The sequence below is a fragment of the Emys orbicularis genome, chromosome 4, assembly GCF_028017835.1.
Source record: "Emys orbicularis isolate rEmyOrb1 chromosome 4, rEmyOrb1.hap1, whole genome shotgun sequence".
NCBI lineage: Eukaryota > Metazoa > Chordata > Testudines > Emydidae > Emys > Emys orbicularis.
This window is the reverse complement of record NC_088686.1, coordinates 15,285,372-15,357,460: the sequence shown is the minus strand read 5'-3', so window position 1 is coordinate 15,357,460 and position 72,089 is coordinate 15,285,372. Positions and strand designations below refer to the sequence as shown.

General features: G+C 43.6%; 2 protein-coding genes across 3 annotated transcripts in view; both read right to left on the bottom strand.

Annotated features, from left to right (window-relative positions):
- Positions 1 to 34,442: 34,442 nt before the first annotated feature.
- SNAPC1 (small nuclear RNA activating complex polypeptide 1) lies at positions 34,443 to 53,634 on the bottom strand. Its single transcript, XM_065403971.1, has 10 exons — positions 53,453 to 53,634; positions 51,055 to 51,214; positions 47,142 to 47,282; positions 46,438 to 46,542; positions 45,233 to 45,391; positions 44,691 to 44,765; positions 43,298 to 43,360; positions 41,473 to 41,617; positions 37,742 to 37,816; positions 34,443 to 35,010 (listed from the first exon to the last, which is right to left on the bottom strand). Exons 1-10 carry the CDS (start codon positions 53,632 to 53,634, stop codon positions 34,976 to 34,978), a joined length of 1,140 nt encoding a protein of 379 aa, XP_065260043.1. The 3' UTR covers positions 34,443 to 34,975.
- Positions 53,635 to 68,795: 15,161 nt separating this feature from the next.
- The window catches only part of HIF1A (hypoxia inducible factor 1 subunit alpha), a 20,410-nt gene continuing 17,116 nt past the window's right edge, over positions 68,796 to 72,089 (bottom strand). For both annotated transcript variants that reach the window (XM_065402700.1, XM_065402699.1), the window contains exons 13-14: positions 70,357 to 70,483; positions 68,796 to 70,206 (exon numbers count right to left, since the gene is read on the bottom strand). In XM_065402700.1, coding sequence (XP_065258772.1) covers positions 70,055 to 70,206; positions 70,357 to 70,483 — 279 coding nt within the window. In that variant the 3' untranslated portion in view covers positions 68,796 to 70,054. The remainder of the gene's footprint in view (positions 70,207 to 70,356; positions 70,484 to 72,089) is intronic.

Below are 72,089 nucleotides of genomic sequence, written 5' to 3'. Positions count from 1 at the left end.
AGAGAGTCTAGAAGCACAACATAGCGTGACATCCACTCCCTTCCCCAGTCATTAAGGGTATGTCTACATAGCAATCCAAGACCCTCAGCACGGCTAGCCCAGGTCAGCTGACTCAGGCTCAAGCTATGGGGCTAAAAGTTGCAGTGTAGACATTCTGGCTCAGGCTGGACCCCAAGCTCTGAAACCTGGTGAGGAGGGTGGGTCCCAAGTCCTGAGACCCACCCCTTTGGCTGGGTTTCAGAGCCCAGGCTCCAGCCCAAGCCCAAACGTCTATACTGCCATTTTTAGCCCTGCAGCCCCAGCCCAAGTCAATTGACCCAGTCTCCAAAACTTGGTGCCGCTGGGTTTTTATTGCACTGCAGATGTAGCCTAAGGGACTGTCTACAGGGGACAACTCTGGAAAGTTAATCCCAGTTAACTAAAAAAACGTGAATTTAACGCAGATTCTTTTAACTGTATTAAACCCCTGTGTGCCATCAGTCAGAATTAAAGATAAGATAAGCCATACTGTGGCCCCTTCAGTTCTAAGGGGAGTGTCCACACAGGGGTTCAATGTGGTTTAAATCCACAAGGTACAGGGCTCTTCGCAGCTCAGTCCACAGCAACCCCTCTGGCCAAATGAATATATCCAGACCCCTGCACTCAGAAGAGTCTGCTCTGCTGAGGCCCCAATCAAGCAAACATATACCCGCTTAACTTTAACCACATGAACAGTCCCCCTGACTTCAATGCTTAGAGATAAACATGTGCATAAGAGAAACCTAACGGGGAAATGGCGAAAGCCCTCAGGGCCCAAAGAGGATTTTGTACATTATCTTGGGATGGAAAAAATTTCTGCCAAAAATGAAAATTTTAATTTTGTTCCAAAAATTAATTTTTATTTTAGACCAGTTCTCATAGTCAGGCAGCTTCGAAGATCAATTGAGTTACATCACTGCTATACTGCCCTCTGGAGGCGTATTGTATAGTTACATCATTTTAGCACAGACACAAAGGTTGCTATGTTAACAGGCTCTATGAGCATTACAGAAGGCAGTGCAGCCTACTGTCACTATAAAAAGGGGGCTAGCAATTGAGACAAGGGTTCAAATCCCAACTCTTCTAGTGACTCGGTGTGACTTTGGGCAAATCTCTGCCTCAGATCCTCTCTCTTTGTAAATTAGACATAACACTGCTCAGTGAGGAGCTGCAAGGCAGGAGTTTAAAATCCTTGAAATAAAAATGCTCCTATCACTCTGACCTTTATTATCTCATTGTTTCCTTCTACTCCCGTCTGTCTGTATCCATCTGTTATCTCATCTTATACTTACATTGTAAGCTCTTTGGGACAGGGACTGTCCTTGTGTTCTGTGTTTGTACAGAACCCAGCCCAGTGGGGTCCATGACTGGGGCTCCCAAGTGCTACAGGAATACAAATACATTATTATACTTTTTCTACTCCCTCCCTTCCCTCAAAACTGACAGGAAGTGGAAACAAAGGTTAAAGGACATTGAAGTTATTTCTGTAACACAGGTCAAGGGATTACATCTGCCCTGCAAGTGGCCACATATCGTGGTTTGAATTGTGGTAGTACATGAAGGCCCTAGTTGAGATCAGAGCTCCATTACAAACAATAAGAGACTGTGCCCGCCTTCAAACCTTAAGAGGACAAAAAGCCCATGAAGAGAGGACGAACCGGATACAACAGACAAGCCAAGTTGTCAGGGTTATAATAGAAGCATGTTTTAGTTCCATTTCTTTCTCCCCATTGCCCCAGGAAAGATGACATACAAATGGAGTGGGAGACAGTTAACAAAATATATACACACCCACTTTAATACATATTATATACACTGCCTATACCTGACAGCCCTCAGCCTGCCCTTTGCCAGCTGGCCTATGGATTGTGGCATCGCAGCAGAAGTGGGTTGAGAAAAGAGTTGAAGAAGAGAGCCTGGGCCTCGCGAATCAAGGCAGGAAGGGAGTCCCACACGTAAGGGGCAGTGTGGACAAAGGGACAGAAATATCTGTGCCAGAATCCGACAGACAGGATAAGTGTTGGAAATGATGCAATAGGAGACCAACACCGACCACCCCTAACTCTCTCAAAAAAAGAAGAAAAATAGGGAAGGGCAGAGTCATGAAGGGCTCTGAAAGTCAGGACACGTCACGTACAAACACAACCATGCGAAGCCGCCCTCTTCCTCGAGAGTGTGTCATGGACTGTGCCCAGACCAGCTGCTGTGTGGCAATGGTAATATCAGGGTGACGGTCCATGGGGAGCACATTGAGCAGTCTTAGTGCATGTCCCAGAGGAGGGAGTAGGACATAATCAGGAACAAAAATTGAAAGGAGGTCTCCTGGCTCTTAGAAGAAGGCTTTGTGGCTGAAAGTTCCATTCTGGAGTCGGAGGATTGAGTCCCCTGGTCCTTGCCTGAGCTCCATGACAGAGTAACTCTTTCTCTGGGCCACAATGAGCCATCAGCCTTACACTTCGCAGCATAGCAGAATGCCCAGTCACACACTTTTGTCTAAGATCCTGTTGTCTGGAGTGGCTCACAAGCGAGAATACCAACCTCAGAGCAGACTGTTTAGAAGCAGGGCACAAACCCCAAAGTGGCTGTGAGTTCTATAATTAAATGTCACCAACCAAATAAGTGTAAACCCCTCAGGCACTATAACAGCTTAACATGGAGTCACAGACTGTCCCCTTGGGCATTCCAATCTATCTTGCCACCCAAGCAAGACTGACTCCGTTATAGATGGTCACTTTACCCCAAAGATCACAAAATATTCAGGTTACTCCCAGTCCTGAAGGGCCAAGTCAATCTGCACTTTAGATCTCACAATGGCAACACTTGTACCCAATCCTGAAATAAACTAACTAAAGGTTTATTAACTAGGAAAAACAAAATGAGGTTAAAATAATAAACATACACAAACGCACACAAATAAATTGCAGTCTTAGGTTTCAGATGGTGATAGAGCCGCTGAAATATGCCAGCTGTAAATGTCCATTAGGGCTAACCTAGGTTAGCCCTGGGGATCTCCTTCTTATGTTTAGGAACCTTTGCCCTTCTGAGTTCAAACAGCATAAAATGAACCTAATTCCTTATGGTCAGGAATTTTTATCTCCCTAGAGTCCAAACTGCTGGGATCAGCGCTTCTGCATGCAACCTCTTCATGGGTGGGTTTGGGGAGCAATCGACAAAGTCTTTGTTCCACAACGGCCCATTTGTATTCAACAGTCCTTCTTGAGGGGCAGGCGATAACACCTTCTTAGGAACCCAGCATTTGCATTAGGTAATGTTTGTTTCTGATTTGGTGAGTTACACTGTTCTAAATTGTAAAATGTTTGTTCTAGAAGGAACACTTAAGTAGTACCTTATAGCGTGGGATACAGGTATTAGCTCGCTCAGTGTATGCACAGTGTGCCCAGCCATTTCATAGCAATGTCACCAGCCAGGTGAAGAGCTGGTAGCCAGTCATCAAAGTCAGTCAGTGGGCACTCGTCAAGGACATGCGACAGTCTAAAGTTGACCGCATCTACATCATGGGTCGTTAGAGAAACCCCATTTGAAGAAACTGGCCACACAATTGCCCTGACCTGTTCAAAACCGGTTCAGGAATGACCACAGGTGCCTTGGCAGGTCAAAAACCTGGTTGGGTTGGTGAAAAGAGAGTGATTAACAACTGTCATTGCTGACCACTTGTTATACCAAGCAGATTCCTCCATCAGACATTATAAGTAGGATTAATACAGGCAGCATCCTACAAGCATTGCATAAAGTCCAAAACACTAAACTATACTAACCCCCAGATAAGCCAGACTGGTCTCCAGCTATGCACTTGTCACTATTCAGTGAGGGCTTTGGCATGAGCTGGCACCTGGTCTGCCAGCGTCATACCTGTCCACACAAATTGTTGCACCAGTTTAACTAAATCAGTATACTTAAACCAGTGCAAGTTTGTGTGTAGACAAGACCTGCATAACCCAATCCCATTTCGATGTTCCATACAGTGGTCACCCTTAATATGTTTCCACTGCCTTAGCTAGCTCAGTCACGTTATCCCATTAGTTCTATTATACCCCAGACATCGCTCATAGGAGCTACTGTAGATCGAACACTGCAGATACTGAGATACTGTTATCTAGAAACTGGAGGCAAAACTGGAAAGTTTTTAAGAGGTGACCAAATGTCCATCACATTGAATTATTCTCTATTAACCTAATCAGATATTTCTGTAATGAAAACATACTTTTTCTACAAGCAGTTTCTGACTCAACCCCATTCCTTCGGTGTACAGGGAAAACGATTGGAAAAACCATCTGTCCTCTATAAATAGAGGAGCTATTTTTACCTTTATGATGAGCCCAGGCAATTAAAAAACAAGTGTAGTGGTTTGAAAAACAAAGAGAGAGAGAAACAGCTGCTACCTTGTGGTTGTCAGAGTACAAACATGACATGGAGCACGTGGCTCTTAGTGCTAACTCTCCTAGCCTTCTGTACGGGTTTGCAGCCATCACCACATGCAAGCCAATGCCTCATACACTACAATTAGACCCATACATCCACTAGCCGTTAGGGTGCTAGCACATAAGGGGTTGGATAAATTAACACATCAAAGTTGGGAAAGGGATACAGACTAATCTATATCTAGGTCACCAGGTCAAACCCGGCCCAGGTCAGTCAGTGACTGAAAGTTGTAACCACCTGATGGCTATTCTGTATCTTTTCTGCAACGAGTTGGTGGGTCTCAGTGTAGTTTCTAGTGAACAGCTATCCCCAGTTGGCTCCCATTAATGCTTTTGTTGGCATTCTCAGCAGAGGGGCCATGTAATCCCATTCAGTGCTCTAGGGAAATCTGGGACGTCTCAGGTTAACCACAACTTCTCTGGGCTCCCAGACTCCCTTTCTAGAACAACGCAGTCATGGAGTTATCTACTGGCATCAGCGGGGAAATCTAGCAAGTGATGCTTGGCTACCCAGGAAGACAGAGGCTGCCAAACAACACAGTACAGGCCAAGAGTTCCTTCCCATCTCCTATAGACAATAAAGGGGAAGGGATGCAGATCAGGATAAATAAAGAACACGTCAGCTCTTCTGACCAATTTGAATGAATTCAAATCAGCCACTCTCAAGGCCAAGGAACAAGGCGGCAAAATGAATATATAGATTATATATTACCTTTTAAAATCTCCTAATTTTTAAACCCATCTTATGATTTTGGGAGGCCTGACGATTTTTGAGCATTTGGGGTCGGTAATACTGTTGCGCTGACTTCATGCAAGACCCAGTACAATTTCAGAGCCACCGAACCCTGCTACAGCTGTTCAAAGCGATTAGATACATCCCAGGGAACTAGCATGATGCACCCTTCCACTCAGCTTCCTCTAACTCTCCTGGCTGTGGCAGTCTCCCACTACAGCAAGCTCTAACGATAGAGGAAGTTTATTGGTGGGATCTAGGTTGTAGCCAAGCTGGAACGTGTTCCTGAACCTTACTCGATATACAGCGTGTAATAGATGCATCCAGTGATTTAAACCTACAGGAAGAGATCCAGCTACAATAGGAACTGAAGACACAAGGAAGTCTGTTATTCCAAATCTCTCTTTAAGGACAGCCTGCACTGATACAGTTGGGCAGTACAGAAAAGAGGTACGTATGTTCATCATGCATTACCTGCCAGATATAAACTCCTGCTTCTGATTTGCTTGCAACTCTCCTCACTGGAAAAACAACGAGGAGTCCTTGTGGCACCTTAGAGACGAACATTTATTTGGGCATAAGCTTTCGTGGGATAAAACCCACTTCATCAGATGCATGGAGTGGAAAATACAGTAGAGAGGTATAAATACACAGCATATGAAAAGATGGGAGTTGCCTTACCAAGTGGGGGGGGGGGGAAGTCAGTGCTAACGAGCCAATTCAATTAAGATGGAAATGGGCTATTCTCAACAGTTGACAAAAAGGGAGGAAAAATCACTTTTGTAGTGCTAATGAGTTAAATGTAATCAAGGTGGCCCATTTCAAACAGTTGACAAGAAGGTGTGAGTATCAGCAGGGGGAAAAGTTAGTTTTTGTAGTGACCCATCCACTCCCAGTCTTTATTCAGGCCTAATTTGATGGTGTCCAGTTTGCAAATTAATTCCAGTTCTGCAGTTTCTCGTTGGAGTCTGTTTTTGAAAACAAATTTGTTGAAGAATGGCCACTTTTAAGTCTGTTATTGAGTGTCCAGGGAGATTGAAGTGCTCTCTGACTGTTTTTTTAATGTTACAATTCTTGATGTCTGATTTGTGTCCGTTTATTCTTTTGTGTAGAGACTGTCTGGTTTGGCCAATGTAGGGGCAGAGGGGTATTGCTGGCACATGATGGCATATATCACATTGGTAGATGTGCAGGTGAACGAGCCCCTGATGGTGTGGCTGATGTGGTTAGGTCCTATGATGGTGTCCCTTGAATAGATATGCAGACAGAGTTGGCACTGGGGTTTGTTGCAGGGTTTGGTTCCTGGGTTAGTGTTTTTGTCGTGTGGTATTTAGTTGCTGGTGAGTATTTGCTTCAGGTTGTGGGGCTGTCTGTAAGCAAGCACTGGCCTGTCTCCCAAGGTCCTCCTCACTGGGTTACTCTCAATAAAACATGCTCACTGAGAGCAATGTGCCATATGCTAACAGCTCACTATATTCTATCTCACAATCTCTTCACAGCTATACTGTCACAGTCATTTTGTGCTTTCTCCCCAGTTTTCCATGTCTTTTCAGCAAGCTGCTCAACGTTTTATACATTCTTGCCCTCGAAAACACATTCAACTTGACATCATTAAAATTAAGGAGCCAGGGTCTGAAATGGCAAAGCACTGGGCAAAAAAAAAAAAAAACACTTTGAACAGCCTACTTATTTTAAAAGCCCTTCCAGAACTGTAGTTCCTTGCACAATTGCAAGATAGGAACCAATTAAAAATAAACAAAATTAAACTTTGAGGTTTATATGCAACTGGTTATGATTTATAGATCACTGCAGTTACAAGATAGATGTGAATGCCTGCAGACAGATCTTTGGTTACAGCCAGCCAATCTTGCTTCTAGAGAAGGGGAACTTTCCAATGACAATTTCACGTCAAATTGCATGCAGCTTGTCTTTTGAATTCAGAAACACAAAGTCTGTTGTTGATCAACTCAGCCTCTACTCGAGAATGATGGTGATGTACCACAGGCAGCCTGCTAAGAAAGCATGATCAAAAGCAAAGTTTGGGAAGGAAAATGCTTATATGTACAAAATAAGCCCTAAACAATAAACCAAATGTAGGTAGCAAACCAAAAACGGACCAATAATTAAGGAACAGAGAAGCAAAAAAAAAAAAAAAAAAATCATCTGGGGTTTTTTGTTGGTGGTAGTTATTGTTTTGTTTTTACATATTATAATAATCATGTCCATCTTAGACATTATGGTTAGACAAACACCTGTCAGGGATGGTTTAGATCAGTGGTTCCCAAACTTTAACAACCTGTGAACCTCTTTCACGAAAATGTCAAGTCTCGCGAACCCCCTCCTAAAAATGAATATTTCCAGGGATTTTCTCCTTTACCTGAGTATAAATTATAAAAGCGGTGATCTTGGAAATACACAATTTGTTTTTATGACATGATTATTACACACTATTTATTATTAATTATTATTTATCATTGCAGTATTTTTATTACATTATGAAAACGGCAGCACTCTTCCAAGATCTCACTTTCGTAGCTTGTATCACTTTGAATAAGCCTGTTATAAGACAAGGTTCCTATGTTTCATCAAGGAGTATCAGATGTGAAACAGCAGGAAAGTATTTAAGAAGTCAACTCAAAGAGTTCCTCCTACACAAGCATTCAGGTCTTGAGCAGTCCAGGCAAACAACTCAGTTACAACAAAGCTTAAACTTGTTCTTAATAATAATTTTAAAAACAACACTAGCTGCCTATTTCATTTTAAAAACAGCAAAAAATATCCACCTCCCTTTCCATTTCTTATAAGGAGTCTTGAAGTTTAAATCTCCTCAGTGTGATAGATAGGCTTGCTTTGATCTGCTTAGCTCTTGGAAATCCAGGGGCTCTGGGCTGCTGGCCCGGTGCTGCCCAGGATTTTTAGGGACAGCTCTGTCCGCCATTAGGGATTTCTTTCCCGAGAACCCCCTGTAACATTTCGCGAACCCCAGTTTGGGAATCACTGGTTTAGATAATACTTAGTCCTGCCATGAGTGCAGGGGTCTGGACTAGATGACCTCTCCAGGTCCCTTCCTGTCCTAAAATTCTAAGATCTTAAAGTTGTGTAGAATACCAGTCACCACAGCAGCTAAATTCTGTTATTATATGTTATAACGTCATTTTTATTCTGGTAGACCAGATCAGGGACCCATTTTGTGTCAGGTGCTGTACAAACAACAAAAATATGGTCCCTGTCCCCAATAACTTGTAATCGGTCATTTTGAAGGTGCCCATCTCTTCAGCAGGTAAGGACCAAACCGTGCACACACAGGCATGTACAATTCAGGTTGTTAGATGCCTAACTGCCCCATCTGTGCATGCAGATGCTATTTGCTTCCGCCACAAAGGCCTGGATTGTTATTTATTGAGTACCCAACATCCTGCTCGGTGCTGGACACAGCCCAGTGAAGACAAGATCCCCACCCTGAGGAACCTACTATCAAGGAGACAGAACAAACGCTCCTTGAAGTGAATGAGCAGATTCCTATTGAGATGAGTGAGCGCTGGATACTGCCCAAAGAAAAATCAAAAAACAAGGGTCAGATTGGGGGGAAGGAGGAAGTGGAGATGCTCTTCCAAGCTCCTCTTTGAGATGGAGTGGGGCAGAGTGGCAGCCCTCTCCCAAGCCTGCCCACTCAGGGTGCCAAAATGAGCAGTCCCTCACCGTGGATTGCGCAGATCTTCATCCTATGCTCTTCCCTCTCTTTTATGACATGCTCCAATGAAGTTCAGCAGGTATCTGAGATGAATGGGGCAGATCACACCCATCATATTTTCCAAACTTCATTGATTCAGCTATCCTCAGGTCACATTTTTTAGGCTGTCTCAGCAACTGCAACAGAAAGACTTATTTTTAAATGAAAGCTTAGATTCTAGAGACTAAACGGCCAAAATGAAAGAGGTACCCGTCAGCCATAGTTCCACATACTGGCTGAATTCGAGATCCTACCCCATTGAATCAGTGGCAAAAGAGTGGACTAACACACGAAGAGGACTGGCCCCCAGGTGACCAGCAGATGGATTTTTACATAATGAAACATGGTGAGCAAGTCCTTTGTAGAATTGCAGTATCATCACTTTCCACTTCAGTTTTAACACTGGCCTTGAGTTCTTGGAGGCAAAGGCTTGGGGGGCTGCCAAAACAGCTGTTCAAAACAGCTGAGAATTAAAACATTTCCATGCTACATTCTGAGTACTGTGCAGATTCTCAGTTCACAGGAAGGTCTTTGAGCTAGCAGGATGGAATGAACACAGTGGGTGCAAATTTTCACACCAGCATCAGCTGGGCCTTCACTACAAACTTCTGGTAACATAGCTGTGTGGGTGAGTAGTGTGATGAGGTATGATCCCTAACCAACATAACTGTGCTGGCAAAAGCCCTTAGTATAGAAGCAGTTATACTGGCAAACCTGCACTTTTACTGATATTGCTTATTTCGTTCAGGGGTAGGGAAGGGTTGGAATAAGTTATACCAGAAAGCACAGCCTTGCCAGTATAAACTGCATCCACACTAGGAAAACTTTGCTGGTATAACATACCAGCATAGCTACATGGCAAAGCCTTCCTAGTGTAGACATTTCCTTGCATATGGTCATTTGTGCCTGACAGTAACTGTAAGTGTACTCAAATGCATGTGTAAATGCATCTGAATGAGCTCTCTCCTGACATTTAGTGATGAGCTGGGGGGAGAAGACTTCATGAACTGACCTTGTTTGCATAGACACACCCACTCTGTCTAGGTGCACAGCATGATGGATCTGCTTTGCCCAAAATGATCACTTTGGGCTGGTGTTGCTTCACAAGTCACTTTGTTATTGGCGGAGGGGACAGGTGTAATAAAGTGTTGTTACCCTTGTTGCGTGACTAAAGGGTAGCAGAACTGTGCTGAGCATGCTCTGATTGAGGGACTCACCCTCACCTGAACTGCACTCATTGGCAGGGGTGCCCAAGTGCCGTGGAGCTAAGAGAAGGGAGGATCAGGTGTTTGTACATAGTAGTGTGCACTCTGCCTAAGGGTCCTAGACACCATTTGACTCTCCCCCTCTCCACTGTGTAATGACAGAGTTGATTAAGACTCAATTGAGAGTCTTTTGTTGCAGATCAACAGAGCTGAAATCACTGACAACCAGGTCTCAGCATTAGACCTGCTATGGGACAGTCTCTTTGGTGAAAGAGACTGCCCAGCCTGCACTAGCAGTGAAGCTCTCCTACTGAGAGCTGAAATCACTGAAAGCTGTGTTAAGTGGTGGAACCTCAAGACATCCCAGAGAATGCAGTGGAGCGGCGGGCACCCGGTGGAGCAAGCAAGGTGCCTCCCGCCACTGCCCCCTCCAAGTATCCGGAGGTGAACTTTTGAACTCTGGGTCTTCACTGATCAAGGACAACAACTGTGAATGAGGTGCGGTGGAGGGAGAGGGGAAGGGCATGTTACAGGAACTTTTGTTTGTTGGACTTTCTTACCGCAAGGTGAGAACCTGAGGCAAAGGACACTGCCCAACGTACTCTGGGGTGGGTGTTTTCTTCATGGTCTCGTGCTTATGAATCCTGCTTGTGACATTTTCCCAAGTTAATGCCAGGTTATTTTCCCCCTTTTATTAAACGTTTCTTTTCCACACACAGACTCTGTGCTTGCGAGAGAGGAAGTATTGCCTCTTAGAGGGTGCCCAAGGGTGGTGTGTAATTTTCCCAGGTTACTGGGTGGGGCTTGAGCCGGTTCTATGTTGTATTGTTCAAAAGGAACCCCTAGGTATCGAACCCCGGCCCTTGTCACTGCGGACTCCACTTGGCAGAAGGGTTACACATGCAAATCAAGTGGATGGAAGTCTAGTTACTCAGCCAGCATGTATAAATGCTTTCTATGCTCACAGATTCTGTCTTTCACAGGAGCAAATATTTGCACTGGCAATGCAAATTTAGAGATCATTTGGGAAAACCTGTCTGAAAAGGTTGCTTTAAATCTGGAAGACAAACTAATTTTTCTGTTCCATTTTCTCCTACTCTTTTTCAGTTTCTCTGCCTAATAAAAACAGCTTCCTTGGGGATATGTACACATCCTCTACTATCAGTTTACAACTATTACTACATTTAATAGGACTAGGGTGACCAGATGTCCCGATTTTATAGGGACAGTCCCGATTTTTGTGTCTTTTTCTTATATAGCCTCCTATTACCCCCCATCCCTGTCCCAATTTTTCACACTTGCTGTCTGGTCACCCTAAATAGGACTCAGCTGAAAAGCAGGAATACGCTTCAACATTTCTTTATTAGAAACCCCAATAGATTTCTTTGCACACAATTTGATGAGCATTCCATAGCCTGTTCATGTTCTCTGTACAATGCCTGCATCTGTTCTCACACACAGGTTCTACCTCTTCTGGAACTCCCTGGAATATGCATTTTCAAATTTATTAAAACCAGTTTTTAAATGTAACCATTACTGAACGCTGCCAGGGTTGTCAGCTTCCACAATTTTTCCCGAGTCTCAGGATATTAGGTGGGTTTTTTTGAGCTCCAGCCCCAGAAAACGAGCGAGAACCTCAGCTTTCACTGCTTTTAAAATCTACGGTAAGTTTCTAGCCCTCATGGTTGCAGAGAAAAGCCTAAAGACATGAACCAAGCCCACCTTAAAGGCTCAGAAATCAGAAAGCAAATAAGAGGACTGCACATTTTTTAACATTCTTGTGATTTTTAAGCCAATCTGTAGATTATTTGGCTGACTCCTGGTTTTTGAATGTTTGCGATGGCAGCACTGTGTTCTACCAAGCAAACACCACCACAGATAACAGTATCTGAGCAGATGATGGTATAGTTATAGCTATCCACACTCAAAAACAAAACACTGACACCTTCGATTCCCAAATAACTAACAACACAGGGCCCTCGGATTCTAGATGAGCACTGCCCCATAGTGGGGGTGACACAGAGCTGCAATGCCCCAGAGGAAGGGTCTCTGGAGGGAATGAGCATCAGAAGCCACAAGGCCTCCCTCTCCTGCACGGCACACAGGTGGCGAGTGAGTGCTGCAGTGCAAACTCCCTTTGGACGCTGCTGCTTAGGGTTACCATATTTGAAGATTCAAAAAAGAGGACACTCCACGGGGGGGGACCTTCGCTGTTGCAGCTGCCCTCCTGGACGTTTTTAGATATTTAAATAGGGTTACCATACGTCCGTATTTTCCCGGGAGGAATTTTTAAAATTTAAAAATTCCTCCTGGACGGCAATTTAAGAACCAAAAAGCCTGACATGTCCAGGAAAATACAGACGTATGGTAACCCTACCTAAAGTTCTTTTTTTAAAAGATGGGCCTGAACTAAAAATGAGCTTTGTTTCACATGTGTGGGTCCCAGCTGCTCCCTGCCGCCCTCATTGAAGCAGGTGTGCAGGGTTACTGCCCTGGGAACTGCAGGGCACCACTGGATGTGGGGCCGGCTGCAGACAGGTGCGGAGCTGGCTGGAGACAGGGTGTGGGGCTGGCTGGAGGCAGGGCAGGGGCTGACTGGAGGTAGGGGCTGGCTGCAGGCAGGGCAGGGGGGTGCGGGGCTGGCTGCAGGCAGGGCAGGGGGTGCGGCAGGGGCTGGCTGGAGGAAGGGCCGGGGCTGTGGAGCTGGCTGGAGACAGGGGGGTGCGGGGCTGTCTGGAGACAGGGCAGGGGGTGCGGCAGGGGCTGGAGACAGGGGCTGGCTGCGGGCAGGGCAGGGGGTGCAGCAGGGGCTGGCTGCGGGCAGGGGCTGGCTGTGGGCGTGGGCATAGGCACCGACTCCATGGATGCTCCAGGGCTGGAGCACCCACGGGGAAAAATTGGTGGGTGCAGAGCACCCACCAGCACCCCCCCGCCGCACCCCTCACCTCCGCTCCACCTCCTCCCCTTCTCCCCCCTCCCTCCCAGGCTTGCCGCAAATCAGCTGTTTCTGCGGCAAGCCTGAGAGGGAGGGGGGAGAAGCGGAGCAGCGGCGCGCTTGGGGGAGGAGACGGAGGCGGAGCAGAGGTGAGCTGGGGCTGGGAGCGGTTCCTCTGCACCCCCCCCCCGGGTTACTTCCTTTCCTGCGGCCCTCCCCCCAGCTCACCTCCGCTCCGCCTCCTCCCCCGAGCGCGCTGGTGCTCCGCTTCTCCCCCCTCCCTCCCAGGCTTGCTGCGGAAACAGCTGATTCTCAGCAAGTCTGGGAGGGAGGGGAGTGGAGGGGAAATGCGGCGCACCCGGGGGAGGAGGCAGGGCCAGGGATTTGGGGAAGGGGTTGGAATGGGGGTGGGGCCAGAGACCAGGGGCGCGAGCACCCACCAGCTATGCTTACCATGCCTCCCTATTTTCCCGGACATGTTCGGCTTTTTGGAAATTCCTCCCGGACGGTGATTTGAGAACCAAAAAGCCGGACATGTCCGGGAAAATACGGACGTATGGTAACCCTACTGCTGCTGAAACCTGCTCCCTCAGCCAGCTGGTGCAGAACCGGGCCGGGCACTGACCACACCCTTCCCCCTTTACCGTGACCTGCGTGCCAGGTGCTGGGAGAGAGCAGCCACTGTGCTCCCCCAAGCACAGCTACTGCTGAGCCTCATCCAGGCTATGCAAGACAGAGATCTCCCTAACCCTGTGCCTGCACTGGAGCCGACACAATCTGTCCCCTGATGTGCCTAAACTGTTTAAATCTCCATAGCTACAAACTATTTAAGAACTACACAATCAGCAGACAAACTGAAGATTGCTGAGTGGCGCCCACAAGCCAGAGGGTCTAGAGGCACACAGGTCGATAAATTGACGTCTGCTTCTGCATTTTTATGCATCGGCTTCACAGGACAGGGTTGGGGGAGGGGATTATCCCTCGTAAGACTAAGGTCAGAAGGGACCTTCATGATCATCTAGTCTGACCTCCTGCACATCACAGGCCACAGAACCTCACCCACCCACTCCAGTAATAGACCCCTAACCTCTGGCTGAGTTACTGAAGTCCTCAAATCATAGTTTAAAAAGACTTCAAGTTACAGAGAATCCACCATTTACATTTGTTTAAACCTGCAAGTGACCCGTGCCCCATGCTGCAGAGGAAGGCAAAAAAAACCCCAGGGTCTCTGCCAATTTGACCAGGGGGAAATTCCTTCCCGACCCCAGATATGGAGATCAGTTAAACCCTGAGCATGTGGGCAAGACCCACCAGGCAGATTCCTGGGAAATTATTCTCTGGAGTAACTCAGAGCTCTCCCCATCTCCTCCCTTGCCCAACTCATCTCTTTCAGGGCAATGCTAAGTAGTCAAAAAAAAACCAAAATATTAGAAGTTGTTTATTTCAGATGACACTGGGATCTTAAGGACAAGCTTCTTTGAAGTAGCTTGTTCATATTATGATCAAATTAACAGCAGACACATTGCACAAATTGGCAGTGCACATGTGCCCTCTATCTGCAGTACCTCTTGGCTTGAAGTGAGATTTTATAGTGGTTAATGGTTATGGAAAGATGCCAAGTATCGCATTAAGGAGCAATAAGTCTCTTTGTGAAGCTCTCTTCAGAAGCACATGAGTATTCAGTCACTCGCAGCCCGATCCAGTGAGGTGCTGAGCACTTTCTGCAAAGAATAAGTGCCTTCAACTCCCCCTGAAGTCCACACAAGTTGAGGCCAACGCTCAGCAACTTGCTGGAGGTACTCGGGCTCAGATCTTCAAAGGGATTTAGGCACTTATCTCCCATTGATTTCACTGGGAGTTAGGTACCGAAATATCTTTGAGGATCTGAGCTCAGGACTGTGAAAGATCAGGCACCAAAACACCAACTGTTTAAATAACCCTGGAGTTGCCAACTCTCATGATTCTGTCATAAGTCTCACAAAATGTGCTGTTTTTAATAAAGCCTCAGCTCCTGAAGCCTTGTGATTACATGAGAATCTCAAGTTTCATTTACAATTTTTCAACAAGCTCAGTAAAGCTTGAAAACATGAACCCTACAGGCTCAAAAACCAGAAAGACCTGAAATGTATCACTGTTTAAAACCTCAGGATTTTTTGGGGAGCAGATTCACAATTTTTGAATGTTTGGGTTGGCAACACTGTAACCCTGGCCAGCCTCTTTTTTGGAAAAGCCACTGTGATTATTTACTGGATTTTAATTAATCTTCCTCCAATGACTAATGATACCTAGATCTCAAAGTGCTTTATAAACAAGGTCAGTATTATTCATCAATGGGGAAACTGAGCCACGAGGTGGAGAAGCGACTTGCCCAAGGTCACCCAGCAGGCCAGCAGCTGGGCCAGGAACAGAACCCAGGTCTCCTGAGTCCCAGTCCAGTGCTCTAGCCACTACACCAACAGGGATCCCAAAGGAATACTTGTAACAGGACAAACAAATGGACGACTCCCAGTGAGGGAGCAGTGCTGAGACAGACTCTCTCTAAAGAGAGAGCTAGAAAGAACCTACTAAGGAACTGGAGAAAATTAAATCTATCCTTCATACCCAAGAACAACAACTGATGTTAGACACACATGCTCTGACAGTTAGAAAGAGAACTGGATCCTCACACTTCGCACAGCTGGGCAGAGGCAGTGGAAAAGGTGACCTAAACATAGGGGGTCCGTTAGGGTAGGAGTGGATGTGTCGGATGTGGAAGGAGGACAGGGTCAAAGCATAAGTGATCTAGCCAATCCTCAGCTGCCCACAGTGGTCCTATAATGACCTCATAGGACCACTGAAGTTAGCATAACAATAACTAAGCTGCTCTAAATTATGCTGGCTGGCAGTTTCGGCTAGAGCTCTGTGTACTCCTGCCTTATGCCCTCCTATCCATCCCTCCCTCCTTTTCCCCCACCCCACACACACTCCAGGTGCCCTTAGAGACAACTATGACACCTTTAAGCCAGCCAGGAGTTGGGGGGAGGGGTTCCCTTTATGCTAGGGAATGAGATCTGCTCTAACTTACCGAGCTCCGTACTGCTGGTGATCTCCCTATGCTGGGGTGATGCGCCTGTGATCAGCTACCCTGGCTTTAGGATGCACACTGCTGGTGGCTATTGGAACTAAAGCAGCTGCACTACAGGGGAGAATCCAAGCTGTGGTTTGCAAACACCGCAGGGAGATTTTCAGATCTCGACAAGAACAAACAGCACTGATTTTATAGCCAATATTTCAAGGATGAGTAGCTGTGCGAGTGTGTGTTTGTGCATGCGTGCTCAGAAAAACTATTTAAAAAACCCCAACAAAAGCTCTAACCTTTAGACCCACAATTCTGATGCACAAGCAACTTACTGCAACCTAACTCTGTTGTGTAGACTAGGCCTCCCAAGCAACCCTCTGAAGGGAAGCCAGTCAGGAGCGCACTATATTCTGTGTACTACACTTGGTGCAGGACCAGCACACACATACCTCCTCAGACATGCAGCCAATATGGAGCTGCCTGTGTGCCTGTGATTTTACACATCTTTCAGCTCAATCACATTGTACGGGCCAAATCCAGATCTTAGAGGCGTCACGTGTGTGTGGGCGGGGAAGAGGGGGGGAGGGTGACACTCCACCCATGCGGCGTTTTTCCCATCTGTGACTGATACATTATGGACGATACTCCTCAGTTAATGAGAAATCTAAGGGGTAATAACATAGCCCCACCCTTCTAGGTTGTACAAGCCCAATAAAGGGTATGTATGCCTACTGTGCAAAAAGTCATCTTACCAGAGGAAAAGGAAGGGCTGCTGCAGAAAGACAAAACAACCCTGCCCTAGGGAGCAGCTGAGAGATCCCTTTCATGCAATGCTAGCCCTAACCTGAAGCTGTCCCTCTTACCACTGGGAGGGTCAGGAAATCCCAGTTTTCAGGGACACATGGTCACCCTACAAATGAATTGAAAGGGTCTCACACAAAATGCAAGAGGGGACTGCAGCATTTCTGCCACATAACCCCTCTCCTCTTTCCCAGCAAAGCGAAAGGCGTGTCTACATGCTGCCTCTGAGTCAACCCGGGCTAGGGGGCATATCACGGGCAAAAAGCCAGCTTACGGTTTGCCTTGCACCTCACAGAGCCAGACCACAAAACACCGTCAGTGCAAAATGCTCTAATGCAAGTCAGGCATGCAGAATTACTGGCCTGTATCTAACCTGTGATTGCAATAGCTATGAAGAGGAGACAAGAAATGGAGCAAATGCCATCTACAGTGCCTTTCCCACCCTCAGGCATCGTGAGTAAACTGGTTGGACCTGCAGTTTCAGTTAATTGTTTACTCATCATATAACATTGTCATCAGTCACTGTACTGGTCTATGTTACCTTTAGTAAGGAAAATATTTAGGAAACTATTCTGGATTGGGCAGCCAAAAGGAGATCCATGGTAGATTAAAATACACACAAGTGGGACCTATTCACAGCCATTTTGATGGGTTAAGCCCAAAACACAGTTGACAGAAGCACAGATGTGAAATTCCTGCCCAGAAATAGATACATCTGCCAAAACAGTATGAAAAAAACACAGCATAAATTGTGCTTTCAGGCAGGCAGAAATATGATAGATTTGGGGAGTTATTCTCCTTTTTATTTCCAGACAGATCAGAATCAACACCTTAATGAATAACACTGCTCTACAGCCAAAATGCTTCTGAAATAAATGTAGTCAAACTTTACTAATTCTGGGTCATTGAGAACGAAAATGATGCTTAAAATTGTTGATTGGCTCTAGTTTTCAAGATATGCTATTGGGTCAGTATATACGACCCTTGACTTGGGAATGGCGGAGGATAAGTGAGTTATAAAGGGAAGGGATCTCAATTTAAACCAGAAATGACTAGAATACATCTTTGACTGGATCTATGAATAAATCTATGACTGGGTTTGGACAGTACTTGCTTTTTAGGCAAAACAATGAATGATGCAATCTGAAGCTGGTATTGCGTCATACATGATATGAATTGCATCATGTTATTCCTAGAAGTCATGGATGATGCAATCATAACGAAGCTTACATCACTCTGCTGGACAAATTGCCCTATATCAGCTCTAGAAATCATACAGTGTCGTGCTCTCTTATTTGTCAGTGTTTGATTTTGGAAAGGGACACATTTCTGTTTAGCCAAAGTGAACAGAGATGCCTCGTACTTGTGTGAACAGTGCAGATAACTTCTGTTATGTTTATGGTGAAGTGACTTTTGCATTACAAAAGCGCAGTATAACCACTATGGTTTGTAAAGCCTATCACCTTTATTTTGGCTGCAAAATTGGAGATCAGGACAAGAGGTGGGCCCCACACATATGCTGCAACACTTGTGCAACAAATCTTCGCCAGTGGTTGAACAGGAAAAGGAAATCTATGCCTTTTGCAGTGCCAATGAGTTGGAGAGAGCCAACAGATCATACCAGCAATTGTTACTTCTGCATGGTGCCTCCAGTTGGGAAAGGTGTGTCAAAGAAGAAAAAGTGGACTGTGCATTATCCAAACATTCCATCAGCTATACGCCCAGTACCCCACGGAGAAGGACTGCCGGTTCCTGATGCACCAGAATCATTCTCACTTGAGTCAGACGAGGAAGAGGATGAAACTTCTGGTCCTGAACCATCAATGTCACAGGACCCACATTTTCTCCCATCCTCCTCCTCTGAATCACACCTCATAACACAAGGTGAACTGAATGACCTTGTCAGGGATTCGGAACTACCCAAGAGTAAGGCAGAGCTGTTGGGCTCCAGACTACAGCAGTGGAATCTCCTGGCAGGTGATGTTAGGGTTTCCATGTTCCGTGACCGTCAAAAGGATCTTGTCCCATTCTTCTTCATGGAAGGTGATCTTGTAGCCTGCAACAACATCGATGGTGTGATGGCAGCCCTCAACATCGTTCACGATCCAGATGAGTGGAGACTGTTCATTGATTCATCGAAGACGAGTCTTAAAGCTGTTTTACTGCAGAATGGCAATGTTTTGCCATCAATTCCAGTTGGTCATGCAGTCCATATGAAGGAAACCTATGACAACATGAAACAACTTTTGAAGTGCATAAACTATGACCAACATCAGTGGCAGCTTTGTGGCGATTTGAAGGTTGTTGCTCTCTTGCTTGGTCTGCAGACTGGATACACAAAGTACTGCTGTTTTCTCTGCGAATGGGATAGTCGTGCAAGAGATTCCCACTACATCAAGAAAGATTGGCCACTCCGACAGTCATTGGAGCCTGGGAGGAAAAGTGTTCAGCATCCACCACTTGTTGAATCAAGGAAGATTTTGTTACCACCCTTACACATCAAGCTGGGTCTGATGAAGAACTTTGTCAAGGCCATTGACAAAACACAAGCAGCTTACAAGTACCTCCGTGGAAAATGTCCAAGGTTAAGTGAAGCTAAGATAAAGGAAGGTGTCTTTGTTGGTCCTCAGATTCGTGAACTTCTTCGAGATGATGCATTTCACCATGCACTGCGTGGCAAGGAAAAGACGGCATGGAAAGCCTTCCAGTTAGTGGCAATAAATTTTCTTGGAAACAACAAGGCAGACAACTACAGGTTGTTGGTGGAAAACCTCCTCAAGGCATACAAAAGCCTTGGTTGCAACATGTCACTAAAGATACATTTTTTGCACTCTCATCTAGATTTTTTTCCACCGAACTGCGGAGCAGTAAGCGACGAGCACGGCGAGCGATTTCACCAGGACATTGCAACAATGGAGAAACGCTATCAGGGCAAATGGAGCCCATCAATGCTTGCAGACTATTGCTGGACAGTGACAAGAGATGCTCCATTTAATGAATACAAGAGACAAGCCAAGAAGCGCCGAGTAGACACTGAATAGGACTAAACTATGTACATAATAGTTTTTTGCCTTTTGTTTCATAATAAATTTTATTTATATAACCCGTTTGCTGATTTTTAAAGTGTTACATAAACAGGACAGGTGAAATATTATCATGTAAAGCAACCATAAACACATGAAAAGACCTAGGTTTACAATTTATGATTAAAACTCTATTATCTACACAATATACATAGACATAAAATGTAAAAACTTAAATATCTTAGAAACAGTAGCCAATCAGTTGTTTTAATTGTCATATTTGAATTCAGCACATCAAAATACATAATAAATAGCACATTTTATCTCTGAAGCAGACGACTTCTCAAAAATTGTAGACCAGTGTAATTGATCAAACACTCAATGCACAACAGCAATCAGCAATAGATCATACTAAAGGAAAATGACCATGAAAGCTACTTACTTTCATTGATTAGGACATCAGCCTGTCTCAAGGAAATAAGGGATCAATGATGCTGCTTTTAAATGTAGATGCTGCCTCGCATTTTCAGATAATTCCCCAGTGGTGATTATTACCATTCTTATTTGCATTAGTGTAATCCTACAGCCCACCAATGCTGGAGAAGAACTCAGCCAGACCAGATTGTCTGATGTTCTCTTGTACACCAGGATCAAAAGAACACTCAGACACTAAAATGTTACAGAATATTGCAGATGGCTCATTAGAGAAATGATAGCACCATCTGGAATAAATCACAAGGGCATAAACAAAGCATAACATGGAACCCGATCCCGCAACCCTTTATTCAGGTGAGTGACTTGGTTTCTCACCTGAGTATGCACTTATAGCACTGGGCCAATGTTAAGCTGCCTCATCCACTTGAAAGTTTTGCTAAATATTTATTCTATTTGAATGCCTGCAGTCTACTGAAAGAGTTTATGCACCCATTGCACTGTGACCACAATACACACTAGTGGCTTTGGCTAGTGCACACCAGATATTAGTATGGCTTCGGGGGGCAGATTTTCAAAGCTCTTTAGGAGCCTATAGAGAAAGATATATCACAACCAGGGGAGCCCTTTAAGCTCTCTAATGTGACAAATGCTGCCTACCCCCTTTAATTGTCTACCATTTCTTCAGCATAATCACACCTCCTGCACTCCTACTTCCAGAGGTGCACACAAAGCTGCATATTTCCACAGAGAACAATGTTAATTCCATGGGGTAAGCAGTCCTCCTTGGGTTCTAAATTCTGATTACACTGCCAAATTAAAAAATGAAAATTCCCCCTGCACAAAAGGCTTCCTTTTGAACACTGCTTCCATTTGAACACCGATCAAGAATGAAACAGTGATTTAAAATATTCTCCAAATGACATATCACTGAAGTTTGAATCCACATTTTCCTTTCAATGTTATTCCACGGAGACACGTTGTAAGCACAAACAAAAGCTCTTTCAGAAAATTCAGTGTGTCCTGAGTATTAAGAAAAGAACCTATGATCACAATATTTTAAACTAAGCAGGCATTTTTCAAGATTTGCTTTACAATCACTAGACACACACCACACAAGCCTCCAGCTGGACAGTGAGAATTCAGTCAACAGAACATCAAATGATACAAAAATGGTTAACACAACAAAAATCAAGATATCTGAGCAGGTACTGGATATCTGCAAAGAAGTCAAAGGAAGCATTTTTGTATGGACCTGTGTAACACCATTCAGTAAAGTCTTCTACAATTGTCTTTTATCTCAAGTCTTGTATCTAAAAATGCATATTCAATGGGCTGGTGCATTCCCTTCTCAGACAGCACAATACACGGTGCTTACCCATTGCTAGCCAAAAGTCGCAGGAATCATCTCCAGCAATACCACAAACCTAATGTCTTTATGTCATCCAGAGAGACAAGGAAAGTGACCACACCAGAGAGTGAGACTTCAAATGTTCTGAACAGTGACAGCCTGTTTTTAACAGACATCCACTAATCCTGCCTGCAAATTTTTGAGCACGTGTTCATTTGCCAAATCTCATCCCCACCCTTTGCACATGCATATGTGATGGCAGCCATCTTGCCTGGCACCAGGGATTGAAGCAGGGACCTCTAGAGCTAAAAATGCATTTCTACATCTTGAGCTAAAAAACCAGGCTCTGAAGATGGGAGCTGTAACAGACCCATATTTTCCTGTGGATTTCCCTCTCCCGCCACCCTCAAAAGATTATTATTCTGCTCAAGTTCTTATCCCACGGCAATCACCGTGGGTGACTTGTTCAGATAAACCCACTTGTTCACTTAAGTCCAATTCAAACTAAAGGCCTTTACAGACCCTTTCAGTCACAGGCTCGGGATCCAAAGGTGTGGGGGTACTACAGCACCCCCAGGTTTTCCACAGGGTCCCGGCTGCCACCAGACCGTGCCCAGGGTCCCCGCTCCCACCAGACCCGCACCCAGGGCTCTGCTCCTGGCCCCGCACCCGGGGTCCCGGCTGCCGGCCCCACACCCGGGGCTCTGCTCCCGCCTGCAGCTGTGGTCCCAGCTGGCTCACCCTGACACTTGTCTGCCCCCCCCCCCCGAGCCACCGCCCGGACAGGAGTAAGGGGGTGCAAGGTAAAAAGTTTGGGGACCACTGGCTTTCAGCATCCCCACTGTAAAAAGTATTCCAGCATCACAGCTTTCAGTGAGAGTATGAATGGTCCATGAGTATGAATGGTCCAGTGCATTGATGTGCCCAGAGGATACGGGAGTTAAACAAATGGGACTAAGCCATGGTACCACTGACCCGCATTAGGACAAGGCTTAAAAACATAACTATGGTACCACTTCCTTCTCCACATCCACAAGATTTCTAAAGGACTCCAGATCCTTTATTCACCTCCAAAGCATGCCTCACAGAAACAATAGGCACTGGAGACTCCCCCATCTCAGGACCACACTTGCTGATAAAATTAGACCTAGCCTTACTGGAACTTTAAGGGTTAAATTATACTCAGTTACATCAGTGCCAACCCTATTGGCTTCATGGTGGACTAAACTGGTGTGACTGAGAAGAGAATGCAGATACTTAGCTGTGATATTAAAAATACCCTTGCCCTTAGACAAAACTTCCATCTTAAGCACCCACAAAAGTCACCTGTGACTGGACCTACCTCAAAAATACTGGTAGCTTTCATTACAGCCAGAAGAGTCATCTTTCTACAGCGGAAGCACCAATCAACTCCAAGTCAGTAAGAATAGTCAAAACAGCTATCAAACACAGATCTGATGAGAAAGTCACTAGAGCAAATGACAGGAAAAGGAACAGAGGAAGTACCAACAGAGGAAGTGTCAAATGGACTCTCTCAAAGTAGAATACCAACATGAAGTTTTCTGTATTTTCACAGATCAACATATTTTACCCATCTGTAGTCCACTGGTGTAGTCCTGTTGATATCAACAAGGCTAAATTCACATGGTAAAGTTAAGCAGAGGCATGAGTGTTTCCAAAATTGAAGCCTAAAACTTGTAATTGTCAGTATTCTGGTTTCTATAAATCTCCAGTTCTCTTTTGAACCTGTCTATGCTCTTTGCTTCAACATCTTGTGGCAATGATTTTCCTAGGCGTCCTTGTAAAAGCTGCCTTTTGACGTCACTGTGCCTCGTAAACAAGACAAAGCATTTTACATTGTTTTTTAAACAATCCACAAAAGTGTTTCATAACAAACAAGGTTTGAGCCCATAAAACAGGTAACAACTGTCTAAAAATCTGTCACATTTGCACACAGCTGCTAGGAGTATAAAACTAGAAACATGTTTGGAAACCTGTGGTCCTTTGCAGCTATGTTCTGTGCAACTCTCTGAAAACACAGAGACACGCCTACTCCAAGGTTACCTGAACCTACTCAGACATTCATGTAAATACAATAAGCACCTTCAAAATAAACATCCAGAACAAGTGTTTAAAAAGCTATTAATGTCATAATCAACCTCATGTGAAGAAAAGAGAAAAAATACTAAAATGTCAATTTAAAAAACTTCAAGAAGATCTGGAATTCATCTTCAATACAGAAACATCCAACATTTTCTAGTATTTAAAAGTGACTGCCTTAAACAGACTGGTGTTCTTGTAGCAATTCTCCTCTATTCCCTCTTGGAACAGCTTTCATTTGATGAGAGTCTCATGAACCCTGAATGGTTCTAATACTATGAGGAATAGACCCCTAATGTTAGCTATGCATTAAAATTATTCAGGTTTTTTGGTACTTGCTGACCCTGACCAGTGGTGCAGCCTCAGGTGGGGTCAAGATTGCCACACACGCCCCTCTTTATTCCCTTCATCCCCAATCCTTGAGACAAAAAGGACAATTGGTGGATCACTAATATAAATCAGAGCAGCCTCAGGGCTGCTCTAACATATGCCTGGCTGCCGCTGGCCACCAGGAATCACCAACAAATAGAGATGCTCTGGTCATGCCCCCTTTCTGCCAGGAATGGCCCCTATGAGAGGGTGCTGCCATAGAAGCCACTATGGGGGCTCTACTCCATCCACAACTTTCCCCACGCAGGGGGAATCCTCAGATGGTCAGTTCAGCCAGCTTTGCAACTGCTCTGGCAACATGGCTGGTAAATGCATAAAAACTGACTCCCAATGTGCCAGTTAGATTTTAAAGCTGAAATCCAACTTGCCAATTGGATAAATATCATAGCTACCATCTAAATGGAATTTAATATGGTTAGCCACTTTTGTATAGTCCAGCGAGCATTAGCTTACAAATTATAATGTTAGGTTCTTCTCAGATCAACTTTTATCTTCAATAGTGTTTCTCAAATCAGGACACAGGTATTTTCAACCAAACAAGTTTGTTGATTCACCAACAACCACACAGGAATATAATCAACAGTTTTATAAGTCATGTTTAGATATACCAAACATTCCAGCAATGTTTTGAACACAAAACACACATGCAGTCCCGCAAGCAATTGTCACAGGTCAATGTCAAGGCCCAGCAGCTGTACCATAAAATACTAATCACCAGGACTTCTTACTACATTTAATTGTAATCATCAGTTATCAGTTCTTCACTATTTCTGATACACTTATCACACTTCAAATAATTCTCTCAAAAATTAGAATGCACTTTGTCTTAAGGCACTCTTATGAATCGTCCGCTATTCCCTGTGCTTCGTTTGAGAGGAACTAGTTTATATCACCAAAAGGAACTACTTAAAATTATTGTCTGAGGCTCTCATAAGCCAATCTATTTGGATTTACAAAGGAGGAACATGCATATAGCATCACTTAGTTAAAATATGGAATATGGTTCCTTGAGATTGCATTAGAAAGAGTACAGACTCACCAAGGAAACTTTCAGTTACTTCTATTAAAGACCACCAAGAGAAATACAACCTCTGAAATGAAATCTCGCCACCACTTCTCAGTCCTTGCAAGCTTGTGATGGGGAGAGCTATTCACATGGCTGGCCCAAGTGCCTAACAGCACTTTACGAGTTCAACAGCTTCTTTGGCAGGTTCAGCAAACTCTGAGGTCCTACACAGTGACCTCAATTTTATACCCTGTTTTCAGGAATCGTTGGAAGGGGCAAATCTCTTATTTCTATTGGAACTTGCCAAAAAGGCTCTCATGTTTTTGCTCTCTCAAGTTCTCTGTTGCTGTCTTCAACTTCTAGAAGATGGCATCAGTGTACAAATATTTTTAATCCTTTCTTCATTGCAGGCTGTGTGTGTTTTATTTAGGGCTGTCAAGCGATTAAAAAAAATTAAGCGCGATTAATCGCACTGTTAAACAATAACACAATACCATTTATTTAAATATTTTTGGATGTTTTCTACATTTTCAAATATATTGATTTACATTACAACACGGAATACAAAGTGTACAGTGCTCACTTTTCAGAGTAGCAGCCATGTTAGTCTGTATCCACAAAAAGAACAGGAGTACTTGTGGCACCTTAGAGACTAACAAATTTATTTGAGCATAAGCTTTCGTGGGCTACAGCCCACTTCTTCAGATGCATAGAATGGAACATATATACACATACAGAGAGCATGAACAGGTGGGAGTTGTCTTACCAACTCTGAGAGGCCAATTAAGTAACAGAAAAAAAAAACATTACAAACATTGAATCTATCTCCCCATGTAAGTATTCTCACACTTCTTATCAAACTGTCTGTACTGGGCTATCTTGATTATCACTTCAAAAGTTTTTTTTTCTTCTTACTTAATTGGCCTCTCAGAGTTGGTAAGACAACTCCCACCTTTTCATGCTCTCTGTATGTGTATATATATATCCTCAATATATGTTCCATTCTATGCATCCGAAGAAGTGGGCTGTAGCCAGGGCCGGCTCCAGGGTTTTGGCCGCCCCAAGCAGCCCCAAAAAAAAAAAAAAAAAAAGCCGTGATCGCGATCTGCGGCGGCAATTCGGCGGAAGGTCCTACGCTCCGAGCCGGAGTGAGGGACCGTCCACCGAATTGCCGCCGAATAGCTGGACGTGCCGCCCCTCTCCGGAGTGGCCGCCCCAAGCACCTGCTTGACAAGCTGGTGCCTGGAGCCGGCCCTGGCTGTAGCCCACAAAAGCTTATGCTCAAATAAATTTGTTAGTCTCTAAGGTGCCACAAGTACTCCGGTTCTTTTAGTGCTCACTTTGTATTTATTTTTTATTACAAATATTTGCACTGTAAAAAACAAAAGAAATAGTATTTTTCAATTCACTTCATACAAGTACTGTAGTGCAATCTCTTTATCATGAAAGTTGAACTTACAAATGTAGAGTTATATACAAAAAAATAACTGCATTCAAAAATAGAATAATGTAAAGCTTTAGAGCCTACAAGTCCACTCAGTCCTACTTCAGGCAATCGCTCAGACAAACAAGTTTGGTTACAATTTGCAGGAGATAATGCTGACCGCTTCTTGTTTACATCACCTGAAAGTGAGACCAGCAGTTCGCATGACACTGTTGTAGGCGGCGTCGCAAGATATTTACGTGCCAGATGCACTAAAGATTAATATGTCCCTTCATGCTTCAACCACTATTCCAGAGGACATGCATCCATGCCAACGATGGGTTCTGCTCGATAACAATCCAAAGCAGAGTGGACCGACGCATGGTCATTTTCATCATCTGAGTCAGATACCACCAGCAGAAGGCTGATTTTCTTTTTTGATGGTTTGGGTTCTGTAGTTTCTACGTCTGAGTGTTGCTCTTTTAAGACTTCTGAAAGCATACTCCACACCTCGTCCCGTTCAGATTTCGGACGGCACTTCAGATTCTTAAACCTTGGGTCGAGTGCTGTAGCTATCTTTAGAAATCTCACATTGGTACCTTTTTTGCGTTTTGTCAAATCTGCTGTGAAAGTGTTCTTAAAATGAACATGTGCTGGGTCACCATCCAAGACTGCTATAACATGAAATATATGGCAGAATGCAGGTAAAACAGAACAGGAGACATGCAATTCTCCTCCAAGGAGTTCAGTCACAAATTTAATTAACATTTTATGTTTTTAACGAGCATCATTAGCATGGAAGCATGTCCTCTGGAATGGTGGCCGAAGCATGAAGGGGCATATGAATGTTTAGCATATCTGACACGTAAATACCTTGCAACATCAGCTACAAAAGTGCCATGCGAACGTCTGTTCTCACTTTCAGGTGACATTGTAAACAAGAAGCAGGCAGCATTATCTCCTGTAAATGTAAACAAACTTGTTTGTCTTAGCAATTGGCTGAACAAGAAGTAGGACTGAGTGGACTTGTTGGCTCTAAAGTTTTACATTTTTTTTGTTTTTGAGTGCAGTTATGTAACAAACAAAAATCTGCATTTGTAAGTTACACGTTCACAATAAAGAGATTGCTCTACAGTACTTGTATGAGGTGAATTGAAAAATACTATTTCTTTTGTTTATCATTTTTACAGTGCAAATATTTGTAATGAAAAATAATACTATAAAGTGAGCACTGTACACTTTGTATTCTGTGTTGTAATATAAATCAATATATTTGAAAATGTAGAAAAAACATCCAAAAATATTGAATACATTTCAATTGGTATTCTATTGTTTAACAGTGTGATTAATCGCAATTAAATTTTTTTGAGTTAATCGCATGAGCTAACTGCGATTAATCGACAGCCCTAGTTTAATTCATTTCAAGGATTGTATTTCTCTATTAACCCAGACCATTAACTGGAATTTCACACACACACACACACACACACCACTTTTAAACCATTTATTTTACTACTGCAGAGTTATACACTGGTTAGGTGATGATATTTTTCAATAGTATTTTTCTTTCTGGTGCCATATAATTCATACCACCTGCAGACTGCAACAAACATTTAAGAAAAAAAAACAACAGAAGCCTTTAGTTCTTCTAAATTTAGTGGACATAGTCCATACGTTCCTTATTTATAACTAATACCTTTTATTTTACATCCTTCAGGGATTACAACAGAACAAGAGACATTATATCGAAGAAACAAAGCAGATCATCTGCATACAGAGGGATGTATATCTGATTAATAAGGCAGACAACTTAACTTGGGGGGGGGTGAAAGATACAGCAAGCTTGACCCCTACAGCCTTTGTCTTTCTGTAGGTCACTCCACAAGCTATTCTTAACCGATTTAAAATTCTCAACTCATCTCTATAACTTGATTAACTTACAGGACACAATGGGTCACTCTGCACAGGCCAAGAAGATGTTACCCTGGTTTGTCAGCCTGTGAGAGGCTCTTTTTAGCTAGTCAGAGGGAAAGAGATACATTTGCCTTCATATATGTTATGAGATTCTTGCCCAAGTAACAAACAATAACTTGAAGATTTTGTTTAAACATCCCGTTTCCTATTCCTGGAGGAAGATGTTAGAGGCAAACAAAGGTACATCTTGTGATCTTGTTTGTGTTTTTGATGAGGGCAATAGAGGGATAGCTTTTTTTATTTAAGGGACTGAAGGCTCTATAGCTATTAATAGTAGATTCAAGGCATATTGATATCTGTACATCTCACATTTGTGCTGCCAGGGCAGTGGAAAGCAGCCACTCTGGGGACGAGAAGCTGGCCCTTTGTATTTTCATATATTTGTAAAATATTCTAAAATATTATAAAGACCATTTTTAATTATGTATTCAGCACCGACCGGCCCTCAGGTCCCAGCTAACTTATAAAAGCAACAAGAGGAAAGCCAGCGTTTGACAAAGTTGTCGTATAAAACTGAACAAATCAGGTCATTCCATAATTCTTCTAAGGCCTCAATAAAAGCAGTGCACAACAATCTGCATTTCATCTGGGCCTTGCCCAAGACAATCTGTGCTGAGGGAGATGCTCTTGAAAGAAATCAAGGAACAGCAGACATATTTAACTATCACTGTACGGTTAAAGGCAGAGGGAAACAAATTCCCTGAATAGTCTAACTGCTTTCAAAAAAGCTCAAAGTCGGGTTTTTGTTCTCGACCATTTATAACTTGATACATACCATCATTTAAAGAATTCTGTATTATTTTTCAAAAACAATTCTTCAATCAGGCCATATGCAATGGATCAGTTAAACCACCTTTAACAAGTATTAATGTCTGTTTCTGTATAAAATATGAAGACAAAGATTGGGATGGTGATTCTAAAAGCTAAGAGTACTGCCCTGAATCAAAGGTGGCACGACGCAGAAGCTGGTGACCAAACACTAGAGTGGCTTATATCAATTAACAGAGGTGGATATCACATGTGTGCATATAAAACTACTGCAGCCAAAACTTAAGCCTAGACCGTTCCTGTCACTATGCAACAACTGTAACAGATGAGCCAAAAGGGAAGCTGACCATTATTAGTAAAGTTAGTCTCTAGAGGCTGCAGCAGAGATCAGGATCCCATCACGCTAGGAGTTATACACACAAAGAGTAAAAAGCAGTCCTGTCTCTCAGGAGCTCCAGTGGTTCTCAACCTATTTACCATTGTGGATCACATATGCGGCCCACAACGTGTTAACGTGGGCTGCATCCAATACTACATGTATGGCCCTGAGGATATCACATGGGCCGCAGCTCTGTACTGATTGGGCCGCAAGCAGTCCTTGGGCCACAGGTTCAGAACCACTGAGCTAGGCTGTGAGGCAACCCACTTTTGGGGGCATATACTAAACAGATAGGCCTAAGCATGGGTGTAGTTTGAGGAGGCAGGGGGGCATTGCCCCCCAAACTGCAAGCTTCAGGCAGGCATGGAATTTGCCCCCCCATACACGCCCCCCTGAATGTAGAAGTCAATCAATGCCTTTGGGCCTAAATCTTATTCTCTCAAATAAAATGAAATATAAAATCACAGCCATAAAAAAAAACCCTCTTCCTGGCAGGTAGCTGAACTGGGCTGGCCTGATTTTCCTCATTCTAGCAGCAGGATGGGCCCGAAAGGCAAAGTTCAGTGTTAGACCCTGCCTTTTACAGCCAACATCACTATCACTGGAAACCCTTCTCCTACCAGGTGACATTTCTCTCTGCTCTGGTGGGGCATCCACTGACCACAGGAAAATCCTGCCTTTTTTAGCAGGGCTTCCCTGAGTCCTGCCTATAAAGCCCAGGCAGTTTTCATGCCTAGCAGCAGGTGGAGGGCAGGGGAAGAGAACTGGAGAAAGGGGAAGGCAAAGGGCCAGGGACATGCCAGTGAATTCTCCCTCTCCCCCAAGAAGAGGAAGAGAAGAGCTCCCCATTGCTCAGAAGGGTGTAGAAGTCATGGGGGAGTTGGGGGAGTGGGAAGGCTGAGAGGAGGGAGGGTTGCAGCCAGGCAAAGGGAGGTTGGGGGCACAGAGAGGGCTGCGGGGGGGGGGGGGCAAAGGGGATTGAGGAACTAGGGCCTGAGGGGTTTGAGGCCGGAAGGGGCTGGGCAGAGGGGTGGGGGTGGCAGGGCTTGGGGCCGGGACAGGCTGGTGTTGGAGTGCGGGCTGGGGAGGGCCAGAGCAGCTGGCACTAGGGCTGGGGGGAGGGAGGTTACGCTAAGGGGACAGTAGAGAGGCGGGGCTGGGGTTTCATCCCTGCCCAGGCCGATTCCCCCGGTCCCAGCCAGCCATCGCCGCAGCTCCCTGGCCGGGGCAGAGGCGTCTCCTGCGCCCTCGGCGCTGACACCCCGACGGAGGGGAAGGGGGGGGGGGCAGAGCCCCGGCCCCCGCACTTACTGTCGGTCGCCATGGCCCAGCCCGCAGCCGAGCGCGTCTCTCCCCGCCGGCTCCCGGCGCCGCCTGCCCAGACGCCGCAGCCCGGGCGCGGCGCGCACACACGCAGCAGCCGCCCCGGCCGGCCGGCGCACGCCGAGCATCCCACACCTGCCAGCGGCGCCGCCCTGCAGCCCCCGCCCGGCCCATTGCACGGGGACGACGGCCGGGCTGGTCACCAGCCATGGCCCAGCGCGGGGGTTCCTGGGCAGAATCGGGGCCCGCCCGCCTGCCGCCCCATACGAGCAGCGCCCAGGAGCCGTCTTAGCGCAGCGGGGGATAAGTGCCAGGGCTGGGGACCGCTGCTGACTGAGCCTGGCCCAACCCATCCCCTAACCAGGCCGCTCCTGGCCTCGGGGAAAGCCCCTGCGGGTGAGGGATGTCAGGCTCCTGGGAGGGGGAGCAGGGCCCAGGCTGTCTCTGGGGGGCCTCTAGGAGGAAGCCACAGCCCACCTGTGTGCAATCAGCTGCCGAGGTGGCTGTTTGGCCTTGCACCCAAAAAGGCCATCTGCGCTTAGCTAGAAAGAGGGTGGCCCTAAAGGGAGACGGCTCTGAGGGAGAGGGGTGCTAGCGGGAGGGTTGCTGCTCTGCCTGGGTCAGGAGTCCTACAGCTGTCCATCTGTGGCCTGTGTACTGTAAGCCAGGCAGCAGCCCGCCTCGCGTCTCTGTCCAGGAGCGCACTCCTTCAGACTGAGCTTTGTAGCCTTTGATCAGATCCATTAGTCAGTTAGCTGCCATCCATCCAGGAGACTGGTTCCTTCTCCTTAAGAGGGGAGAGTGGGCCCTGACTCCCTTTAAAGAGTCAGCCACCCTGTGACATGGGGTCTCTGTGGGGGTGAGGGATTTGAGCCTAAAAAGCAGCATCCTTATCCTCTTCCCCCAGCTTTGTAGAAACTTCTTTTATATTTGGACTCCGTAGGTGTGTAGAGCAAGGTATTTTCCCTAGATCTTTGTCCCACTTGCTCCAGAGGAACTCTGCCAGTTGAAACTGACCTGTATGGAGTCATTCCTCCCACACAAATGGCCCCTCCGACGACTAAAAAAAATAAAGGTGGTTGAAATTTTTCAGATTTCAAATTTTGACCCGAGAAAAATTTTGATGAAATATTCACAATTATTTATGTCTGGTTTTCATCCAGCTCTAATAAAAATACATTACATTTAGGCCTTGTCTGCGCTACTGCTTAAGTTGACATGAGTAAGTTACATCACTCAGGGGTGTAAAAATCACCCCCTGACTGACAACTTACATCAACTTAATGCGGTGTCTACACTCTTTTATCAACATAGCTTCTGCCTCTCGTCGAGGTGGATTAATTATGTCGAGGGGAGAGTGCTTCACCAGATCAGACTGCAACTTAAGAAAGGAAATTTTTTCCAACGTTGGCCGAGTGTTGTGAATCTTAATTCTTAGCTGCCTCCCAGCTCTTGCCCTTTGTGTTGATATGACCATTAGTTTCTTCCTCCCACTCACATGCTTTCATTTGCTTTACAGAACGAGCACCTGTACTTTAATAATTGATATTTTTAAAAAATACATTTTGTTAGAGAGTTTAAAACACCCATCTTAGTGCTGTTTAGTTTTCATATCAAGAAAAGAGTATTTTATAACTCCTAAAAAAAAAGCACACATGTTGGCATGAAGAATCTCAAACATACGTTGCCAAGACAAACTTATCTGCCCTCACTTCCCATTGTCTTCTAGTTAGAAACCACCTTCTCTTTTTAAAAAGAAAGGCCAGCTTGTTATGTATAGTTTGGCAATAATAAGACTCTGAATTGTTGGTCTCCAGCCTTTCAGAGGAATGAACACTAAGGTTTCTTACCAGGTATTTTCATTTCTAGCATTATACCATTCATAAATATATAATTAAGGATAGATTTAGAAGTGCACATTTGGGGCTTTATGTAAATTTTAAATGCCTGAGATACAGAAGTTGTAACTAGCTGCATATCCGTTCATCAAGGGCAATAAGGAACAGAATGTAGGTCTGATTTCCTGCCCCATCCATGGTAATTCCACTGGAACACAAGCTGCCCCTATCTGTGCTGTTTAATTTCTACAGTTCTCTGAACACAGACAATTAAATAAACTAGGCTCTTCCTAGTCAAGTTCATTTTCAGGTTTCTTTCCACTTGGGGGAAAAAAGATATGCACTAGCTAGAGGATAATGCAGAAGATGCATAATCTCCCAGTTGCCTTCCCTCTAATAATATCACACTGGTGGGAAGCCAGGCCCAGCACCAACCCCTGGATGCTGGGAAAGGGACCGATGCTGCAACTCCTACAAGGATGCTGGAGGGAGCTCCTTAGCAGATGAAACTGATACTAATTGTCAGGAGTGCAGCTTCACATATAACATCTGCTGGAAAGCAGGGGTGCTCTCCCACCTTTCTGACTTTCAAGGAGGGGATCGAGATCTACTACTTTGCTCCATCTTGTTTCCTGACTGTGCACAGTCCTCTACACCTCCCCCAGCCTCTATTTTTCCATTTCAGGAGGTCATGATACCAGAGAGAATAATGCAGAACATTTTCCAGAAGAGTTTGGTCAAATTTTTTAATTCTTTCAGTTATGTTCATGCCTCATTTGTGTTTGCTTTCATCAAACATTTGACTAACCCAAATTACTAGTACAAAGGAGATTTCTAAATGAATCAGTGTGCGTGTTGGAAGAACACAATTACCATTGCAAAGAGAAAACCCCAATTCCAGTAAGCACAACTTAAAATATTCTAAAAATCTGAGTTATTCAGATGTTAAATCTATGAAATAAACAGTCTGAAATTATAAATCAAATAAAAAAAATTGAGGACTCAATCTGCTCAATCTTTTTCTTATTGATAAATATGATTGAGTTCAAATAAGCTGTTTCTTGTGAGTGACTCCCTCAGCTCTAGTTCTGAACAGCAGCAATGAAAACAGCCAGTCTTGTCAATTTCACAGTGCTGCTGGGAAACTTATAAGAGCTAAGGCACCAGAGCTGTCTTGCATTCTGAAAGACAACACTGCATTGAGCAACACTGGGAAGTTAAATGTGCAGTCACAAAGACAAGAAACAGATTAGGCACCCACCCTGATTTTGTGAGGAAAAACAGCCCGGGTGCTACCGGTGAGTGGATTTTCATGCCACAGGTTTGTATTTGTTACAACTGTGCTTTTAAAACTGATCAGGAGACAGAATCCAGTAAAAAGTTTTATCACAACTGAATCTGAGCTCAAGTTCCTAAACATCATGACATTGTGAGCTAAAAGCAGGCCATGTTTATAAACGTTGTGCACAATGAAACAGAGCATACAAACTTAGTAAAAAAATCATTTATTGCACTTAGTAATCTTAAATGGTCACTAACATTACAAAATTAACAGTTACGTTCAGAGGTTGTAAGAGTACTGATAACACACGTACAAAATAGTCATCCATATAGTGTACATACTAGGAGTGTTCTTTTAGTAGATTCTGCTAAAAGATAGTTATTTGTATTAAATGGGAATGAGTTATAAATGTCAACTCACATGGCAAAAGCTAGACAAAACAAAAAAGCAGCCCTCTGCCCCTCACCATTTCCAATACAGGTACAAGGACACACATACAATTTAGTTTTTGGGAGAAAAAGTTTCCATTCCACTCTACCTTCACCTGGATTGTACCATTACACAACATATACTGAAGTCACTATTTACAGTTCCACATAACCTGTTGTTCTAGTAGGAGTAATTTTTGCTTTGTGACTTCATTTGATATGCCTGCATAGAGATGACCAAATCAAATAATTTACAAAGTTGTTTTAGACATTTATATTTGACCATAACAAAATCTAACAGTCTAATTCATATAAGAAATTCTTCAACTTGATCCTTTCTTAACGGGTTCTTTTCCTTTTAGGACGTGGAAGATCTGACAAGAAGAGATACAAGAGGTTCAACAGCCTGTCAGGTGACTGTTTTTATAAATAAGAAAGTCAAATAAAAGCTACAGTATACAATTTTATTCAAAATATTAGAGACAGTGTACCCCTTCAAGTATCAACTAGCACTATGGGATCAGATTATTGTACTTTAAAGTTTATTCAGATATATAAATACCTTGCAAGCTCTCTGCACATGAACCCCCAATGATTTCAATCTAAGTTTCGCACATTAAGTGCTTAAAAGACTGGATCCCAAATGTTTCATGTCTAAATTGATTGCACATGTATCTGTAACAAGTCTGTTTACCACTGGCATTATCCAAAAAAAAAAAGCTGTCCTCCATTTCTTCCTGATTTAGACATACAAGTGCTCTTTTAATCCACATGACCATTTAAAGGGCATATTAGTAACTCACCTGAATTGCAATTAATTGCATTACTACAGTTTAGATTTGAAGTCAATAAACTAAACACATTCACTCAAAAGTTAGCTACAATTACATTTTTAATGAGGTCTTCAGACAAAATAGTCTCTCCTCAGCTCTATGAAAATTCCTTGCCCTTTAAAAAGGCAAGCACATACATGCTCCATCTCTATTAATCTATTTTAATACAGTTTCTATAATGCTGACCCCACAAGAGCTTTACCCCACATGTGGCACTAGTTAAAGCCTGTCAATAAATTATCGATCACCTTTCCCACTTATTTTAGGTAGCCTCAGTTTCACCTTAGCCTTTCATATTAATGGTTAGATTCACTGGTCCGTTAAGTCCACTTTGCACTGCGTACAAGGTACAAAGTGATCTTAATGTGGCTGGAGATAACCAATAGAAGGTTTCTCCTCTACTCCTGCCATACCTACCCACCCCACCCATGTCAGGGTAGGGGGATGGCAAGTACTGCTGCTATACTCAATCCTCCACAGGCATGAAGGAGCAGCTCTAACTTGCACTGAGTGGCACAGAATCAGGGAGTTGCCACCATTTCCAGACAGCCCCCAGTTCCACCATGACTGAGCTCTGCTTGGGCACAGTGGAAAATTTGCCCTGGAAGCTTCTGATCACTGGTCAACTCAGTGAAAACAGAGATTTTAGTAATGCCCTATGTCATAACTATAAAGGGAAGGGTAACAGCTCTCCTGTGTACAGTGCTATGGAATCCCTCCTAGCCAGAGACTCCAAATCCTTTTACCTGTAAAGGGTTAAGAAGCTCGGGTAACCTGGCTGACACCTGACCCCAAGGACCAATAAGGGGACAAGATACTTTCAAATCTTGGGGGGGGAAAAGGTTTTTGTGTGTGTCCTTTGTTTAAGGGGTTGTTCGCTCTTGGGACTGAGAGGGACCAGACATCAATCCAGGTTCTCCCCATCTTTCTAAACAAGTCTCTCTTATTTCAAAATTGTAAGTAAAAGCCAGGCAAGGCGTCTTAGATTTACTTTGTTTTTCTCAACTTGTAAATGTACCTTTTACTAGAGTGCTTATCTTTGTTTGCTACACTCTGAACCTAAGACAGAGGGGAGTCCTCTAAGCTCTTTAAGTTTGATTACCCTGTAAAGTTATTTTCCATACTGATTTTACAGAGATGATTTTTACCTTTTTCTTTAATTAAAAGCCTTCTTTTTAAGAACCTGATTGATTTCTCCTTGTTTTAAGATCCAAAGGGGGTTTGGATCTGTATTCACCAGGAGTTGGTGAAAGGAAGGAGGGGGGAAGGGTCAATTTCTCCTTGTTTAAGATCCAAGGAGTTTGGATCTGTATTCACCAGGGAATTGGTGAAAGGTTTCTCAAGGCTTCCCAGGGAGGGAATTCTTAAGATGGTGGCAGCGGACCAGAACTAAGCTGGTAGTTAAGCTTAGAAGTCTTCATGCAGGCCCCTACATTTGTACCCTAAAGTTCAAAGTAGGGATATAGCCTTGACACCCTAAGTGCAACTAATTTCCATGGACCAGCTCCAGTGGAAGTTCTCTACTCTAAGGTTGTCTTTTACTTTCAAGTAAAAGCTATGTTCTCCTTCATGACACAAACAGATGAAGGATATCAAAATCTTCTTCCCTCTTTTCCATTACTAATGGAATCACATCCCAACCTTGCCATGCAGTCTCTAATATTGCAGAAAAAGTCCTTACTCCATGTATATAGGGTTGGCTCTTGATCCTTGGTTTGGCTGAGGTAGGATGGCCCCTTTATGTCCTCCGACTGAGAGGCTAGCCAGGGCTAGTTTGGCCTCCACTGCAAGTTAGTCCAGAGGCTGCTCTACCATACAACTAAGGCACCTTTTTAGCAACTGGGAGAACACTTGAAAGAGGTTTTATTCTCCCTTTTAATAAATATAAGAATTGTAAGTTCACCTACAGCATTTGCCAAGAATAAATATCCTCCTTTTAACGGAGTGCAATCTTTGCTCTGACTGCACTAAATTAAGAACATGGGAAAAGATGCATATGGCACTACAAGACTTTTAAAATGATTATTCATGTGCTTGCAGGGTGCTTGCTAAAGCCTTGTGCTATTTTATGGAAATAAACTTACAGGTTTAGAAATAGTCTAGCTGTGACAAGACTGGAAAACCAGAACTGCAGTAGTTATAATACAGTAGGTAGAGCTCTTAACTGCACCTTCTGTACTTTGAAAACCACAAATATATTTGCAAAAAGAAACACTAGACAGTAATTAGTTACAATAAACACGTCTCAAATTTGTTGGGGTTGCAGTCATACCTTCTTCACTGGAATTCTCTTCTTCTGTGATTACAGGCATCCTACGATTCCGAGTAACAGCTTCCTTCTTTATTGCTTGAAACAAAGAAACAGTCAGGGGGAAATTGCCACCAATTATTAAAGTCTCTGCCTCTCAGGTACAAACAATCCAGACAGATTGCTTACTTGATCTTGATTAGAAAAGCAGACATCAGTTCGTTCTGAGTTTTTAGCACCTTCACAAAACCTTAATTTGGCTCTTGAGCAATAACTGGTAATATAAACATAAAATATACTAAACAAAGACTCTGAAAAGATGAATGCAGGGTTAGTTAACATTAGCCAGAGAGATTGCAGGGAATAAAGAGGTTTTGCAGATAAAGTGCTACAGATCCATCAGACCAAATAAAAGCACGGGAATTAAATTCATAAATAAAATGGCTGGAATACTTCAGTTTTTCAACACTGTCTTCATAAAATAAGGCTGGACACCTAATGAAACCCTGATTAGAATATACTTGGAGGAATGTAAGAAAATACTTGGAAAATATGACTACGAAAAAATGAGCTGATCCAAATGATATACCGTATATACTCGATCATAAGCCGGTTCGTTTATAAGCCGTCCCCCCCAAGATGGATAAGTAAAAACGGAAAATTTTTATAACCCGTTCATAAGCCGACCCTGTAATTCAGGGGTCAGCAAACTTTGGCTCCCAGGCCATCAGGATAAGCCACTGGCGGGCCGAGATGGTTTGTTTACCTCGAGCCCGGAAGTAAACCTAAGTAAACAAAGTGTCCCGATGCGCAGCTGCTTACCCTGATGGGCCAGGACAGCAACTGGTGGGGAAATTTTTTGCGGGGGAGAAGCTGGGGGTCAGTGGAGTAACCCCTCTGACCACCCCCCACATGACCCCACCCCTAGCCCAGGACCCCCCCACTCTCCCCATCCCATCCCTTCCCACCTTATCTGGGGAGGGCCAGGGGAGGATGTCTCTGGCCTGGGTGGAGCTGCTCCGGCAGGCTGAGCAGCACAGCCGCAGCCTGCTCCAGCGGGCCAGACCGGGTGTCGCGGCCGCACATGTTCCTGCAGGCTGGGCTGGGCGGCACAGCTGCAGCGTGCTCTAGCGGGGCCGAGCGGCAGGGCTGCAGCCTGCCAGCCCCGGAACTGCAGCTGCTTCGGAGGCTGGGGGGAGAGCAGTGTGGCCAGAAGCTGAGAGACTCTGGCCCCGCCTCTTCCCTTCTGGCTCTGCTGGCTGTGCTGCTTCTCCTTGCTCCCTCTGTTGGGGGGAGGGGCTGTGTCCCAGCTCTCCCTCTCTATACCCATTCATAAGCCGACCCTCTTCTCTGGTGTTTCCCTTTTTTACTAAAAAAATTCAGCTTATGAATGAGTATATACGGTACATCTTAGGGTGCTAAGTGAATTAATTTACCGAACTACTGAATTATTTTTGGAATGTAGGAAGATAAGCCAATGCCAGACTGGATCAGATCCTAGGTCCATCTAGTCCAGTATCTTGTCTTTTACAGCGGCAGGTACTAGATGCTTCAGAGGAAGGTGTAAGAACCCTGCAGTAGGCAGAACTGGGGTAATCTGATTCCCATACTTGACCTCACCCTGATCTCTAATACAGTAGAACTTCAGAGTTACGAACTGTTGACCTGTGTTAAACTACTAAAAAATAAAGGGAAAGCAGCATTCTTCATCTGCATAGTATAATCTCAAAGCTGTATTAAGTCAATGGTCAGTTGTAAAAAAATAAAAAAAACAACAATGCAATTGTGACAGTTGCAGTCTATGTGGTTTTATAAAAATTTGATAACGAGTGAATATAATGTAACTGGAATATGCTTCATGCAAAAGGTCTCTTGTAAGGTATCATTACAAAGCTTATAATCTACTGAGTGTGATCATCCGATTTGTATAACTGTACCACTCTTGTATCTAAAACTAGAAATATGAAATATAACTCTGAGGGCCTATTGTAATTATGCAAAGTGTGGGCCATTAATGGTGGTTTGGAATCTTGATGACTCCCATTAACTAGGACCATTGTCTGCAGATGGCTGTGTTTTACCTTTTTCACACCGCTGAGCAAGAAAGTTGCAGCGCTGTAAAACGCCAGTGTAGCCATAGCCTTAGTCTTCCTGTATATGTGTGTGCTGGCAAGTGGGTAATGAAGTCTTGCAGTGACATGTGATCAGGTCACCTGAACTGGAATCCATCTTTAACCTGGTGTCTTTCCATTGAGAAGGAGGGGGTGGGAACTCAGAGAGGGACAAAAGGATTCCCGCCTTATGCAAAAGATATATAAAGGGGTGGAAGACAACAAAGGAAAGAGAAGAGCAATCATGAAGAATCCCCTAACTACCGCCTGAGCTGGAACGAGAGCTGTACCAGGGGAAAGAATTGAGCCCAGGCCTAGACGGTGTCCAGTCTGAGGAAAAAACTTACTGAAGCATCTCTGAGGGTGAGATTATCTGTATTCAGTTTGATTAGACATAGATTTGTGCATTTTATTTTATTTTGTTTGGTGACTTACTTTGTTCTGTCTGTTACTACTTGGAACCACTTAAATCCTACTTTCTGTATTTAATCACTTTTTACTTATTAATTATCTCAAAGTATGTATTAATACCTGGGGGAGCAAACAACTGTGCATCTCTCTCTATCAGCGTTATAGAGGGTGAACAGTTTATGAGTTTACCCTGTATAAGCTTTATACAGGGTAAAACGGATTTATTTGGGTTTAGACCCCATTGGGAGTTGGGCATCTGAGTGCTAAAGACAAGCACACTTCTGTGAGCTGTTTTCAGATAAACCTGCAGCTTTGGGGCAAGTAATTCAGACCCTGGGTCTTTGTTGGAGCAGACGGGAGTGTCTGGCTCAGCAAGACAGGGTACTGGAGTCCTGAGCTGGCAGGAAAGCAGGAGCAGAGGTAGTCTTGGCACATCAGGTGGCAGCTCCCAAGGGGGTTTCTGTGATCAAACCCGTCACAGCAATGTTTTCAGTCCTCTTCAAAAGCAATGCATTGGATGCCAACAGTGTCACCTGAACTGAAAATTGACTGAAGTACCATTAATGAGGGGCAAAAATAAATGGCAGTGCGTTTCAGATGGGAGTGGGACACATCTGGTGAGGTATTCAAGACATCTGTATTATTAAGTAACCTTCTTAAGTATCTTCATTAATAAGCTTAAAGAGCAAATAAATACTGAATTTTTAAACAGATGATATTCATTCAAAAACACAACAGGAACAAAAACAGAAGATAGAAACAAAAGCAGAAAATCAGGCTATTTTCTCTGGATTTTGGGCTAGGCCCTCTGGAGCTATCAACATTCAAACACTGCTCCTACTTTCATAAAGGCCAATCCTTGCCCAGAAGAAGAGAAAGAACAACAGCTGATAGTCTGCCTTTGCCATCTAACACACTGGTGAGAGTAGATAAAAATAAAAAGCCTTCTACCCTACATTACTGGCAATAAAGAAATGTTTGGTGGGAGAATTACCAAGAGCAGAGATAAGAATTCACTTTAGCTTAGCCACAGCTCTTTCCACCCGCTGAGGGAGAGAAGACAACTGAACAAGATCTGACAAGTCAGATGCATTTAAAAAGGGAAGTGGCATCTCTTTGCTTTATTTCCTGTCTCCATCTGCTAATAAGAACTATAACCAACTGCCTTGCCTGACAGAGGGGAGAGAAGAGTTCCTTAGCGTCTCCAGTACCACTAATATAATGAAGAATTACCTTTGGTTTCCAATGAGTTTCTCTTCTGTGTCAACTGTGACCTCTCTCTGCTTCTTTTACACCTGGGGGTTTTCATTTTTCCCTGATCAGACCCAGATTCAGAAGATTCTAGTTTAACTTGACGGTGCCTTCTTGATTTGGAGGCCTAAAATCCAAACAAATCCATTAAGCAACAGAAAGGAATCTAATTACTACATACACACAATAGTGATACTTTCCTAACAAGATCCAGTTACTTGCTGAGTGTAAGACATGTTAAGACATCTTTCTGTCACCACTACTATGCCAGTAATCACAGTCTACTTAACACAGCAGTTCTCAACCAGGGGTCTGGGAGCCCCTGGGGGGCTGCAAGTAGGTTTCAGGGGATCCACCAAAATAAACTAGAGAGGAGGGCCAGCATTAGACTCACTGGGGCCCAGGGCAGAAAGGTGAAGCCCAAGCCCCTCCTCCCTGGGCTGAAGCCAAAGCCCAAACAATTTAGCTTTGTGGAGCCCCCTTTGGCATGGGGCCCTAGGCAATTGCTCTGCTTGCTACCTCCTAAAGCCAGCCCTAGCTATTAATCTACTGAAAAACAGTTGTGGCACGGGTGGGCCATGGAATTTTTATAGTGGGGGAGAGGGAGGGGAGAGAACCCCTGGTTTAAACAGACAAGACAATAATGACAGTAAGTGTCCATAGTAGTTAAGGACTGGGCACCCAACTCTTTTAGGCACTTTTGAAAATCCCACCTCCTAAAGTGTTACCATTTCAGACTAACAGTGATTATATGACATTCAAATAATGAACACATTGTGAGACTTATTTTCAAGAACTCAAAGACCGTCCTGGTGCTATATCAGCCTTGATTTTTTTATAGTTATTTTTAAGCAATAAGTAGCAAATGTTAAGAACATTTCTTGTGTAACAAAGACAGACTACCAAGACCGAATAGGGGTTTTACTGTCCAGTTTTGGGCTCCATTTTTCTTTTAGTTGCCTGGGAAAGCAACATCACTATACCTTCAAAGTTTTACTACTGTATATTCAAAACACTACTAAAATCACGATATAAATATGTGCATCCACATTCCCCAAATTAGGAGAGAAAAATGTTTAAGTGTGGGTCTACTATAAAAACCAATCCAATGGAGATCAGGGGATTTCATGTTCATTGGTTCAATGACTAATCAGATCTAGAATAACATTTTCAAAAGTACTTAAGTGACTTAAAAGACTAGGTCCCATTTTCAAAAAGTGACTTCAGAGCTTAAGTCCCATTCACTTTTTAAAACTCCCAAGACTTTGAAAGTTAAAAGCATTTAGCAGCCTAAATTCTAAAGTCACTTTTGAAAATTTTACCTCATTTCATTTGACAGGTGAAAGTATGGGAGTTTTTTTGCTTTGTTTTTAACTGCCAGCATAGACGGTTCGCCCTGGGGTTGGAAAGTCATGGCAGCTTTCTGAAAAAGTGTGTACAAAATTCTGTTCTCAGTAACCTGTGTAACTCCACTGAAAAAAGGGGTGTGCACAGATATTAAATGAAGGCCAATTAGTTCTGACATAAGGAACTTTACTAATAGTTATGTCACGTGCCAGACTAGAATCCAGCTCACTCTCTGAACACCTGTATTGCTTCTGCAAAGCTAATAGGAGTAGTAAAAACTTGTTTTTGTTGCCAATAAGGTGGGTAAGACCGAATGCCCAATGGGAGCAAGGCTTGAAGCAGATGGTGCCATTTTGATAAATCACTTTTCTGACCATATTACAATTTAAGTCAATGCAAGTGTTTTTGGAAAGGGAATGACTAACAATTCCCTAACAAATATACCTATTTGTTTACTTACCTCAGCAACTGCATTATAGGACTTGTATTTGATTTTAGCCAGTGCATTTGCTCTTTCAGAACCCTGTAAAGAAACAAGAAAAAGGTCAGAAAAAGACAGCTAAAAGTTAGCTTCCAGCATATCCCCTTAATTTTCTTCCAAGCTCATTTTTATTTGCAATCACAGAGCTTTTCACCCAGATCTCAAAGTGCTTTATTAAATTGGGGAATCATCATCCCTGTTTTATATATAAGGAAACTAAGTACAGCTAGCAACACATGCCCAAGGGGTCACCACATGTCAAAGACCCCAGATCTCCTGTCTCCCACACCCTTTTCCTATCCTCTGAACCATGCCAACTGTGGGCTATATAGGTCTGCTTGCATTCATACAAAAATACTTTGACTTAGTATTTTTCAAGCGTTTGAGCAAGGGCCACAGAGCTTTGCTGCTATGTCTTAGCTGTCCATTGATCTGGTCCTTCCTTATAATCAATTATGAAAAACAGAAATAAAATGCAAGACAGCCTCACTTTGCTCAAAGAAACTAGCATCTTAAAACAACTAGAGAATGAAGATAAATGAGTCAGCGATCCCTTCTGTGAATGTACAACCTGTTTATAAGATTCACTCGCTATGTCTCTATAGTGGAGTTGGGCATGGGGGAAGAGAATAAATCTCAATATTTACAGTATGCAACTTGATGGAATAGAAAAGTGTACAAAGGAGGCAGTTTCCATATTACCTGATATAACATTCAGTGAAAGGGCAATATTAAATTAAGAAACAACTGCTTAAGAGTCATTGTAGAAGATACATCTTGCAAACTGTGTCATTTGTAGAGAGCTAAGTGTGTAAAATAAGTGCTGCTAAAAAAGTCCTTATTTCAGTAAAACAAACTATCAGATTTCCAGAGTAAAGCAACTGTGACTTTGGTTTTCCTAGGTTTCCACAGTGCAGAAAATCATACATGCAAATAGTTACCTTTCTATGAAATGTAACTTTTTCTGGGATTCAACCCAGCAGTTATTTAAACACTATGAAACAGTTTATTGTAAAAACTGAATATAGCATTCAGTTGAAACTACAGGAGAACCAAAAAGGAATTTGGCCAGGATAGTAGGGATCAAACTCCTACTTATGTAGAGAATGGCCATGGCATTCTTCATTAAAAGTGTTCAGGACCTCTCAAGTTGTGACCTGTGTCCACCACTGACCGAGAATAACATACTTGCTAAAGAACACCAACACTACTTCCTCCAGAACTCTGGAATTTGAAGGTCTCCCATTTTAGTACTGGCCAGGCTTGACCTGACCACTGCTTAGCTTCCTGACTTGATCACAGATTGACAGGCTCTGACTGCTCATTAGGTTGTCCAATAACATTAAGATATTACCCAGTAAACTTTTCTTACTTCTGAGTCTTGAGAAGTCCCTCCTTCCTTTTTGTCAGTCATTTCTTCACTATCTTTAGCCTTTGAGGAGGATTTCTGAAAAAGTATAGATATTTAAAACTCATTCAGGACTTGAACAAGTCAACTTTACTATGCACATTTTCAGGTATATCAGTTTCTATTTGACAACATTTAAAAATTTAAAAGATCAATTTATTTTAGGAAAGTAACCACATTCCCTTCTACCTCAGTCTAATATTTTAATTACTAGTATCATGGCCCTTGCGTGACTTCAAAGTAAGTGTGTGTAGCACATTTAACATCCACATTACAAGATTGCTTTAAGTAGGGATCTATGCATTCATGCACCACTAATCCTTCAGACTTCCATAGAGGCAATGTGTACAAATTATGTATCTGGTGTTTCACTCATTATAAATCTTTTAAGACAAAGCTTTCATTTATCATTTGAAAAATATATTCAGAGGTCTTCACACATTTAATACATTCTACACACTCATGACGACCTGCACTGCCACAGCACAATAGAGACTATAGCCTACCATTTTGTCCTGTTGCCATTGCTGATATTCCAAAATCGTATTCTTAATATTAATTACAAATTCATCCTTTATCAAGCTCAGAGCCTTGTCCGGCTGGGATTTGTCAGTGGAGATCAAACACTTCATTTTCTGATAGTGGTCATGAACATTCATCATTTCCTGAAGTGAAAAATGTTAAAAGCTTTTTAAAAAAAAAAAAAGATGTAGCAACAAATAAAGAATATAAACTCCTGATTAAATATGGACATTGTGCATATAATTTTTTTTAAATCACAGTATATTGAACTAGCAACTGTTTTAAAAAGGAGGTTGTTAAAATTAGCTGATCACTGTCAGTAGTAGCAAGTCACAAGAGTGTATTAAAATCTAGTATCATGGTCTCACCAGCTTAGGGGAGAAGCAAAGGAAGACAGACTGTGTACTAAGAAGGAAACTCAGTAAGAAACCTCAGTGGTACCAAGTAATTATTTTCAGGCAGAGATTTCAATCCTCAACTGTTTGAGGCATTTTAAAGTTTCCCCCCAATTCATTGTTAGTTAATGATTTCAGTGGCAGTGGAGAACGTGAGATGGGGGGCAGGTCTTCCCCGTGTACAAGTCTAAGCTGCTAGAACCAACTGGAAGAGACATCATGAACCAGACGTTTGGTCAACATGACTAGACATGTAATAGAAGAAAAACTCTATCCGGCTTCCAGTGCCAGAGTTTGTATAGGTAACACTATACTAAACAAAGGGAGAGCAGTAAAATGGCCACGATTTAAAATGGGAAAATAGGCAAGGGTAAAAAGAAGGGAAAAAAAGTAAGGCCCCAATCCTGCAGCTGATTGTATGCTGGTTCATCAACACGTCCACTTGTATGCAGTCAATTGCTGAATCAGGGCAAACACAAATGTCAACATTTAAATTAAAATACTGTCTTTTGCAGTGTACTTCCACCACCCCTTGTCTGAGAGCTGCCTATTTGGATTGGAAGGGAATAGTCTTCTTAACATGTCTGTGAAGCACTTTGCACACTTTCGGTATTATACAAATATCGTAGTCCTTCCGTGAAAATAGATGCAGTGTTTCAGAACGGATGGTAAAACTGCTGGTACACATAACTGTCCTCATTTCTGTAACAGAACTTTTATGAGGACCAGATTATGCAATTAGAGAAATTATATTTGGCAATAATAATTATTTTGTAGCATAAAAGTTACTGTACCTCCAACACATCATTAGTGATGAGGCTGCTTACTCGGTTACTTAGCTCCTTAAATTCCTCTTTAAGTTCAGTTCCCCGCATCTTTTTCTTAGTTCTGAAGGACAGCTGTATAAAGATGGGTATATTTCAAAATACACGGTAAAAGAAATGTTTATAACTATGAAAATTCTCACTTGACAATCAAAAATGAAAGATGCTGAAAGGCATGGATTTAGAAAACAAGGTGATCCCAACATTCAGCTGTATAGATTTATTTTCAAGCATTTAGTCTCACAGCAATGATTTAATAGCTTTTGTGAAACATTTGTTTTTAAAAAGAGATGTTCCTTCACTGTTATCAGAAATTCAAGACACCACCAAAAACTCAGAAAAACTGAATGTTAATTTCTACAGATTAAAAGCCATGATAAATCATAAAGCTGCCAAAGCAATATTTTTTCAAATAATTGCTAGTTTTTTAAAGCAGAACATTAGATGTAATCTGAATCCATCATAACTACATTTTAAATTCAATAGCCTCTATCTGAGTTAGTTATGTAAAGTGCCTACTGCACTTTTGGGTATTGTAAAAAAGTAACTGCAAACCAAGCGTATTGGTGCTGCTCAACTCTCTCCATTTCTTATTTTTAACTAAACATTGTACAACAATTAGAAGACAGACAGGGATTTTCTAAAGGAAGTAAGTTCTTTGTGCAATAACTCACTAGTCTGGGCATTGCTGTAAAGTGAAATGCTTTGTCTAGTCTCAGCTTCCTAAATATGTACGCTGCATCATAATGCTGGGCATTTATCAGATCCTGTTGAAATCTCTGAACTTCAAGCCACTCCTTGAGTGCAATTCTGATCTGCAATAGAAAAGAGGAATCTATTTTACTGATACACATTTCCTTGAACAGTGGTTAGAGACTTTAGCTGACCAGTGGAGTAAAGTCATAGCATGCTACAAACTAGAGACAGGCCTGTATAGGGTATATATGACAGAAGTGACCTCAAAACTACCGAAAAGATGCAGTAACAGATTCTAATAGTAACAAGTAATTCATGTAATTGCTGTGTTTAGTATTCTAGGTTTAGCCATCTGTCTTGACAATGAATACAAAGATGCCAATCTTGCTCTGACTTTTAGGGATGTTTATATAAAAAAAGTTAAGGAGGAATTAGAAAGGTTACTTGGACCAGTGACAAGTACCAAAGGTGCAAAGCCAAATACAGACAGGAGGTATGGGTAGCGTCCTACCAAATTCACGGTCCATTTTGGTCAATTTCACGGTCATAGGATTTTAAAAATTGTAAATTTTCACGATTACAGGTATTTAAATCTAAAATTTCACAGTGTTGTAATTGTAAGGTTATTGTAGGGGGGGGTTGTGGTACCGCTACTCTTACTTCTGCGCTCCAGCTAGCAGCAGCGCTGCCTTCAGAGTTGAGCAGCTGGAGAGCAGCGGCTGCTGGCTGGGAGCCCAGCTCTGAAGGCAGAGCCGCCGCCAGCAGCAGCGCAGACGTAAGGGAAGCGTGGTATGGTATGTCGCCCAGTTCTGAAGTCAGCACAGAAGTAAGGGTGGCCACACCATGACCCCCTAAAATAACCGTGTGACCCTCGCAACTCCCTTTTGGGTCAGAACCCCCAATCTGAGAAACACTGAGCTCCCCTGTGAAATCTGTATAGTATAGGGCAAAGGCACACAAGAGACCAGATTTCACAGTCTGTGACGCACTTTTCATGGCCGTGAATTCGGTAGGGCCCTAGGTATGGGGTAGTGCCTTGAACGCCTGAGGTGCACTTTAGATCACTATCTGCGATGGATATGTCCATGGGGAAAGTTCATAGTATGCATAATTTTCACCCTTTTATGACAGTTTAAATTTCTTTGCATTCATTTTTATGGTCTATTTTGAACTTCTGAAACCATTTTCAATTTTTTGGTATATTTGGCTATTTTGATCACCCATATCAGCCATTTTGATCGACAATGGCAGCTGGTGAACTTTGGGGCAAGTGGATCATGGCAAAAACAAAAATCATGGATCCTTGCCCCCAAAATTTTCCTAGGCAGGGGGCCAGAGACCATGCGCACATGTACAGGGCTCCATGCCTTCGCATAGCCATGACATCTCCCCCGGGTGAAACCAGAACCTCTCCTCCTCCCCACCTCTCTCCCCAGAGAAACAAAGAACTCTCCTCACTTTCCTCCCTGTCTATGATCAAGTGGGACCTTGCCCACCCCACCTTCCCCAACAGGGAAAAGGGGAGGATTGGCCCTAGGGACCTCCTATGCCACTTAGGGCTCTTAATTACCTTGGCCATTCCTTGGCCTGGACCTCATTCCCAGGATGATCCTCCTCCTCTATTGTGTTCCCTCTCTCCTCCTCCTCCCCTACTGCCTGAACCGTAAGGGTCTGACAGGAGGCAATCTAGGAATTTGGAATGGTATTGGGGCACTGGTTTCCCTACCCTAGCCTGTGGCTTGGGCAGCAAATCAGGCGCACCAAACGCCATTTAAAATTTTCACGGCTTTCTCCTATCAGACTTTCACTGCACAATCTGCACACATGCCTCAGAGGCAGTGAAGAAAGCCCTGCACAGCCACGGCGCTATTTGCTGTGTTCATCGGACCCAACTGGCAGTGACTGATGCAAAAGCATAGATTTAAGACCTGAATTCATAATTAAAATGTAAAAACCGGGAGGATTATTGAAAATTAGGGAGGATTGGCATCTCTCTGAATAGGGGCAAGCAACACTTCTCTCAAAGAGCAAAAGTCTTAGATTCGTAGGTGGCTGAAACACTATGTTTAGCTACGAGCGTGCAGACTCAAGTTCATAGTTTTTTTTAAAAATTCCGTTGTAAAGTTGTAGTTTTATCAACACTGCAATGATATTTTACTGAAGTACCTTTCCCTCCCTATCTATTCTGTCAACCTTCCACTTTCTCCAGTTGATCGCAACTTCTTAGATCACTGCTAAAACTTATGATGGTGGCAGCCATTTGAGTTTTAAATACCTGTAAAGTTATTACAGGTTTCACCAGTTATCTCAATTGAATTACCTGACTTGTCTGAAGTTAAAGAATGCACTGTAACAGCATTAGTAATTTATTTCAACCAGTGAAGTGCAACTTTGGGCCCAAAACTTGCAAAGACTTACATATGCACATATTTTTACTCATAAATAGTCTAATTATACCTTTCCTTACACTGCATTTCCGACACCACCTTTACATTTTGTTTCTTCTCCAAAACCTTTCTGATACTTCCACACTATTTCAATTTATCTCATCAGTCCCTGCCTCTCAGCCCACATATGCACTTCTTTTCAACACAGCACTTGGAAATTTTACGGACACTTAAATGTCAGGGAATAAACGTACTAGTTAAAGACGAATGTCAAAGATGCCTCCCCCTCTTGTGTTCTGATCTGCCAAGGTGAGAAGTTAATTCATACACTCCTCAAAGCTGTAAAGAGAACAGTGTAAGGATTCTTACCTAAGTGCCATTATTTTAACCTGCTCAAGAACTCCAGCTAGGTGTATGAAAGCTGTAAAGTCTTTCCTCTGCCCTGAGAGGGAGAGAAAACATTTTCCTCTTGTTTTCCTCTCCTACCCGGAGGATCCTGGCTGTGAAGATGGTTCCTGCTACTTTACCCCTCAGCTCTTGATGGTGCAAAAAGGATGCATCTACTCTACACCTCCCCCAACATCTCTTTTTAGGTCCCCCTTTCTAAGGAATAGCTTGAGAACGTGTATTTATATTGCTTATACCTTTCATGATCCCAGCACAGAGAGAGGGGGATGCTGGGTCTCTCACGGGAGGGAGGGGGGTTTATGTGGAGATGCCGGATTTCTCACGGGGGGTCAAGGGGTGCGGGGAGGATGCTCGGTCTCTCACAGGAGCGAGAGGAGTTCATGGGGTGCGAGTGGGTCTCTGCTGTATATATGGTTCTGAAGAGTAACAAACGAAAACTGATGAAACTTTGGTCAGTTTTCACATTGCTACATATGTTGGGAAAAACAGAAGCACCAACAGCTCTCTGCAGCACTAGGGAAAGACTGCTGATCAGTTTACTCTCAGCTCACATTTGGAAGCCTAGAAACTAATTTATTTATTTATTTTAATTAAAAGGAGAGTTTCCTATAGGCACAGGCAAATGATATTTTAAGTTCTGAAAAATACGGGGGCATTAGTTAATTTAGCCAGTGTTTAGGCTCTTTTTTTTTTTTTTTTTTTTTTTTTTTTAAATGGAGATATCCCATCTCCTAGAACTGGAAGGGACCTTGAAAGGTCATCGAGTCCAGCCCCCTGCCTTCACTAGCAGGACCAAGTACTGATTTTGCCCCAGATCCCCAAGTGGCCCCCTCAAGGATTGAACTCACAACCCTGGGTTTAGCAGGCCAATGCTCAAACCACTGAGCTATCCCTCCCCCAAGTCCTCTCAGACTTTAATGATGTTCAAAAAGGGTAGTTTTCTTAGAGGGCCCATTTCTTCCAGAATACTCATGTTTTTATTCATAACAAAGAAGAAAAAATCTCTTCAAGTTGTGGTGGTAAAACATACAAGAAATCTTAATACAATCATAAAAGTCTGATATTCTTTTGAGAATGAATCCTCAAAAAGACTTACCTTTTGTTTTGGCTTACAGAGTTGCGTACTATACAATCCATACAGAAGATACAGAGCACCAACACGAATCTGGAAAGTGTAAGGAGGCAAGAAGTATCGCCATGCCAGATCCAACGCCTTCTGTGTAAACTTATTCTGCTCTAAAGGCCTTGTTTGACCACTAAACAAACAAACAAAAAATATATATCATTATTTGCTTTTTATCTAAGTACAGTTTTTAAAACCCATTAATACATTTAAAACTTATGTTAGACTAAGGTCTGATTATAACTGACAAATCTTCAAGGATAATCAGGGTTAAATCTCTTAAATTTTATCTCTTGCCATTCTGTCATTCCTTACATTAAACAGAAGATCTATGTTCTGAAGGATGCAATGATCTAATTTTGTTCTCAGAAACCCCATATGATGAGGCTACAATCAAACTCCTCAGTCCTGAATGTCCTTGCTTTTGGTGTTAGTCAGACTTAACATTGCTAGATACTTTTATATTCATGTTTTTCCTTACTAAAAAGGGACCAACTATTTCATTACTGCATTTTCTAATCTATTTCTACTTTTAGGAATTGAAATAGTATGCTTAGAGTACAGCCAAAGTGCATGGGCTCAGTACAGCGTATCTTGGAAGCAGTGCAGCATGAGCCACATGAAATACAAACACTACATTCATAATTTCAGTATACCTTACAAGAATTAAAGCTTTTGAGGTTTCACTTTCTCCCTCTTTTAAGTTTGCTTTATATTCTTATTTTTCTTAAAGTTACAGACTCTGAAAAATCTAGCGACACCATTAGAGGACCCAACCACATGAGCCACACCATCAGGGGCTCATTCACCTGCACATCTACTAATATGATATATGCCATAATGTGCCAGCAATGCCCCTCTGCCATGTACATTGGCCAAACTGGACAGTCTCTACGTAAAAGAATAAATGGACACAAATCAGACATCAGGAACGGTAACATACAAAAGCCAGTAGGAGAACACTTCAATCTCCCTGGACATTCTATAACAGATTTAAAAGTAGCTATACTTCACCAAAAAACTTCAAAAACAGACTTCAAAGAGAAACTGCAGAGCTACAATTCATTTGCAAATTTAACACCATTAATTTGGGCTTGAATAGGGACTGGGAGTGGCTAGCTCACTACAAAAACAATTATCCCTCTCTTGGTATTGACACCTCCTCATCAATTATTGGGAGTGGACCACATCCACCCTGACAGAATTAGCCCTGTCAACACCGGTTCTTTACTTCTTTTCATGTGTCAGTATATTTATTCCTACATCTGTAATTTTCACTCCATAAATCTGAAAAAATGGGTTTTTTACCCACGAAAGCTTATGCCCAAATAAATCTGTTAGTCTTTAAGGTGCCACCGAACTCCTCCTTGTTTTTGTGGATACAGACTAACACAGCTACCCCTCTGATACTAGACTCTCAAAGTGCAGAGCTTGGTACACTGGCTGCAGAGGAAGAGTAACTGACAAGAACTGTCCATAGTGGAAACATATTAGAGCACAGCTAGAGCTAACAATATGATTTTGAATGATGCTACATTTAGATTGGTGTCAAGTATCAGGGGGTAGCCCTGTTAAGTCTGTATTCACAAAAACAACAGGGAGTCCATGCATCTGAAGAAGTGGGTTTTTTTACCCACAAAAGCTTATTCCCAAATAAATCTGTTAGTTTTTAAGGTGCCACCGGACTCCCTGTTGTTTTTTTACATTTAGATTGACTGTCATGATCCCAGCACAGAGAGAGGGGGATGCTGGGTCTCTCACGGGAGGGAGGGGGGTTTACGTGGAGGTGCCGGATTTCTCACAGGAGGTCAAGGGGTGCGGGGAGGATGCTCGGTCTCTCACAGGAGCGAGAGGAGTTCGGGGGTGCGAGCGGGTCTCTCATGGGGGGGGGGGTGTGCCCAGTCTCTCACTGCAGGCGAAGGGTATGGGGGGGGAGTGCCGGGTCTCTCTCAGAGGGGTGAGGGGTGAGAGCGGGTGCCGGGTCTCTCACGGCGGGCGGGTGCCGGGTCTCTCACGGCGGGCGGGTGTGTGAGGGGTGCGAGCGGGTGCCGGGTCTCTCACGGCGGGGGGGGGTGAGAGGGTGCCGGGTCTCTCACGGCGGGGGGGGTGAGGGGTGCGAGCGGGTGCCGGGTCTCTCGGGGGGGGTGAGGGGTGCGAGCGGGTGCCGGGTCTCTCGGGGGGGGGTGAGGGGTGCGAGCGCGTGCCGGGTCTCTCGTGGGGGGGGGGGGGGTGAGGGGTGAGAGCGCGTGCCGGGTCTCTCACGAGACGGGGAGGGGTGCGGGGGGGTGCCCGGTCTCGCCCTAGCAGCGCGGGGACGATGCCGGATCCCGGCGCTCACGGGGCGGAGGAGGGAGGCTGCCGGGTGTCTCACTGGAAGATGGTGTGGAAGCGGCGGTCCCGCCACAGGCCGGAGAACACCTCGAAGCGAACATTATCCGTCTCCTGGAAGCTGCTCAGCAGCGCCTCGCAATCCGTCTGCAGCCCCGAGACGCAACTCATCCCGCCGCCCGCTTCCCCAGGCAGGCCTAGGCAGAGCGAGAGCACCGTACTCATTGCGCATGCGCGCGGCGCCAACCACAGTGCCTAACGCTATAGCTCGCTCCCTCAAGCAGCAGCACCCACTGCGCATGCGCCTACTCAGCTCCCCCGCCTCGCTTCACCCCGCCTGCGTGAATTTCCGACACTTCTGACCCATCAACCCCCTCCACACACCCACGCCTCCTGCCCCTCGCTCAACCAGGGCGCACGCGCGCATGTTCAACTTTCATCGACTATCCTTTAGCTTCTCTAGCCGCCTTGTGGGGGAGGGGACTCTTTTTGTCCTGCCCTTCCAGTGAGGGCGGGGCCAGGGCTGAGTGAGGGGAGCCTCCACCTGGTCAGTCCAGTGAGGGTGGTTGGGGGAACTTGCCCCCACCTCAGTAATTGCAATAATGTGGGGGGTGGGCTGAGTGAGCCCCCCCCCCATGAACAAACAAAACAAAGTGGCAGCACCCACACACTAGCAGCTGGCCAGTGCGGGGGCGTGTAACTCAGCCACCTGCCACACAGCCCACACGGGGCCTAAGAGCCCTGCCTAGGCAGGAGCCCTGCTTTAATGGCCAGGCCCTGCACCTCACCCTATGGCAGGGCACAGTTGTTGACCTGAATTTTATGAGTTAGTTGTTATGGCTTGCCACTGATCACATCCGACCAGCAGATGTATAGGTTCTTGTCCAATTCAGACAACAGGGTCCAAGAACTCAGAGAGTTCTATATCGGGAGAGGACTCTCGGGGTGCTTGGCAAAACCACTTACACTGAGGACAATACCAAATTGATAAAAGCTTTATTGAGATTAACAAAAGAATAATAAATGCTATGAAACTTATGACTGCAAAACAGTAAAAGAATTCCAGTACTCCTGGTGGTAACATTCCTATTATAAGTACCCTAAGCTAACATACACCCTTCTTTGAGGATCCGGTAGGAGGTGAAGGACCAGCCTTACTCCTGGCATGCCCGATAACACAATGGTTCTGGCTTCCCCAATTGTTAGGAATGTTGAGTAGTTATACTATACTACACAAGCTGAGCTGATAGCGTGATAGAAGATAGAATGATAGGTAGATAAAAAAATAGTCTATAGAATATAGGAGAACAAAGAAAAGAGAAAGCTCCCTAAGATATCCTTACAAGGTATTTTATAGGATCCTGACGCTATGTAATTCAGGCCCAACCTACTATACCCAAATCTTATTTTTGTACCCTAATAAATTTATGGGTTCCCTTATGCTATAGGTCAGTGGATTATGACACTTGCTCTCTACGTATTAATAAGGATTGTCTCACTCCAAAAACTGCCAACCTAGGCTCTCTTGGTGACTTCCAGGTTGTGGTATACCCTGTGGTTACCAACCAGTTGCAGACGCCGGATAAACCTATTCAGTGTTGTGTGTAGTTCCTCCCTTTGGTTCCCCAAAGTTCAGGGACCACTTCTATCTGTGCCAAAGGTTGCCAGCTTTTATGCTGACTTACTCTTAACTGATCATACTTTTAGCTATTTAGCGGATCCATTCAGCAAAACTTATTCTATGTATAATTATTAGGAAATACATATCATATGCCTCAACACAGGAATTCACAGGAATTAATACTGATAAAATATAAGTATCATATATGAAATGGATTAATTCAGAAAGAAACATATTATTTGATATGGCTGGCTGGATTAGTAGGATATAACAGCTAGCAAAATAATCCTATGGGCTACACAGTGCAGGCTGTATGTAAAAACAATGGCATATCCACTCCGGCTCAGCCAGCGGTTTATGGCAGCCCTGATCGGAGTGTGCCTCACAGTCCCCAGCTCCAGGCAACACGCCTCCTCAGCCCCAGGTTTTGGGGGTCCAGGCAGAAGGAGAGCCCCCAGTGGATGAGGAGTATTGTGAAGGAAAAGAAGAGGTGAGGGGTGTCACAGTTCAGGGCAGTTGCACTTGTATGCCCCCTCCATGCTCTACCAAGAGCGCACCCACTCTAGGATCCTGGCTCCTCAGCCGTCACCTCTCTTGGGTAGAGACCAGTGTCTCCCTCCCTGCTAATGGGTTTTTCCAGGCTGCACAGTTCCCTGCCTACACTGTGGTATCCCCTGCAAGCAGACTGCCAAAGCAGGCCAGCACCTGTGGTTAGTTTTCTCTTCAAAGGCTATGAACAGCATAAGTTACATCATAACTCTTTATCAGCAAGCACATTTATTCTTAAGGTGAAAGCATTACAGAGAAAACATATAAAACCCAATAAACGTTCCTATACACCTGCTAAAAGCTGACCAGAGGGCACCAATCAAGCTTCTGGGGCCTCAGTAAGCCAAAGTCCTTCCAACCTTTCCCAGGAAGGATTGGGGGCCCCCTTAGACCATAGGGCCTGTCTGCTTGGTGGATCAGAAAGAAGGCCCTGAGTCAGTCTAAACATAGGCGCTTTAACTGAAAGTCCTTTCTTTGCCTGTTGGTCTCTGGAGAATCCAGTTGGAACCAGCATATGCAAGCCTTTCCAGGTGGTGGTACGTTTCTTGAGATGCTACAATCTGAGTGAATTTGCCTAATCACGCCCTCACTGTTCTTAGTTCCCCGAGCGCCATGATTCCCTTTCCCCCATGGAATTATATACTGTTCCTGCCCACAAGGATACACAAACAATACAGTAAGATCTCCCAAAGATATTGCAGCAAATTGCCATTTTTGTCACGGGGTGGAAATGGACTGAAGATAAATAAATGGATAACCTGTGATAAATGCAGATTTTGTACAGGCAGCAATGCCGGAGAAACCGCCCCCAAAGATACTAAGAGAACTGAACAGCCAGATATATCATCACTGACCTTTAGCTTCCCTTCATGACTTGATATACACTTTCCACTTGACTCCACCTTCTTTGAAGGAATTTTTTCCAGGGTTCCAGGAACTCCTGATCCCGCACCAGTTGAAGTCAATGAGACTTTTGTCACTGATTTGAATGGGTGAAAGATAAGGCTTCAGGAGAGGAGAGGCAATTGCTAGCCCATGAAAGCCGCTCAGCTAGCAGGTTCGTTGGCAATGCCTCACCTGGCAACAAAGACGGAAGCAGCTGCACCTGTTTATTTATGCAAGATATTTTGTGACTGTTATATACAAAGCTGCTGGGGGTCCCCTAGCCTCCACTCCTTTGTGGTTGATCTGGCGCCTGCTATGTATCTCAGCTAGAAACTGCTGGGGGCAAGGCACGTGTCTTGATTGTGTTTGTCTATTGATGGTGCTTTCCCACTAACAAGCAGTTTTTAAATGTATCAAACTCCTTGATGCTTTAATGCTTGCCACGAAAGACAAGCTGGCCGGGGTGGAGGATGTAATCGGGGCAGCAGCACCCCCATTTCCTTTGGCCACCCCTAACGGCTGCGTCCGGCAAATGCCACTCCCTGGGCCGGGCATAGAAGTGGAGGGGAGCCCAGAAAGCAGGGCGAAGCAGCCCGTTTCCGCTCGAAGGGGGAAGGATCCGCGGGCGTTGTCCCCGGTGAGCTCAGGCCCGGGAAGCCAGGGAGCCCCGGTCAGACGTGCACAAAGACACGTAGGCGGCTGCCCAGGCGCTGGGGGGCGGGAGATGCAGGCACTGGGGGGCGGGAGAGCCGGCTGGCCCCGGCGGGGGATGCTGAGCTGCACGTAGGGCGGGCGCGGTCCGGAGCGAGCGGATTGGAAGGGACCAGGGCGGTCTCGCCACCCTAGATCAGAGCACCCGCGGCCGCGGAGGAAACGCCAGGCAGCTGAGCCCAGCACGGTGCCTGGCTGGACCGGCCTCCAGCGTGGAGGCTGTTTGCAATCGCCACGGAGCAGGTGCTGGGGAGCCTGCCAGCGCCCCGCTCCCCTCAGGCCCAGGTAAGATTCACCCCCAGACGGGTTGACTTACCTGGAAGAGCAGCCGAGAGCTGGTACCTTGGAAAGCTCTTAAAGGCACAGAAAGTGCGTCCCGAGTAAATCCAACACTAGTGCATTGGGGGCTGTATAGCCTGGGTGGTCAGGCAGGAGCCTGCGTGGGTGGAAGTGATTAGGACCAGTTGCACTGCATTTTCAGGGGGGTGGTTTTACTTACCCGCCATGGGACGGGGGGAGAACCCCTCACAGATGCCAGGAATTGCAGCGGCCCCTCAGCAATTTCCTAGGCAGCATCGTTCACACGAATGAAACAGGATTCGGGGATGTTTTTCACACCTTTGGGGGAGAGCGGGGTAGTTTGGTCCATCATTCAGCATCCAAGGGTCGTTGCCATGAAGAAGTGTCAAAAGGCTGATTAAACCCACAGACGCAAAGAAATGGAGAGTGAAGGCAAAAGCTTTGGGCTGAGATATCCAGTTTGATTTGCTGGGTAGGTTGGGATTTGTGCTCGGCAAAACAATGCAAGTTACAACGAAAATTGTGGTCCTTAAATCTGAATTCCCTTGCGTTTGCTTTATGAAATTGGGATGTTACCATTCTTCCAGTGTGGGAGGGAGAGAGTTGCAGATTTCTTAGGTGGGGCAGGGGTTAGGTATGAGTGAGAGAGTCCTAATAGAAGAACAGAGGTGGAAAGAAAAATTATAGTTAGTTGTCCCTATAGACCATAATGGTACAGTAAATGGTAACTTTAAGTAACTGGACTTTCAAAAATGTAATTTTAAAATCAATATTGTTCTTGGGTCAATTCAAGTCAGTTGTTTTCTGAAGTAATCATGCTGTATGCATCATAATTTTGAAATCATAATGATTTGGTCATTTTGATTATTTTCCAAAACAACAGTAATTAATCTGAAACATCAACTAATATCTTTCAAATATTACATTTAAAAAAAAGCTGTTTTGAATTACCAAGTGTTAAAAGGTATTTGATGCAACAAATTTTGGATACAAAAATAAACTTTAAAAATATTGTGTAAATAAAAAAATTGTAGTAGACTCTGATCCTTTAAATGAGTTCTTTAAAAACTATGGAAATGGTGACCGTTTCAGCAGATTAGTGATTCTTTTAAAGTGTCATTTACTGCTCCTTTCATTGGTACAGGAATAGGAGCGGTAGCAAAGCTGTTGTACAAATAATGTACATTTCAGTGTCTGCCAGCTGAGAGCAACATGTGCTGTTTTTTCCCAAGAGCATCATAGATTTTAGAATCTAACAGGAACACAGGAATTGCCAGCTGGGACAAGCCCTGAGGTCTATATAGTCCAGTGTCTTTTCTCTAACAGATTGTGTTAACTATGAAACAGAAATAGAATACCACAATAATTGAGAAACCATCCTAAGTATGTTTTCTTACTCCTTTTTCCACCCATAATGGGCTTAATGATTTGAGGCAGGACAAATTACCTAATGAATCCCAACCTATGTGATTGTTGGTCCCGATGCGTCCACAGTCAAAAACCTATGCTAATCAACCAGATTCCTCCTTTCATAACTATTGAAGTCAGTAGAAGTTTTGCCATTGATATCAATGGGAACAAGATGCAGCCCCTACTAATCACTGACTATGTGCATTGTGCTGTTAAGACATGGAGTGGGATGAAGTGCTTGTCCCCCAGGAAGTTTACAATCAAAGGGACAGATCCTTTGTTGGTGCTTGTTGTCGGCAAAACTTTTGTCTTTCATGGGGGGGGGCGTGTTTTTTTAACACCTCTGAATGACGAAAGTTTTGTCTTTCACTTGCCAGTGTAGACACAGCCTAATTGTGAGCAGGATTTGGTTCTAGAGTAGTGCATACTTTACAAATTTGTATATAAATGTTTGTATAGTCTGCATTTGATTTAAGTGTGCAGTGTGTGCCAGGATTTCGTGGAAAGACGAGCTAGCTAGGGATATAGGGCAAAACTCTGACAGTGATAGGTGTCAGGAGGGCATCATTCTATGAAGTGAAGGTGCAAGTTACACTTGATGGTCTGCAAGAAACCTTTGAAGAGGAGGAAGCCAGCAGCTTCATTTCTCAGTATTCCAGACCCTTCGCTCTTTATGGATGACATTTTAGATTCAAATACAGTGTCTGTTACTGTGACATGAAGAGGAAAAACAACACAATCTATTTGCAGTTATGACTCAGCTTTCACCATTTTTATTTCGTAGCGTATAGGCAGGGGTTGGCAACCTTTCAGAAGTGATGTGCCGAGTCTTCGTTTAATCACTCTAATTTAAGGTTTCGCGTGCCGGTAATACATTTTAACATTTTTAGAAGGTCTCTCTCTGTAAGTCTATATTATATAACTAAACTACTGTTGTATGTAAAGTAAACAAGGTTTTTAAAATGTTTAAGAAGCTTAATTTAAAACTAAATTAAAATGCAGATCTTATCAGTTTAGTGCAGTGGTTCTTAACCTGGAGTGCACGCACCCCCTGGGGGTGCGAGACATGTGAGATTTTTTTAGAAGGTAAATCATCGAAAACACGAATTAAGCACAGGCACATCAATACAACTACTTTGTTTCATCAAACCTATGTATTTATTAACATTATACATGTTTTAACTATTACTGTAATATACAAACAATGTTTTTAAGTTTTCAAGTTTTTAAGTTAATTGCAGTGTAATTTTTGATAAGGGCTGCAGAGCGCTGGGACCAGGCCAGGAGCGGAGCCCCAGGCCGGCTGCCGTTACCCCAGGCCGGCAGGAGGGGTGAACAGGGCCGGAGGCCCGGACCCTGGCTGGCAGGGGGACGGGCAGCTGGAACCCCAGACCAGCAGTGAGGTGAGCAGGGCTGGTGGCTGGTATCCCAGGCCAGCAGCAGTCTGAGCGGGGTCGATGCCGGGACCCTGGCTGGCAAGGGGCCGGCGGCTGGAATCCCAGACCGGGAGTGGGCTGAGTGGGGCCAGCGGACAGAACCCCAGACTGGCGGCGGGCTGAGCGGCTCATCCCACTGCTGGTCTGGGGTTCCATCCGCCGGCTTCTGCCAGCTGGGGTCCCGGCCGCCGGCCCCACTCAGCCTGCTGCCGGCTGGGGGTTCCATTCACCCAGGCCGGCAGCAGGCTGAGCAGGACGGGTGTCCGGGACCCCAGCTGGTAGCAGTGTGCCAGTAAAAATCGGCTCACGTGCCGCCTTTGGTATGCGTGGCGCAGGTTGCTGACCCCTGGTATAGGGTTAATTCAGGGTTGCCAACAGTCCACTCATTTATTTCGATTAAAGCATAGAGTGTGTTTTTCATCTGAAGCTCCTTCAGATTTTTGCATCTGGTAAACAGTAATTGCTGAGTGCTGATTGCTGAGTAGTTTCTGACCAGAAGACTGCTTTTCCAAACAAAAAATGGCTAGGTAATGTTGATTGGCAAGGATTGTTCTGTATGCCCCAGATCACTTATATAAAAAAAAGGAATTTCTTGATATTCTTATTTTGGTTCAGGCCAACATTCAACACAAAAGTATTAAATAATATGCAATTTATTGATATTTCTGACATATAAATTAAAGGACTGAAAAATAGCAAGAGTTGCTCCCATTGCATTCAGTGTCAGCAAACGCCTTTTTATTTTGTTCTGAAAAACATAGTGTAAATGTATTAAAATACCTATCCAATATGAAAACCTGTGAGTGGCTAAGAATTTTGATATGGTTTTGAAAAATAGTATTGTGTTGAATGATAAGTTTGTGGGAATTTTGTTAATAGAATTATTTTGTAGATTTGTAGCTTATACAAACTTCCAAATGTACAAACCTGTCACGAAGAGCATATCACTAACCCAAAACCTTGTTCCATCATACGCTAACAAAGTGCAAGACTTGGCCAATGCCAGTACTATATATGCCATCTACCTTCACTCTGCTTCCCGAACAATGCCAGACTGTTGACATTTTATATGACACATTTTCATTAGTGCTCTACTGAGTGGTAGAGATATAACAAGACAATAAGAGTCCAGAGTTACTGCCAAGTCATCTGCTTGTATTGAGAGCAATAGAAATGGGCTTGGCATGATTCCTGTGGGAATTATGGGGCTTTTCAGTCTTTCTGCAAATTTTCCTAGCAAAAAGCTGTTACTAAAGAGTCTCTGACGTCAGATCTTTTTTTGTGTCAAGTCCTCTGAGCTGACAAGTTCATTATGCCTCTGATTTCAACTACGTTTTGATTTTTTGCATATTTGTCCTGAAATTAACAAATTTGTCATACTGATAGGAATTCATGAAACATTTTGGTGTTGCAGAATCTGCATTTTTGTTTTGGTTGAACTCAAATTTTTGATTGAAAAATTTCACCCAGCTCTATACACAGTACTGTTAGCCCCTGAAACAGTCATGCTTATATAGAACTCTAAGGGCTTCTATCATGTGTAGGTTGCAGTCATTACATGGTGACATAACACATTTGTGCAGCACCCATGTTCCGTTCATTAGTAGGTACTAGTAAGACACTTAGAGGCAGACTTGCACGTGTGGCATAGAATCATGCAAATATAGGGTTGGAAGGGACCTTGAGAGTCATCTAGTCCATCTCCCTGCACTGAAGCAAGACCAAATAAACCTAGCCCCGTGCCAATAGATGTTTATCTAACCTGTTCTTGAAAACCTCCAGCGATTGGGATTCCACAACCTCACTTGGTAACCTATGCCATGAACTAGCCTTCTAGTTATAAACTTTTCCTAATATCTAACCTAAATCTCTCTTGCTGCATATTACATTGATTGTTTCTTGTTCAATCTAGGGTGGACATGGCAAACAATTGATCACCGTCCTCTTTGTAACAGCCCTTAACATATATGAAGCCTATCAGGTCTCCCTCCCCAGAGCTTCTTTTCTCAAAACTAAACATGCCCAGTTTTTTTAACCTTTTCTCATCAGTCTGTTTTTTAAATCTTTTAATCATTTTTGTTGCTCTGCTCTGGACTCCCTTGTCTACATCATGTTAGTCCAAGGGTCGGCAACCTTTCAGAAGTGGTGTGCCGAGTCTTCATTTATTCACTCTGATTTAAAGTTTGTGTGTCAGTAATACATTTTAACATTTTTAGGTCTCTTTCTATAAGTCTATAATTTATAACTAAACTATTGTTGTATGTAAAGTAAATAAGGTTTTTAAAATGTTTAAGCAGCTTCATTTAAAATTAAATTAAAATGCAGAGCCCCCCGGACCAGTGGCCAGGACCCGGGCAGTGTGAGTGTCACTGAAAATCAGTTTGTGTGCAGCCTTCGGCACGCGTGCCATAGGTTGCCTACCACTGTGTTAGTCTATAGCTGCTGGGTCATGTATTCAGTGCCCCCATGACTCCTGGATTCCAGATCACTATTCGTGAAGGAGAATGTTACAGTACTGTATGAATCAATGCAAAAACCCTGCTGGCAGAGTTGCTATTGAAATAGCCTGCATGCTTGTATAGTGTAGCTATAAGCAGTTAAGCACTAGTGTAAATATTAAAAAATAGAAATATACCTAATATATAAATACATCAGGGGAATAAACCCCAGGGAAGAAAAAGAACAATTTAAGCTGAAGGACAATGTGGGCACAAGCAAAAACAGGTTTAAGCTGTCCGTGAATAAGTTTAAACTGGATATGAGGTTTCTAACCATGAGGCGTGAGGTTCTGGAGCAGCCGCCTAGTAGGAGTAGTGGGGACAACAACTTAATTATTTTTAGGATGGAGCTTGATAAATTTATGATCAGGGTTACGATGCAATTACCTGTGCTAGTAGGGGCCTGGACTCCATGACCCAGGTAGTCCCTTCTTGTCCTAATATGCCAGAAGTAAACATATACAAAGGAGGATTTCACAAAAAGCACCGTAAATGCACGTTTAGACACTGTCATTTCCAAACTAAGAACTGGTCTACAGAAAGTTGCATTTTATTTCACACCTTTTGATATTTCAGCACTCATCTGTGTGGGGACACTCATATTTTGGATTAACAGGGGCCAATTTTGATTTAGTGAAATTCTAGGGCCTGCATTATGCAGGATGTCAGTTTAGATGGTTATGGTCCCTTCTGGCCTTTCAAACAAACAATAAAACCAACACTATGAATGTGTTGGTTGCTTTTAATTACTTGGGGTGTGGGCACTCACACTATGATTAGCTAGACAGACTATTACAGTTTCACATACTGCAGAAGATTGTGTAGTATTAATGCACAGCCCTAGCCTAAAGTGCAGTACCCATATGAGAGGGGAGAACAGGCAATCATGTGAATGCAAAGAGTATCTTTCCTGCCATGCTTCCCCCAGGGGCTGCTCCATGTGTCTCAGCTCAGGATATTTAAATTGCAGTTTACCCACCTTTTTCAGCTTTCACAGGATAGCTGATATTAGAGGCTTGAATTTGACATTCCCAGAGCTATGTTTATAATTAATTGCTTTACCTCTTGTTGCTGTGATATATTAGATACTGTCAGTTTGAGAAATCATATTTGATATGGATCAGGAAAGGGGAAATTTCAGAGGCAAACCAGCATCTCCTAGTACTCCTTTAGCAGCAAACATCTTTATTCTGACCAAAGCGTATCCAGAGAAAAGGCAGAAAAACACAACCCCCACACCACAATTCTGGGGGTGAGGAGGATTCAGTAAATGGTGTGTAGTTGTCTAATTTGTGGTCTCCTTTCCCAGGGCCGGCTCCAGGCACCAGCCTGGCAAGCAGGTGCTTGGGGCGTCCACTCCGGAGGGGGGCGGCACGTCCAGCTATTCGGCGGCAATTCGGCAGACGGTCCCTCACTCTTGGTCGGAGCGAAGGACCTTCCACCGAATTGCCGCCGCAGATCGTGATCGCGGCTTTTTTTTTTTTTTTTTTTTGGCTGCTTGGGGCGGCCAAAACGCTGGAGCCGGCCCTGTCCTTTCCCATTACCCTATTCACATCACAAAGTATGCACTTGCACAGAACTTCTTGTCAAGATGCAGATACCATGGTCATATGACAACAATCAGGTTGACACACGGACCACACAGCATGGGGAAATAGTTTTTACTTTGTATAATGACCCATCCACTCCCAGTCAGTTTCCCCATGCTAATTTCCCGCCCCCCCCCCCGATTACTCACACCTTCTTGTCAACTGTTGGAAATAGGCCATCCTGATTATCACTATAAAAGGTTTTTTTCTCCTGCTGATAATAGCTCACCTTAATTAATTACTCTCTGTACAGTTGGTATGGCAACACCCATTTTTTCACGTTCTCTGAGGATATACATCTTCCTACTGTGTTTTCCACTGCATGCATCTGATGAAGTGGGGTTTAGCCCATGAAAGCTTATGCTCAAATAAATGTGTTAGTCTGTAAGGTGCCACAAGTACTCCTCCTTCAAGTTAATAGGACAGTGATCTCTACTTTGCCTACATCTTATGTAATGAGGTATCCAAAACTGAACACAGTATTTTCAGCTTCACCAGCACTATAAAAGAATACCTACCTTTGTGACATAATGCCTTTAGTCTTGAATCATATCATTTTGCTGATATTAAAATTCATCTAGCGTCTCTTTCAGAAGTATCGCTTTCATGGTCCATTCCTTTAAAAATGCCTGTCTTTTAGCTTATTTCCTTTCTCCTGCCACCACCACATACCCTAGGTGTAGCCGTGGCATGGATCTTTCCAAATTCCAAGCAAAAAAAATTATTGACCCAACCATATATATAAAGAGCAAAATAACGTCTTTAGTTTTTCAAATGCTGAAGATACTTTTGGTTATTTTATAAGACTAGTGTTTAGTGAAATTTGCTGACTAACCAGGCCTGCAGTTGTATTATTTTCAAACTCTCTTCCATTTATGAGGGACAAGGAACTATTTTATCTTTCCAATGAGTGCAACAAACTGTTTACTGTGCTGTATCCTGTTTCCACCGGGATCTGGCAAATCATCTCAAAAATAAAGTCAGATTGAGCGGGTCCTGAGCTGATGATTTTATTCTGGGGAAAAATCCCCAAAGTAACTCCGTTGCAAGCTTTTACAATTTTGCTGCAGTTGCAGGAAACATTAATTTGTAGTCTGCATTTCCACAGAAAGATTAAATTCAATGAGTCTATGGCAGTGTGCACCAGTAACATTTACTTCAGCATTTCAACCAGTACATTATCTAAACTCTTCAAGAGCTTGTTGGTGTATGACAATGACATTTCAACACTACAACTAACACTCTTCCCAACTGTCTGCTTTCTTATGTCCTCCTGGGTTGCTAGGGCATCGCTCAGTAAGAGCAGGGACACTTCTCATCTCTAGTTAACTAATAGCCAAGGGTTGCATGGAGTCAATTTTCCCCTCTACCTCTAATTCTGGTACACCACTACCCCAATATAACACGACCTGATATAGCACGGGTTCGCATATAGCACAGTAACCCCGGGGCTCCGGCAGCGGGGCTCGGGCGGTGATTTAAAGGGCCCAGGGCTCCTCGCGGCCGCAGCCCCGGGCTCTTTAAATCACCGCTGGAGCTCTGCCGCCGCTACCCTGATATAACAGGGTTTCACCTATAATGCGGTAGGGATTTTTGGCTCCCGAGGACCGCGTTATATCGGGGTAGAGGTGTAGTATGATTTTCTCCCGCCGATAATTAATTATCTTCCACAGAGAAGGGCTGATTAGTAAGGGAGTGACTGGTCATCAAGGGAGGTACCTCTAAAATAAGCTCCACAGAGTGCTATGGCAAGATGAAGCAGAACGGTAGAAGACAGATTTATCAAAAAACTGTTTCAGCTGGGAAAAGTCAAATCTGTTGGGAAAGTTGTTGAAAGACAAGGTAAGTGAAGTAATATCTTTTATTGGATCAACTTCTATTGGTGGAAGGGACAAAGATTTGTGGAGTTGTAGGCTTTGGCCTGAGACCCAAGAAGTGTCTTTGCGAATGCCTGTTAGGCCAGCTATAGATACTTATTGGAGAATCAGACTTCTAGACCTATGAACGGGAAGGGAGGACTTAAAATTGTTCAAGAAGCTCACTCACTGCTCCTCAAGCCAGCAGCTGCCTCCTCAAGCCATGAAGAATTCAGCATGTGCTTTTTGCTGCAACTTTCTCAGAGGCAGATGAAGAACAGGATGGCATGGAAGAGGGACCAGCAAGTCATCAAAACAGTGAGTGAATGGTAACTCTTCTTTCCCTTGGATTTACCTACAAACTGTACAGTTGGGTCACATATTTAAAGGCTATCTTTACACGTTTGGACTCAAAGCCTGTCCAGTGTTAAAGGTTACTTTTGAATTTTCATATTCTACAAAGCATGCATTTGTCATATACTCTTCTGCAATTGAACTTTACAACCAAGATTATCAAGAACAGGTGCTTAGGTAGGCTCCTAATCGAGTTTATTTGAGCTGCTGAGTTTATTTGCCCAAATATGGATGTAAGAAGCCTTATGGACCAGAGATTTCAAGAACAGGAACCTAAAATCTTGGCCTAGTATCTGTAAAAGTCTATAAACGAGACAAATTCTAGTTCTGTAACTAGGTATACAGTAGTTTCCCTTTCTTTCCCAACACACTCAACCCAGATCGTAGACTTTTGGCAGTATCCTGTCACTGACTTTCAAGCTCCTTACATTAAAGTAAAGCTTTCTCTGAAATAAATGCCAATACATTCCCGATTTAATTGTAAAAATATTGGCTTCTCAGTTTGAGAATTTTGCATCTTATCCAGCTAATAGTTTTAGAAATGGATTAATTTTTTGAATGTTTTGAGCAATCACTTTTAGTGAGTTAACGATTTGTAAAAGACAGGCGCTCTTGAGCATTTTACCCTTCAAGTCCCATTGACTTTCAATGAGAAGTCCCATTTTTCAAAGTGACTCAGTTATATGGGAGCCAAAGCCCTTAAGTCATTTAGGTGTTTTTGAAAAATTTACCATACTTGTGTAATTGCTACAGAAAGTATGGATTCCAGGAAGAGGTTAAATTGTGTCTCAAGTATAAAAAGATTGCTTAGAGCAGAGGTGGGCAAACTATGGCCCACAGGACCGTCCTGCCCAGTCCCTGAGCTCCTGGCCCGAGAGGCTTGCCCCCGGTCCCTCCCCCACTGTTCCCCCTTCCCCGCAGCCTCACCTTGCTCCGCCGCAATGCTCTGGGCAGCAGGGCTGTGAGCTCCTTGGGCAGCGCAGCTGCAGAGCCGGGCTTGACCTGGTGCTCTGAGCTGCGTGGTGGTGGTGGCGGCGGCGGCATGGCCCGGTTCCAGCCGGGCAGCACGGCTGTAGCGCCGCCAGCCACCGGTGCTCCAGGCAGCGCGGTAAGGGGGTGGGGGGATTCGATAGAGGACAGGGGAGTTCGAGGTGGTGGTCAGGGGGCGGGGGTGTGGATAGGGGTCGGAGCGGTTGGGGGGGGGACAGAGGTCCCGGGGGGGGCAGTCAGGAAGGGGGGGTTGGATGGGGTGGCAGGGGGCAGTCAGGGGCAGGGGTTCCAGGGGCAGTCAGGGGACAGGGAGAAGGGGTGGTTGGATGGGGCAGGAATACCAGGGGGGCCGTCAGGATTGAGAGGGGGGGTTGGATGGGGCAGGAGTCCGGGGGGAGGAGGGGGGCAAGATAGGAGATGGGAGCCAGGCCACAACCCCCTCCCCTAACCGGCCCGCCTTACAATTTACGAAACCTGATGCGGCCCTCAGGCCAAAAAGTTTCCCTGCCCCTGGCTTAGAGCATGATTTTTTTAAAAGTTGTTGTGACATTGCCTTAAAGTTGACTGAAGCTACACTGTCATTCCACGTGTATGTGACAGGCTGGTTCTAGTGACACCACATTCTAATGTAGCAAAATGAAAACCGTTACCTTAACACCAAAACTAGAGCCGAGCAGATGGTACAATCACATTTAGAGTATAGCAAGTTCCATATCTTTAATCAAGTCCCAGGTGCATTTTCCATCTCATGTATATGCCAAGAGTCCAAATTTAACTGATTTATCTGACAAATTTGACGTGCTTTGTCTTTGATAGTTACCTTGACAGGTAGTAGCTGGCAGAGTATGGAAAGATTTGCCATTGTTATCACAAAAACGATATTTTCCCTCCCACTTTCATTCCACAATTAATAACTGATCGTATGCTTGGTAAAAAAGAAAAATTAAATTACTTAAAAATCTATTGCCAATGACTGCACAAGTCTTTGTCCTGAAAATGTATTTAGTACTGAATAGGCTCAGATAAATGATTGACTTGATAGGTTTTGGGGTCAGAATCAGGAAATTCCTTTTTAACTTCTTGGAGAGGATTTTACTGAAATCAGTGAACACTGATTAGCAGTAACCACAAACATAAATGACAAAACCAAGATGTCACTGTTCTCGATAAAACACTTCCCAAGGGGGCCTGGTCCACATATAGTTTATTGATGTAATAAAAACAATACAGTTAGTGTTAGATCCAACCACATAGAGAGAAAGAATGAGTGAATGAAAAATGTGTACAGTACATATAGGAAATAAGATGTTTGTGAGACAACTACTTATTTCAAAATAAAAAGGTTTCTAAAATATATTGAGTTATTGAAATCTACATGAATACATGGATGTTAACAGCAACAAGGTGCATAAAACCAAAACATCAAATATTGAACAACTCAACCATGTACTAGGCAACTCTGCTAACAATGCATGATGTCTTACGATCTGCTTGAAATATCACCGATACCACACAGGGTAAGCAAAACATTTAGATTTAATCTCAGATACACAATATTAGCATGAACTTCCACAACTACAGGTAGGGATTTTTTTGAGCTGAAAGTGACTACTTTAAGAACATCAAACCCTCTCTGTAAATTAAGAGAATGTATCCAAATAAAATGCTGTTATCGTTCTTTCCAGATAAAACCCTTCCCTTTTACTTAATACTCATTTCAGTCATAAGCATAATACAGCATTTAGGAACACAGTTTATATTACAACATGACTAAAACAATGACAGCCTCAAGAATTAAACATGATTTCATAGGCAAAAAAAAAAAAAAACCCTCAAAGATTCTTCTCCTTAAAAACTAGTTTTATAAATGTAGACTATATTGCATGAGGAATTGCTGGTTTGTTTGTTTTTTAAGAAAATATATTGTGCGATTGTGGCTACAATGCACTGCTGAAAAGCACTGTTGTTTCATATAAAAAAATCATTAAAATAAAAATTTGTTTTAAAATAACTGACAAAGCATACGCCTTCCAACTACTTACGAAGAGCAGGCGGGAAGTATTGTCTGTTTTACTGTGTGACATTTTATTGATAGGATTCTTTCAATGAAACTCTCCAGCCAAAAAAAAATAAAATAAAAAATAAATACTTTTTTAAAAACAGGTGCATATTTCAAAGCTGCTATTGCGAGGATGTTTTAAATGTAATGGACTTAAAGTGTATGTACCAAAGAATTATGAAAATGCACTATAATCTGAGTTGTTACATAAAGAATATGAGAAAAAATCTGTCAAAATAAGTAAAGTAGAAAGGGGATCGAAACGGAACTAACTGAATGAGTGCAGTATTGTAGCCAGGCTTCTAAAATCAGATATAGAAAATATAAATAGACTGCTTTAGGTGATGGTTCTCCAGTGTCCAAAAAAAGAACAAGTATTGTGAAAACTCAGTTAACTTGATCCAGAGCTCTGAGCAATTCTTCACCCTGTAGCAGGTTTCTGCTGCCTTGTATGGGAGCATTTACTTCACAATCATAACTGGTAAGTTGTGGTAGTCCAGACTCATCCATTGACTGCCCTAGGAGCTTACTTGCTATATCTAAAAAGGAAGACGATAAAGATAAGGGCACATTACTTACTGTATTTTACATTTCCCAAATTAGCGTATGGGGGAGGCAAGTTCCATTAGCCAATACAGCTTTAATAATACTTAATTGCCCCCTTCCCTCCCACACACATTAACACTAACCAGTTGATAACAAGATGATTGTCTTTTGTCCCACTCCATTCTGGCCATTAGATTTGCACCCTTTTACACGTTTCCAACAAAGTGATGCATTCGCTCCACAATCTTCTGACTGCTGGAATAAAGATCCCTTAAAAAACAAACAAACAAAAACTTATTTTTGCAGATCATGTATGCAAAAATTTCCAGAGGAAATCAATCACCAGTTCTTATCACTATAGTTACTAACATGCTGCTACTATCTAAAACTGAATTCATTTAGTACCTGGAAGAGAAAGTTTAAGGACAAATTAGTGTAGACTGATGTTTAAAAGTAAAAGGGAGTTGTTTTTTTGTTTTGTTTTTTTTCCTAAAGCAAAAGTACACACATTAAGAAGGAGATAACCTTGGTTTTAATAAAACCAAACACCCTCAAAATTAATGTGTGTTATATGTATACATACGCCCGCCCCAGCCACTTCTTACTACTTTTGCTGGTCACTACCATTGTCTGAGCAGGCCGCAGAGTTTACTGAAGTGAATGGAAATAAAAAACATAGGAGAAGAGAGGAGAACTACTATGGCATTACTACTGTTCCCAATCCCCACGGGCACAAAAGTTTAAATGATTTTTATATCTAGTTATGTAAATTTTGCTCCCACACGCCAAATTATCTTGTGTCCCGGATCAGCTGCCCCCTTTCTTTTGTTCTCATTGCCAATGTGTAGGGCCCTACCAATCTCATGGCCATGAAAAACAGGTCAGGGATCATGAAATAAGCCCTTTGCCGTGACATCTGATCCTCCCCAGCCAGAGGCTCCGGGGAGGGACAGGATTTCTTCTTCACTTGCAGGGCTGCTCTCAGAGGGGATCAGACCTACCTCCGGGTACCTTTTGGGTTGGGGCCCCCACGGTTACAATACCATGACATTTCAGATATAAACATCTGAAAATGTGAAACTGACCAATTTTAAAAACCCTCTTGCCATGAAATTGATCAAAATGGACCCTGACTGTGGTAGGGCCCTACCAATGTGGAATCCTGACTCATTCAATCACAGCCGTGGCTCTAGAATCACTTGTGACAGCAGCAGACGAGAGATTCTGGGGTATAGGAGAGAGCAGAAGGCTGTGTGTCTTCGTAGGAAAGTTATTGCTTTCTGGACTAGGTAAGAAAACATGTCTGCTAAACCAGAAAGCAAGACAAAGGAAAAGCCAACCATCTACAGAAATGCTTGGAAGCTGGGGAACTGCTGGCAAGAGTGCTAATACTGGTGCCCGGATTTGGAAGTTCTGTCCTTTCTCTGGTAGATGGCTGTTGAACATGGAGGGGTGAAGACAGTGGAATGCTGTGATAATCTTAGAGACTTAAAATATTCAGGTATGTTGCTTTTCACTTTGAATTACTTCCCTTTTTCACTAAGAATTTTCTACATATGTGAAATCTATATAAACAAGAAAAACTGCCTTTGGTGTAAAAAGATTCAAATGAATGACTCAGTCAGAAGATTTAAACATTACATTTTCATAGGAAGGTTAACTCAGCCACATTGTACCATAGCTAGTATATTTGTGTGTGCAACATAGCAGTTCACATTACATTTCCTAACTTCTGATTCATTCGTTTTGAAATCTTATGACACCAATGTCTTTTTCTTTTGAACTAAGAATAAATCTACATAGCAAAAGAATCTCAGAGCCTAGCTATGGTGCTAAAAATAGCTATGTAGATGTTTGGGTTCAGAGGTGGGCTTCA

Excerpts from the sequence above, each read along its gene's own strand:
- SNAPC1 (XM_065403971.1), bottom strand. The coding sequence starts at position 53,634 with ATGAGTACGGTGCTCTCGCTCTGCCTAGGCCTGCCTGGGGAAGCGGGC. Across the intron at positions 41,618-43,297 it reads CCTATAATGCAGTTGCTGAG|GCCTCCAAATCAAGAAGGCA; the intron begins GTAAGTAAACAA and ends TTTGGATTTTAG. Across the intron at positions 35,011-37,741 it reads AGAGAATTCCAGTGAAGAAG|ATCTTCCACGTCCTAAAAGG; the intron begins GTATGACTGCAA and ends TCTTCTTGTCAG.